At 39.2% G+C, this 60,948-nt stretch overlaps 1 protein-coding gene and 1 long non-coding RNA gene across 3 annotated transcripts; one reads left to right on the forward strand and one right to left on the reverse strand.

Annotated features, from left to right (window-relative positions):
- Positions 1-36,136: 36,136 nt before the first annotated feature.
- On the forward strand, positions 36,137-39,686 carry LOC127987379 (uncharacterized). The gene is made up of 2 exons (XR_008161185.1): positions 36,137-36,301; positions 36,962-39,686. It is a non-coding gene; the product is annotated as an uncharacterized LOC127987379 (long non-coding RNA).
- LOC127987378 (midnolin) lies at positions 37,851-59,895 on the reverse strand. Of its 2 annotated transcripts, none has more exons than XM_052589666.1 (8): positions 59,637-59,895; positions 56,965-57,196; positions 54,934-55,021; positions 54,782-54,844; positions 48,760-49,224; positions 48,499-48,619; positions 48,072-48,377; positions 37,851-41,010 (listed from the first exon to the last, which is right to left on the reverse strand). In XM_052589666.1, exons 1-8 carry the CDS (start codon positions 59,710-59,712, stop codon positions 40,748-40,750), a joined length of 1,614 nt encoding a protein of 537 aa, XP_052445626.1. In that variant the 5' UTR covers positions 59,713-59,895; the 3' UTR covers positions 37,851-40,747. The 2 variants fall into 2 exon arrangements, with proteins under 2 accessions (XP_052445626.1, XP_052445624.1); XM_052589664.1 differs by having other exon boundaries at positions 48,499-48,646.
- Between the last annotated feature and the right edge of the window lie 1,053 nt (positions 59,896-60,948).

A 60,948-nucleotide genomic window follows, 5' to 3' on the forward strand; every position in this document is an offset into this window, starting at 1 on the left:
TTAAATGTATTTAAACTGACAAATGTTTTATTCAGAATTTATAAAAAACAAAATATGCAAAAATCACAGACTTAAAATTTTATATGTAGATATTTCATCTTTATAAAATATTTATTCATATACAGTAAAAGAGTAAGAAAGGGTTCCTTCTTCCTTTTTAAAGTTGTACACATTTAATTAACAGTAAAATTCCATCAAATCGAATTTAACAATCCTTACGCATTCTTATTGAAAAAAGGGAACAATCCTAAATTATTCAATTAAAACACATAAAGATTATTCAATTTGATGGAATTTTACTGTTAATTAAATGTGTTTTTTTGGAAGTGCATAAACACGCAAATGCATGCTAATAAGAGGTCTGTATAAAAGTTTGTGTTTGAACTGGTTTTGAGTATTGCTCAAGGGTCTTACTTATTTACTATACATATTTGTTGAGTGTAAGGAAAGGCAAGGTTGTGCATAAGACCCTGTTTATTATGTAAATGACTAACCTCAGGCACATTTAGAATATTTCAAATGTATTATCATTAGAACGAGGTTGAGAACAAATTCACGTGCACGCATGCATGTGTTGCGAATTAGGCAAAAATTGTTCACGAGAAGTTCTCCTGCGTGTATGAAGATGAATAATCTATGCAATTGTTAGTGAGTGAGACACAATGTTTTTAAAGTAATTATAAAACCAAACACGCCGATTCAAGCCATTATTTTTATTGCGTATTTACGATTTCACACTGCCGTCAGATATCCAAATGTGGGTAAATTAGAGGGACATTGTATAATGACTTTCATGAGGGTTTTGTTTGAGGTCAGGACCCTTGTGTGTGTTGACACAGCTGCCGTGGAGGCACTGCGGAAGAAAGACGTTGGGAAGTTTATGTAAAGCCAGCCGGAGCGCAGGGTCAGGGCCAATCATGGCATGGATATGTTTGTGCATTAAATGCTAATTCTGGCATTTTAGCTCCTTCACGACAGACATATTGGCCTCCTGGATTTGGTATTTCTGTTGCATTAGCAAAGTAGGGTGGATAAGGTTATGTTTTTGTTAGGTGTGCCAGACCACTTGATGGGGGTTGGGTGGTTGCTACCTGCATTTCAAGCCTCCTTTGTCCACATTCATCTTTCAACATAACCCTCAGTGCTGTCACTGGAGCGGTGCCTGTCTGTAGCATTACCAACTAAAGAAGGGAAGTTAGGATTGTGTGCTCATCAGTTCTTGAGCTTAACCACTAGTGACCTTTGTCCTTCACAGACTTCCTGTAGGTGCGTGTATTAGAATATCTAGTCTCTGACATGCAAAATAACCACAAAGTGTTTCATGCATTAGACGGCACTCAGAATTTTCTTTCTTCGCACACCAAATCCTTACAAAGAGTGTTACAAAATAGTTTTTTCTTGTACTTTGCATTACTCTTAGATCATTTAGTGCTCTGGATTCCAAATTCTAATCACACAATATTTGCTTGTAAGTTTTAATAAAAAATAAAAAAAGCTGAAATCTTTATCTTAAATTTACGAATCTACAATGGCAGTAATTTCACTTCTGTTACTGGGCATCCGAAATGCTAATTACACAATTGTTCCTACACAGGTAGCCATCCAGACTCCATCAAATCAATCTTAACAGCAGGACATCCAGCAATCTATTCAGATATTTCAAGAATCTATGTGACACACTGCAATTATCTGTTAAATAAAAAAAATTATGATGCTCGAATGCTCAGTTGTCTTCTCTGCTCCGACCATGGGGCTGGATTAGCGTGTAGATGTCACAACATGATGGGGCTCACCTACGTGAAATGGGCCATGAAGACACAAGCTGATATGTCCTGTATCTACTGATCACTTTGGCTCGATTGACATTTCAGTCCCTTTGTCTGCGACTGTCTGCGATGAAACGGATGGGAAATTTCTGGACTTGGCAGTGATGACATTTGGATGAATGGAGCTGGCTTTGCATCAGGTGATTGGAAATATTCAATCGTTTCACAGCACTACACTTTTAGTGCTGTTGACTGCAACTGAAGCAAGTTTAAGTTTTAAAATGAAAAATATTAGTTTTTTTACTCTTTTATTACACAATATTCTGCAGTAAGTATATTTTATATTGGTGAAGACATTTAAATCCCTACTGCCTTTTCAGTGTCAGTTGAACTTGCTTTGAACCTCTACCCTCTCATGGAAAAAGCAATTTCATGTTTATCTGTGTATGTAATCTCGGTGTTCACACTTTGTGTACGTGTGAGTTTAACACACTCCCAGTGTTTAGACCTTTTGCTGAATTCACTGTATGTCTTTGCTTGGAGGTACTGCTGTGTCAATGGGAGATGTGACCTAAATGTTAAACATTAAATATATTTGATAAATGTTTTGGGTCATCTCTGTTTATTCCCTGGTCCTTACTTTTGACAGGAATTAAAGGGGGGATGAAATGCTATTTCATGCATACTGAGTTTTTTACACTGTTAAAGAGTTGGATTCCCATGCTAAACATGGACAAAGTTTCAAAAATTAAGTTGTACGTTTGAAGGAGTATTTTTGGAACAAAAATACTCCTTCCGGTTTGTAAGTTTTGGAAAGTTTTTTTCGAGTATGGCTCTGTGTGACGTTAGATGGAGCGGAATTTCCTTATATGGGTCCTGAGGACACTTCTGCCGGAAGAGTGTACGCTCCAGTATAGCAGAGCAGAGACGAGACATTCACTGATCAGAGCGAGAGCGCAATGTCACAATAGAAGTGTGTTTTTGGTTGCGAGGGCAAGACAACCCTTCACAGATTACCAAAAAAAATAAAATTAAGGGACCAGTGGATGGAGTTTATTTTTACAGAGCATCGACGGAGTTGTGCAAGTGTTTTTGTTTGTTCCTTGCATTTCGAAGATGCTTGTTTTACAAACAAGGCCCAGTTTGACGCCGGATTTGTGTATCGTTTATTTCATAAGGATAATGCAGTCACAACGAAAAAGGGTCACGATCGTGTGTTAGAACCGCAGGCGGTGAGTAAAACTGCTTCAAATATCTCTGTGTTGTTAACTTAGCTATCCGCGTGTAAGCACATCAAGTAAACCTTGTACACCTTTAAAGAAAAAAATACGACATAAAGTGGAACTTAGTCATTTTCCAAAACCGCTAAGCAAATATATACAGTTTCAGTACATACTACATAGAGACGTCCTGCTGTAGTCGTTGCTGCTGCTGCTCTCGTTCAGTTTCAGCCTCTGGATCTGATTCTGGATCATAAATAAACGGCTAAATCTGACTGTTATCCATGGTTTGTTTTGGATGTTTTTTTCCTCAAGGTAATTTCACAACTTCCAAACGCTCTCAACGCAAAAGCCTACTCGCGCTCGTGATTCTTTAGCTCCGCCCACACGTCACGCCTCCAGCGGCTCGAGTTTTTCCGAAAAAAATCGGCACAGACTATTTTTCTCTCATAAATATAATAAAACTAAAGACTTTTTGGAGATAAGAAGGATGCAGTACTACTCTATAGGTACTCAAGATTAACCGGATATTGAGTGAAAACGAGCATTTCAACCCCCCTTTAAAACTAGGCTGTGAGGTAGGATATAGAACTACAATGTGTTCAATAGACTGTATGAATGAGACTGTATTGAACAACATACCAACTGTTCAACTGAAGAATGGTCTTTCTGAGAAAAATACAATTTGAAATTTTTTTTATATTTTTACTCAGACTTTTAAAGGACATCCTGGAAAATCTGTTCGATATAATTAAAGTAAATGGGGACTGGGACTGTCAGGATATTCTTAATTAGAATGTTCTTCAATATTCCTCCTTTTGTGTTCCACAGAACAAGAGCCATAGCTACCGTCGACAAGATGGTGAGCAAAATGATTGTCAGTTTTCCTTTTCCAAAATCCTTTCAAATGTCTTCACTATTTGTTTGCTGTATCTCAAGTGCATGATTATTCCTTCTGAGACGGTATTTTATGCATATACTGTGTGTCGCATTCATATTGTCATCTGAAGAAGGATTTTAGGGATTTTTCTCTGTTTACCTCGAGCCGCCTTAGTGTAGCATGCCTTTGTTGTCGGACCTTGAGAGGGAATGTAAATGGCTGCATTTGAGGATTAGTGACAGGGATTTGTTTAGAGCAGCAGCATGAGATAGATGGCAGTGCTGTGTTCCGTTTGTCGCGCGTCGGCTGTGCACTCGTCGTGAGGTGATGCTTCCCCTCATGACGCACTAACCGGCACGCTGACGCGCTCTCCGAGATTACAGCCACTGAGGTAAATGCAGGAAAGAACACCAGGCACTGTCAACAACAGCGAGAGCGTGGGCGTGGATGAGATACACACACGGGACTAGCTAAGTTTATGAACGCCACGAAGGGATACATAACAATAAATCCGTCTTTTGATAACTTTGCCTTTCTCTCTACCTTCCAGCCGAATGTGAGTCACCGTGAGAGATGTGTAAATGTCAAGGGAATTAGCTGCCGCTGCCTTATTTACTGGCACCCACGGACGAACCGCTAACAATAGCTGCGATAGGACAGGTTAAAGAACTTGAGAGAGAAAGAGAGAGAGAGAGAGAGAGAGAGAGAGAGAGAGAGAGAGAGAGAGAGAGAGCGAGAGAGAGAGAGAGAGAGACCTTTCCACTCCTTCTCCTGCTGGGGGGAAACAGAACAAACGTGTTTCTCGTGGCTCTCATTATAAACACATACCTGAAACTTCATTATATACCACAATGGACTCGCACGCGTGCTTTTATTATTGCTTTCAGTTGCATTAGGCAATGTCACCATGACAAATCACTTATGTAAACAGTACTTTTAACAAAAGTAACAATATGCATTAGACCACTTGAGATGCACAGTAGTTGGGCTTTCAATATAAATATAAATCTGACTAAACCTTGTTAAACAAATGATTAAAATAAGAAAAAGAAAAGAAAACTCTGGCATTTTTTTATATATATATTTTATTTAAACTCATCTGGTTAAATGTTATTAAATGGGCTTAAAACAAAAAATACAACAAAAATGCAACTTCATTGGCAATTTTTACTACTTTCTTATTTTAATAAAAATTTAAATCATGTTTATATTTAACATATTTGACTATCTGTACCTTTGCTACTCAACTAAGGATGTTTAAAACTGACTAAATGTTGTTTAATTAAAGCTTAAAATGAAAAATAATATTGCAACCTTACTGCCTTTTTACATTACTTTTTTTATTTTAAATACAATATTATAAAAATATTTACAATTATTATTTAATGTTGAAAGTTTTAACAATGTTTATTTATATTTTTTGCTTCTTAACAATTTTCTTGTTTTAAGGATGTTTAAATATTTTTACTGGAAATCAAGACAAAAATGCTCTATCAATAAATCTTTGTGGGTTCATATACGTTCAAGTGCATAGATGTTATCTCGTCGACATGCTTACTGTGACCAGAAACGAGCCTGACAGGATTGTTTTCATGATTTGAGCCCGGCCGTGTGCAAGCATGTGATGTGGAGGCGGTTTAGGGAAGATGATCAGGGGGTTGTGGAGAGTGAGTTCGGATCAGACACGGCTTTTTACAGTCTGATATTCAAACCCTTTGTCCTAATGTAGCTTTGTGAAAATTGACTCAGACTGAGGGCTGTGTAGGCAACTTCCTGGCCTGAACTTCACTCAATACGCCCACACAGCCAGCCGGCTCTTTTTAGATACTCAACATTAGGTCTGGCCAAGACTCATCGCAGAGTGTGGACTAGAGGAGACGGAGGTAGGCTGGAAGTGTTTGCGAATAACTTTCATGGCCCCCGACTGAGTGCTTCGCAGTCCTACCAGTGTAGTGCAAGACACCACAAAGAGCTGAAGTACAAGTGGATCAAATGCCAATGACTTTTAGTTTTCAATTGGCTCAATATAAACATGATACAATAGTGCAAAACTATTAATGAGGTTACATTATCTGACAACTGTCATCATTTGCTCACCATCATGTTCTTCCAAACCAATAAAATCTCTGTGTTTTTGTCTTTACAATGAAAGTCAGTGGGGTCCGATGTTGTTTGGGCTTCACTGACTTTTTACTGGGGTCTAATGATGATTTGGACACGATGATTTTCAGTAGGGTCCAATGTTGTTTTGGACCCCATTATCTTTCAGTGGGGTACATTGTTGTTTTGGGCCTCACTGACTTTCACTGGGGTCCTTTTTTGTGTTGGACCTCATTGAATTTCAGTAAGGTTTTTTTGGTTTGTTTTTTGACCTCATTTATTTTCAGTGAGGTCCATTGTTGTTTTGGGCTGCACTTACTTTTAGTGAGATCCAGTGCTGGTTTGAACCCCATTTTCTTTCAGTGGGGTCCGATGTTTTTTTTATTTTTATACCCCCATTCACTTTCAGTTGGGTCCAAAGTTTGTTTGGTCTCATTGACTTTCAGTTGGAACCAGTGTTGTTTTGGGCCCCACTGACTTGAGGTTCTTTTTTTGTTTTGGACGTCATTGACTTTCAGTAGGGTCCAATGTTTTTGTTTTTGTTTTATTGACCCCATTCACTCTCAGTTGGGTCCAAAGTTGTTTTGGGCCCCATTAACTTTTGGTGGGCTCTGGTGTTGTTTTGGACTCCATGGACATTCATTGTATGGACAAAAACAGTTGAAACATCTTTTTTGGCGACCCATTCCCTTAAATACAGTACAGACCAAAAGTTTGGACACACTTTCTCATTCAAAGAGTTTTATTTATTTTCATGACTATAAAAATTGTAGATTCACACTGAAGGCATCAAAACTATGAATTAACACATGTGGGATTATATATGGAATTATATACATAACAAAAAAGTGTGAAACAACTGAAAATATGTCATTTTGTAGGTTCTTCAAAGTAGCCACCTTTTGCTTTGATGACTGCTTTGCACACTCTTGGCATTCTCTTGATGAGCTTCAAGAGGTAGTCACCTGAAATGGTCTTCAACAGTCTTGAAGGAGTTCCCTGAGAGATGCTTAGCACTTGTTGGCCCTTTTGCCTTCTGTCTGCGGTCCAGCTCACCCCTAAACCATCTCGACTGGGTTCAGGTCCGGTGACTGTGGAGGCCAGGTCATCTGGCGCAGCACCCCATCACTCTCCTTCTTGCTCAAATAGAACTTGATGCCTTCAGTGTGACTCTACAATTTTCATAGTCATGAAAATAAAGAAAACTCTTTGAAATAGAAGGTGTGTCCAAAGTTTTTGTCTGTAGCTGAAGATATCAACATGTTGATTTGTAACCAGATACTAAACACTCTAGCTTGTTGGCTAAAAAAAGGATCTGCATTTGTTATTGCATTTAAAAAGACTGTGTGTACCAGTGATTACTTCATCCACAGTTGTTAAAAAGAATTGCTTAATAATCTGTAGTCTTTTTGTGTGCTAATGAACAGTTATGACATCAAGGGCGTTAGGTGCTGTTTACTTAAGGCAGTAATGACGAAGATATCACAATGTTCCAAGTGTAAAACATTGGGTCACTGATGGGCAAGGCTGCACGCTGTGTATTCGGATCGACTTGCGCAAGTGCACCTAACTAGTGGTTGTTTTTGTACTCTTTTTCTTTTTCTGTCTGCTAAGACAGCCAGCTCTTCCCAGCTCAGCATGGCTGATGAAGCAAAGCACTTCCTCAAAGACAAGATGATGCCCACTTCTGTATCAAAAAGAGCATCTCAGTCCTCTAATCAAGAGGACTTCTGATAGTCCTTGTTTGGAGGGGCTCCGATGAAAAGATTCATTGAATCAAGGTGTTTTTCTAATGGAGCAGATCCACGTGGATATGCTCATGAATAGAGAAGCTCAGACAGTCACCATGTTAGTTTAAATAATATATTTTCATTTCCTACGAAGTAGTTCAAATCTATTAACGTATTTACTGACATATCGCTTGAGAATTACTGATGTAAAAATGATAATGAAACTTTATTTGGAGTTCCCCTTGTACACAAAGCACATTTCTTAATATTAAGTCTAAAACGTGTTTAAATGTCACTATGTGGTATACAGGTTTAGTAAACATAAAAGTATAATTGCAGGGTATATTTATTAAGTACATAAATATTTTGTAGTACATTTGGCATGAAATAAAACGTATTTTAAATTCATTTTAGTATATGTATTTTCCACCATAGGGGCGATATTTAAATGTATTTTCAATACTGACTACACTGAGTATATGAGCAGTATGACCAGATGACTAGAACCAGGTAAAAATACACGGTGGAAATTGGCTATTTAAAAGAAATGTTAGGGTTAAATGGGAAAAATGGATGGAAAACTCCAACACATTCTGTATTTTTTGTATTTAACTGATACTGATGACTAAGCTTTGAGCTTAAATCACATGCAGTAGTAATGTCTATGATGTATTGTCTCCGTGGGCTCGTTTTGGCACAGGATTCATGTTTGTGCGGGCTGTAGATTTTAGTCTGGTTATGAAAGCCGGTGAAGACAAAGACACGCTTTGAGCCAAGCCATTTGGAAATTACCCCTCTACCTTCATCCGCCGGCCTAAAATCCCATCCAGAACGTAGTCAACCCCCACACAGATCTGTGACTGCAGATGCTTGGGTGAAAAGAAGAAGCGTTGCAACAAAAGGAAAAAGAAAAAATTCATAAACCTGTATATATTGTAAAAATGAATTATTATATAGGCTATTATACATTTTTAGATAGCTAGACAAACAGATAGATGAAGAGAGATAGATAGATAGATAGATAGATAGATAGATAGATAGATGAATCACTGCATAGAACATATCATGCAGTTTTATAAAAAGCAACACAATGTTCCGACGGCGGAGCTCAAATTAAACTGGCTGAACAAAAGCATGAATAAGCGCGATCGCACACAGTGTTTTGAGAGAGGGATCCCTTTTCTTTTCTTGTGCCGGCTGCTTCTCCGCCGTTGCTAGGTGACGGCACTCACGGCCCTCCGCGGGCTCGAGGTGCTTGACACCAACGCGAGGCCCGTCTGGCTCCTCAGCTGTCATTTGAAATGTAAAGCAAATTAAAATAGACACACAGGCATTCTCAATTAGGACGAGCGAAGACATCTTGTGTTCTTTTTTCTTTTTTTTTGCTCTGTCCTTTTTATGAAATGGCATTAGTCATGAAAGGGCTGTTGTTTTTCCTAAAAGGTGATGAAAGCGGCGCTTGCTTCGGCGACTACAAAGGGCTTTTTATTTGGGTTTATTTGGTAATGTAATGAGAGCCCTTGTGCTTTTATGTGTCATTCTCTCACTGCGTCATTATTAAAAACACCTTTTGTAATATTCCTACACAGCTTAGAAAATAATAATAAATAAATAAATAAAAACTCATGTTTAGTATAAGGGAACCCAGGATATTGTCACACTACTCTTTTTGTGAGAGTGTATTACTATATTGATAGTAAGATATAAAAATATTTGAAAACACAGCACAGTTAAAATGTTCGGTTACTTTCTTCCTTGTGCTCTCACCCAAAAGGCTTTAGCAAATATGTGACCTTTGACCACAAAACCAGCCTTAAGTGTCAATTTTTCGAAATTGAGATTTATACATCACCTGAAAGATGAAAAAATAAAGCTTTCCATTGATGTATGGTTTGTTAGGACAGGACAACATTAGACCGAGATACACCTGTTTGAAATCTGGAATCTGAGGGTGCAAAAAAAAAAAAAAAATATTAAGAAGATCTCCTTTAAATTTGTCCAAATGAAGTTCTTAGCAATGCATATTACTAATCAAAAATATATTAACAGTAGGAAATCTACTAAATATCTTCATGGAACATGATCTTTACTCAGTATCCTAATGATTATTTGCCATTAAAGAAAAAATGATAATTTTGACCCATACAATGTTGTTGTTTTTTGCTATTAATAACTATATAAAAAATATATCTACTGAGATGTAGCTCCTGTGACAACATCCCATTTGACAACTAACCCTACATATGTAAAACAATGTAAACGCCTACGGCACATATCTTCTTATATCCACGTATTTCTTATTTAAGGAAGAAAATAACATGTGGTACTACCGCTGGGTGTGACATGGTCACAAAGTGTCAGTAAAAACACAAAGGATGTATACATTCAGATAGGTTTACCCAGAAAAACAAACCTTCAGGCCATCGAGATGTAGATGGGTTTTTTTTTTTCTAAGAACTGCTGGGTTATTTCAACCCAAATTTGGGTCAAATTTGGACTAACCCAATTTTTTTTGGTTAACAATGTAATGTACAAATTTAACCCAACGGTTGGGTTAGTCCATATCTGACCCAAATTTGGGTTGAAAAAACCCAGCATTTTTAGAGTTTGGAGAAATGTAACATTACATCACTTGCTCTAAAAAAAAAGATCCCCTGGAGTGAATGGGTGCCGTCAGAATGAGAGTCCAAACAGCTGATAAAAACATCACAATGCATTCAAATATGCATTCAGTTAAAACACCTTTGTCACACACTCACTGTATATAAGAAATAAAACACAAATGCTAACAAACGCACAAGTGCTAGCCTGCTAACACACACTAAATCCTGTTCAAACCATCCTGCCACTCTAAAAAGGCCATATTTTATGAGGTCAGGGTCAAAGCCCCAAAAGACATGTCATTTCCCCCTTTTTCCAGATATAGACGAGTGAGGAATCAGGAGAGGAGCTGGTTTCAATCGCCGGGGACGGCAGGGAGTTGACTTCCTCTGAAGTTTAAACGTAAAGGTGATTTAAACCAAACAACTAAACAAGGGAAGCTGCACATTCTTTCCTCTGTGCTAATAGCTCTTCAGAGAATCCAATCTCCCCTTTTGGCCTCCTACTACAGTAACTTGCTTATTTCTTACATCTGTTTACCGTTATATTAAACTGTCAAGATTTCTTATTGTTTTATGCTAATGAAGCCTTTTTAATTGCGTCTGATTTTTTTAGGCGGTGCAGCAAATTTCTTCAATTTAGTGGTGAAGTATATAATAGTGGCGCCAAAACAAAACAGAATCTTAAAAAACGAACTAGATTTTTGAACTAGTAATTGCCTGTGCATTACTCTGTTGCTGTTTTGATAATTAACTGCATCATATTTGCAATTAAATTTATATTAAATGCATTTATGTTGACTTGAGTACTTTTTTAATGTAATTGTATAATTATTTCTATTAAGTGACACTGTGAACACACACCCAGAGCAGTGGGCAGCCATTTATGCTGCGCCACCCGGGGAGCAGTTGGGGGTTCGATGCCTTGCTCAAGGGCACCTAAGGGCACTGTACATGCACTCCCCCCACCCACAATTCCTGCCGGCCTGGGGCTCAAACTCACAACCTTTCGATTGCAAGTCGGAGTCGCTAACCATCAGGCCACGACATCCCTATTGTCCTTGAAATATGGTTAACCCTTGTGTTATGTTGCGGGTCAATTTGACCCGTTTCGATTTTCTAGTTGTTGGAAATACTGGTTAACCTATGTTTTTTTTCTTGATATTTAGTGACTTTTTCTCATTTATCATAATGAACATGCATGCAAAGTTTCAACATGCTGGTGTTTTTTGACATATACAAACAAAATTACTATTACGTTCGTGATGTTCGCGGGTCAATTTGACCCGCATTTTTTAACGCTCTGAGGAAACTGTACTGAACCAAATTATAAAATTTCTTGGTTATATTTTGTTATTTTATTATTTTACTACTTTATGAAGCTAAAAAATTAGGATTTCCACACTTATTTCAATACAGAAAATATTTTGTAAGCCACAGATGGTAAAAATTACCTATCATTTATTTTTTCAAGCTACCTGAAATAAAAAAAAAAATATTTTATTGATATTTTGTGACTTTTTCTCATTTATCATCATGGATATGCATGCAAAGTTTCAACATGCTGGGTTTTTTTACATATACACGCAAAATTAAAATTACATGTGTGATGTTCGTAGGTCAGTTTGACCCTCATAGACAGCCATTCAAAAGAAACTGTACAGACACAAAATAAAAAAAAATATTTCATGTATGTCAGGCATCAGCTCCAGTTCTAAAGTGTAAGTGTATCTAAAAGTGCTCTAACCCTAACCAAACACACTTCGAAAAGCTAAATCATGGTGTTCAAAATTAATGGCAAATTACAAATGACAAACCTGAGCTACCCAAAGAGATTCTGAACATGGAGGGCAGAAACATGCATCTGGAGTCAGACCCACAGAAAATAAAGGAGTGAACACAGATGATAGGGAAAAAAAAAATGGAAGAGATGTGAGGTGTGCCCATTCATGCGCAACAGCAAAACCAGCACCATGTGTGTGAAGTGCAAGAAATTCATATGCCAAAAGCACACATTTGCTGTGTGATCATCATGTCGAAAGTAACTTCATGACTTTATGAAATGAGTTTACAAAACAGCCAACTAAAGAAAATAAATATTTTCATTATACAGCTACATTTAATTGTTCAGTTATGATGTTCTAAGAAAAAAAAAGCAAAAAAAAAAAAAAAATGTATATGCAAAACAAGTCAGCATACTGTTTATTGTCAAATTTTGTCAAAACAAAATATCTTTTAAAAATGGTTAAAAAACATTTTCATTAAATCATACCTTCAGATATATTTTTGGGGGACTATTTGACAAATGTTGATAATAAAAGTTTTCAGTTTGTACCTGAATCTTTGTTGTTTTTCATAGTGTGATTTTTGAGGAATTGTATTGAATCTAATTAGGGTCAATTTGACCCGCTCCATAAAGGGTGTACACAGAAATCGAACAGTGCACAAGGGTTAAAGTGTGCAGAATGTTGACAAGCATTCATCATAAACAAAAATAAACTTCAGTGTATTTAAATGTTTGCAATAACACATTTGTAATGAAGCTTCAGTTTAGTAAATATAAAATATATTAACTTCAATTAAACTAAAATTAAAAATGGGTGTAAAAAAAAAAATATATATATATATATATATATATATATATATATGTATATATATATGTGTGTGTGTGTGTGTGTGTGTGTGTGTGATTAATATGTTAGTAAACACATTGAAACGATTGTACTTTAAAGCACAACCAATATTATTTAAACATAATGATTTAAAATGTACGTTAATGTAAATTTGACATCATTACAGTGCATTTAAAAATGTGCTTGAGAAACATTCATGACATTCTCTCTTTAAGTACACTTAAGTGGCTTAACATTTTTTCATTAATATTCTACTTTCGGCAAGTACCGTTTTTTTTATTTTATTTTTTTGTATAAATATTTACACAAATTTGAAGTACACTCCAAGGGCACATTCAGTAGAATTAAGCGCACTCATTTTTCTCAAGTTCTATACTTTGAAGTACCAATAACTGGGAAACTCAAGCAAGTTTTGGAGTCTACATAATAAAATCATGATTTAGCGATTTGTCCATTCATTGCAGAAAGCAGGGTGTTATCACGTCCAGTCTCTCAGGCTGCTGGATTGTGTCCAGGAGTTAATAACAGACAGGATATCTCATAAGAAATGGGAAACAGGCCCGCTTGAGCAAAACCAGGGGCTGTAGTAAACTCCACTGCAGGAGAGTGGCTCGTAAACATGAGAAATGGATTATGCTAAGGGCCCGAGTGGACCAGAGGGTCAGAGGTTTGTGCAAGAGATAGTATGGAGTGTGAAGATTGATTGCTGTATTTAGGCTCAGTCATTTATCAGTCGAGTCCTTTATAGTTATCAGATGCAGTTGGAAGGCACTAGCAAAGGGCATCAATATTATAAAGACTGGAGGTAAAAGGCTGTCACAGTTAGTGTGTGCGTCTGCATTTGAGAAGTGCAGATTTGGCCAGCTTCGGCCCCTGCGGTGCGGCCAAGTCCCCTATCTCACCCCTGCAGATGCCAAAGCGACAGCCCGACTCCACGTCTGCGTCTTAAAGGGCTACACCACCTCCTCTACCTGACACCTCGTCACATTCCCTACTCGTCTTCCTCTTGGTCATCCATGTTCAGGCGGCTGCTTTCAAATGTTCACATGTGTATGAGTGTGCACGCTCTGTAAATAGCACTCGCTATTCTTGGTTGAGGAATGAAAGTCCCGTATATTGCATGAAGGGTGTAATTTTATTTAATTTGTGTTTCCTGCTGAATTTCCTGTTGTTTGGGAGTGACATATCTGAGATATGTTTTATTTTTGAAGAGCTAAAAGCCTTAGCTAATATCAGCCAGGAACCATTTCTAGTATTAAGCAAAGCAAATTCTCATTATCATGGGCATTCAATTGGACAAAAAGTTGGACACACCCATAAGTGCAGGATGAGTCATCACTATATATATTTTTTTTTTAACAATGTTTCTCTACTTTTGGGAGTGTATTATCATATAGCTGACGTCAAAGCTAAGTAGATTTAATAATATACAACTCATTTGAATTAACATTAGTATTATGCTAATGTATTAAGAATCATAATTATTAATGTCATTAAGAATATTTTTTTCAGTTTTTTTTACTTGAAATTGCACATAGCTTCAAAGCTAAAAGATGTACTAAGTATACTACAAAAATGGTTTTCAGTATTTTTGACTTTCTTGAAAACAAGAAAAAGTATCTGCCAATCGGGTAAGATTTTTTTTTAACTTGTTGGCAGATATTTATTCTTGTTTTAAGCATTTTTCAGAAACAAATCTAGGTAATTATTCTTATGAAGTAAATGTATCTTGGTTTTACAATGTTTAGATATTTGTGCTGTAAAACAAGACAAAATACTAAGAAAAAATATATTTTTTATCATTACAAGGTAGCTTTAATAAGCCATTATGACTGGTCGAGTATTATGCTATTGTATTAATAATCATGGAGTGAAAAAAAGCTGATAATTTACGTACATTTTACATTGATTTTATTTGTTCTGTTGCTTGTAATTTGTTTCTTTGTTAATTTATTGCTTACTGTTTACTTAAAGTATTTGGAACTTAAATTGATAGTTAAATGAAATGAAAAATATTTAAAGGAAACCTTCATTGTTTTTTATGTAATATTTCTATCAGTATTGAGCTTTGAGCAGTTTGCTCAATAACAGTTCGTGACAACCCTACTGCTGCGTTCCCCTCGAATGTTGAGAGAAGGTTGCGCTGAGGTTAAATAAGCAGTGAAATCCAAAGAATGGCAGGGGTGTATAACCAGCGAACAAACAGTTAGTATTTTCCCTGTCTGCCCTATGATTTATAAGAACATCTCCAACATTAAGAGAATGTTTGTTTGTTGAGGGAGAGGCTCGGCTTGGTCTCTTTCCATCGTTTTTGAGAGAGAAAGACTTTGGGATCCAAGTTCCTCTCCTCTGCAGCTTAACCATGCGGCAGCCCACAGAACCACAAGTGGCCTCAGGGCACAGGGAAAAGATGGGAACTTCTCCCCAGAGCCCCGTGAGGTGGGCAGCAGGCACAGCAAATAAACAACCCACACTTCTCGTGTGTACAAGGCTCCGTAAGGTCCTTAAGGATGGTCGCACATCTCCACAAGTCTCTCTCTCTCTCCTGAGTCTCCGAAAAACAGCGGTGCCACCCCCTTAAAAAAGTCTCCCAAGACAGGAGATCAAAGGCTGCCAGCATGCGATCTTTGTCATTCTCTCTCTCTCTCTGCAGCCCACACCGTGGTGAAGTTTCGTGTTTTCAGAGTTTTTTCTTTAAATACAATAAGAAGAGCACAACAACAATGAACAATGTGGGATCTGTCGCATGTGCTTATCCCGAGGGGGCTTAAACTCAGACGGGAAATTTCATTAGGAGTGGGGAGGAAAACGAACAGATAAACATTGTTCAAAGAACCTCATAATGCCACAAAAGTGCATTCCTGCAACTTTCTCAAAAGTTGGACAGTTACTTTGAAAAAGAGTCTGTTAAATGTGCGTGCAAGCTCTAGATCTCTCTCTCTCTCTCTCTCTCTCTCTCTCTCTCTCTCTCTGCAGACACAGCAGGGTTGACCCACTTCTGCACATTTATACTAGTTGGCCCATAAAGACTTCTTATAGCTGCCTGTATCAGAGATCTACCTGATGAATAAAACATTGCATCTTGACATCCTAATCATTGTCGTAATTAGATATGTGCATGGCATACAAGTGGATATTCAGCTGTAGACAGATGAAATCTTCAACATTCTTGTGCTAGCTCAACTGGTAACACAGGATGCTAACAATACAGGTTGCAAAATGTATTTATGAAACAAATCATGCTGAAATCATACTTAACTTACTTTTTTGACAGTAAAAATTCACAACAAAAGCGTAACATTGTTGTGGGTGGCTGCTTGGAAAAGTAAACACATTTCTCACATTAGTTTACACATTTTGCTAGCAAAGCAGTTAATCAAAAACTACATAAAGGATAAGTTAAATACTTCAAACCAGTATTGATGGGTTAATATTAGATTCAAGGTTTGTCGAATCCCCAAGCCATTGTATGAGTGATATTAGACTAATAGACATATTTATCTTAGCGTGCTAATAAGTTAGCATTCCTGGATAGCTGCTTAAGGCTATTAGCTCTGTTAAAATGAAAGCAGAAGATTCAGTTTTCACTGTAACCCTCTTATATATGAGCTAATTTTGTATCTGACATGTAACTGGTGTTCACATCTATAGCCTAGTCCTATATTAGCAAACAACAACAAGCTAACTTGTCATTAACTGTATGTTAGACAGTGACATGTATGAAGCAAAAACATTCAGCCTGGGTAATTTTCTTCGTATGAACTGCGCACAGAGTTCCCTAAGTGCACTCATCGCTTCTTATTATACCAGTAATAACCCTTAGGTGCTTACTTGTCATTTAGCAGACGCTTTATATCTTAAGCGACTCATATTATGCTAATTGCATGGGCAGTCCCCTCGGATCAATTTGAGTGAAGATTCTTGCTCAAAGGCACACAATGATGATAGAGTATTTCCTTGAGCTAAAAATATTAAGCTGATCTTGTTAACAGGACTTTTAATGCATGATATGTATTTATAGTTGACTGGTTCGGAAGCTAATTGTATGCTGTTCTCTCCATCTTATTTTAGACTGCAGTGCTGCACCGTAAGAAGTGTATATCTCTTGGGTTTCATTCCAGCCACAGAACGGGGAATCTGAAAAGCCACAGACACGGTCATGGTCCACAGAAACTTTAGCAGCTAGAAATATCAGTACCCATGAGACCGCAAGCGCGACAGTGGCACTCATGAGAAGCCGCCGTGCCCACTGGACCACCCCAAAATCCTGTCCGGAAGCTATAGGACATTGTGAGAGGCTGTTGCCATACACTGATAAAATTTGGTATAGAAACCATTTCGTTCAGAAATTGCGATTTAATTTTCCAGTGAATTACGCAAAAACAGCAAATAACATTGAATTAAAAATAACATTAAGCAGAAAGACTGAAATCGTATTTTCTTGTAAAACATACTTTAATAATGTTTGTTTTAGTGACAACTTTGTATTTATTTATTGTACAATGTATGTAAATATGCGTTAAGCAGCCTTTTTAGCAGTGATGTCACTTTTTCCTGGGGTTGTTTTAGCGTCTTACGCCATGAGCTACATATTTTTAAAATGCTGTGTCTAGTTCAGAGTTTGAAAATCAGTGCAACAAAACAATTTTAGACAATAAAAAATGGACAAGTCTGATGAATCAGGGGTCAGGATTTGCATATTTACATATATAACATCATTTAATTCATATTATCAATAGAGAATGGGAACTGCAGCTTGAATGTGGTGGTATGAAAACAGCTGATTATAATCGTAAATTGTAGCCAAATGTGGCCTGATGTTAGCACAGTTTCCTGCTAAACAAAAAGCAAATAAGCTTCCCAGAAACTCTGATTAGCAACCACTCCCTGCAACTCATGCTAATAACAAATGGCGAGGGTCAAGTAGCCATGCCAGCCCCACCCATCAGATGTCATGTTGATCAGCACTTTTGACAGCAGGCGGGATTATGTACAAACTATCGAGAGAGCATGTCAATATATCTTTCTCGTGCACCCCCACACACTAACACAGCAGAAGCCTCCTAGTACTCCACACAATTGATTAGAGCAATGCGAGGCCATCGCTCACGTGGAGGTAAAGAGGTCGCCACCACACTTGAGCTGCTCTGCACTCTTGCTCTGCCCTCTTCAACAATCCACGTATAGTTTAAACATGATGGGTGCGAACTTCCGCTGAAAAGATGTATATGTAGAGTTTAGCATGCTAGTTTCTCTCCTAAGTTTTGTTTTTTACAAGCTTCACTAGAAAAGCCATATTCTGGTTGGCCAGAAATACCAGTCTGGACCAGATTAGGAATTGATGCTGTTTTTTGGTTTTTATTTTTTTTTTATTTCAAGAAATAGAGTTATTATGGTTATCCAAAACTAAAACTAAAATAAATCAATTTAAATTACTTGAAAATATAATATTTAACAGAATGTCTTTATTTCAGAATATTTTATTGCAAGTAGTTGGCAAAATAGCATTTCTCAATTTCATTTAGTTTTATATGAAACTAAAACTGAAATAAAAGTTAGTCGAAATTATATAGACATGCAAAATGACAAAATGCGTATAACTCTTTAACTGAAATAAGAAATGAAAACAGAAAATATAAAAATGACAAGTCACTTAAAACTGATACTAAAAATTAAATGCCACTAAAATAATTATGTTAAGAACCTGACAGAAATACTTTTTAAGAACTTTAGATTACTCAAAGTATTTTTTTTTTTTTGGCCAAAAATGATCAGCATCAATCCACCATAAATAAAATGGGGTTTTCAAATGGTAATTTAAGGATTTTTCTTGTTCTTAAGAACCAAACAGGAATACTTTCCTTTTAATAAGATCTTAAAACTTTTTTCAACATTTATTTTTGTCCTTAGTTTGCAGCTGAGACGTGCAGTGTAAACAAACAGAGAACAGGTCTCACAGATATTATGTAATATTACGCAAAAATTATGCAACAGTGGGCACATGATAAGATAAACATAATTGTTCATAGCTGGAAATAATGAGAATGTCTAAGATACACAAGTTTACATCTGTTAAGGGACTTCTTCCTTTGCTTTTTATCCACACCCTGTTCTTCCCTACAGTTTGCTGTAACCTCAGGGAAACAAGTTGCTAAAAACATTCAAGTGCCTCACGAACCAAAGCTAAAACGAAAACCCTATCCAAAAAGCATGATGACGCATGTAAATGTTTGTGCATTCTTTTAAACAAACCAGACCGTATGGGTAAGAGGTTAGGACAGTTGTTTGTTATTCATTTTGACTAACAAGTGTAGGCTGTCAAACTCCAGACCGCTCCGATACTCTCCGTTAAGTTCAAACCGAAATCCTAAGTCATATATTTGTTTAGAATATATATTTACAGAGTATGTTACAAACAAATAAACTTTGCGCATCTTAAAAAAGATTGAATAGCTGTCAATTTCTAAATTACCGCATGGACAACTGGAAACATATAGATGCTGTAATATAAAATGCGTTTCATGAAGTGAAATCACAGCTTTTGGGAAAATACACAGAACAAGTGACAAGGAAAATAATGAGGACAAAGTGTTCTCTTATATACGCACGCATGCATGCATTCGTGCACACATGCAAAAACAACACACACCAACACTTACCAAATCAATTCTGCATTGCATAGCTTCTCGGCACGGCCCTCGTTCAGAGGAGTGGCCCTTCTGTTATTTGTGCTGGCGTGTTTGGATGAGCCCGGACCCTCGTTAATGTACATAATTTACCATCACCTTTATCCTGATGGAATCTTAATTGTGCTTTTACAGTGCTTTCGAAGAGCCATTCATCAGCGTCACAACCGCACACCCACATTCACAGGTGCGTACGCACACGCTTAATGACATTTCCTTGAAATCAAAGCGAATTGGCTGTTTTCATTTGGAATTTGCTAGCCCTCTGTTGCTATCGATCTGTATCCCAGCATGCCCTGAAAATAGCACAGCAGTCCGATTCACGTTGGGTTTTTAAGCTTTATCCATGTTTACCTACAAATCTAAATGCTAAGCTTGCTTGACTAGCATGATATTTGCAGAACGGTGTGTTAAAATAGAGTTCACTGTCAGAACATCAGTTGATTATTAAGTTATTTAACTTGTAGAGCACACCGAGACTCAGCTGTCCATTTAACTGATTAAAATAGAAACTACTTTTGAACTTAACACAAAAGGCCAAACGGCTACATATCTTTGGCAGTAAAGCACCCTTTTAACCCATGGCATTTAGATGAGTTCAGTTCATTCAAAACTGCTGCCACTAAGTGCTACTTCCATATTACAGGTCGGTTACAGGTACGAACTCGTAACAAAAATTACATTTTTAAAGTAGATTTTTTTTAAAGAAAATGTAAGTAGTGACTATGTGAATGCTTCCTGCAAAACAAATGAGTGTTTTCTGACTTGTTTTCCAATAAAAAATATCTAAATATTCTTTAAACAACTTAGGAGGCAACACGGCATCAGATATTATGACTTGTTTTCATAGATACAGCTTTACTAAAAGTACATTTTGTCTGCACTGACAGATTTTTCCAATGTAGTAGATGCCAGATTGTTGCTCTGCAGTTTCTAATGAATGTTTGCATGTTTTTTTAGCACATTGCTATGGGATTTTTGGGGTGTTCTTGGTGGTTTCTAAGTGGCACAAGTGAAAAGAGCCAAGTATGATATTCTGGTGGTCCTTGGGTGTGGTCGCCGTGATTTTGCCAAGTAAGACATGTTCCTGGATCAACATCTTTTGTTGATCCTGGATCAACATAACTTTCCAAAACTATAGACTAAACCCAATCCCTACCCATAATTTATTCCTTAAATCAGTGTGAAATGATAACAAGGGTGTAGAAAAACCTAACCCTGATCGTTAGCATGAAACAGATTTTTCCTGAAAAGTTGTCCCTTAGTTCTGATTGGTTGATTGGAATGTTGTTCCAGGATCCAGGAACATGTTGTACTTGGCGAAATCACACTTACTGTACCCCCTGGGTGTAGTCTAAGGAATTGTTTTCACATTTTTTTATCTTAAGTCTCATTCCTCAGACAAGCACCTTTCACAAGCAAAATTGTTAAATCATTCAGGTCTGTAAGTTTAGGAGTCTTAGATAAAATAACAGTGATGCATGCTTTAGTAAACACCACTAATGAAAACCAGTCAGCATCGTTGTGAAAGCTGTTAATTTCTTTTTCTTTTTTTAGTTTTGGGAAACACACTTCTGTTTCTGTTATTTTCCTGTGGCATGATTTAGTTTCAGTTGAAACTATTAAATATTTAATGAAACTCCAGTTGTACTTCCAATATTTTTGGGGAATTAATTCAGTTGTAGAATGTGGTTGTCACTCCCATAACCAGACTTCGTGTGTACAACGATTATCACTGAGAAACGACAACTGTGTTTAGCTTTTGCGTCTACGTAGCCATATAGCAGCTGAGAAGGACAAGTTTAGGAACAGGTGACATCTTGGATGGTGAAATGGGTGCAAATAGGTCCAGCTGACCCAGTTTTTTTATTTTTATAGTGTCAGGGACACTCATTGATCTCAACGGTTGCCATCGATCTCAGGTTGCTTGACCCAAGGAAGCATCTCTCTTGACATTCCCAAGAAGCTATCATGGTTACCATCGGGGCTCTGCCTGTTCTTCTTTCTTCCAATGTTCTCCACACCCTGACAGCACACCTGTTTTGGAGCACAGACAAGAACAAACTGTCATCTGTGTGTTCTTTGCTGAGAGTCAGTGCATTGCCAAAATTCTTGTTCTTGTTGTCTGGCTGCTTGGCCCATCTACACCTCATGTTCACAGCATCTGCCGTGCTATAGATCAGGCCTGACAGCTCTTCCTGAAAGCTGTGATGCTGCAATACACTGTAACCTCCCTGATCTGCAACTGCAGGTGTCCTTAGGGGTGGGATTCTTTTACGTTAGCAAATATGTGGTCAAACATGCAAGACCTTTAGGGTAATGTTGAGAAATGAATCCTATTGATCTTCAAACTGAAAATATAGCTGGCGACAAAACTGGAGAAGATGACGATGGAATCAATATTTGGGATGGGTCACAATGGACAACTAGTCGATTGTTTGTCCAACATCCAACTAGTCAATTAATGAGGTCTAACAGTACATCAAGATTTTTTTCTTCTAATATATTGTAGTTTTCCTGGTATAAATCCTGAAAATTATTCATTTTGTCGTAGAAAACTGTCAGTACAGCCATACATTTTCATTCAGATTTCTTTAGCTGTAATGTTTGTTACTGGTTGTTGCACGCTTTTGAAATGATTTTAAAGCAAAGCACAGCACAGCACTGTGATCATCAATTATACATGCGCAGCTTATAATACATTGTTTCAGAGTCTCAGAGCACCTCAGTTCACAGTTAATGAACAAAGCACAAGGCAATGAAACAGTGGATCATGACTTGCACGCGTGTAAATGAACACAGTGCTGCACTTCACTACAAAAACAGAACAGTTTTTTTTTTGTTAAACTTACAGAATTCTGGATTACATTTTCACATTAAAGGTCTCTGCACAGAGTCCAAAACCTTCGTATGTGCTTTTTCGTATTCAAAATCATAAAAATTTGTCACGCACAGAAACCTTACACACTGAGTCTGATGTGTATTAATTCATCCGTTGCCAAAAAATTTGCAAAAAAGCCCTAAATGGAGTCTTCAAGCAGTGAGGATGATTTTGTTTTCCTCTCGCTTCTTTAGAAAAGAAAAAGAAAGGAAATATTGGGTCCATCCAATCCTGAAATATAGAGAGGATGGAGAGTTCCCCCTCAGGAGGAGCGTGATTATGACGGGCGATTCAAAGTTTACTTCAGGATGTCAATGGCTCAGTTTAATGCTTTTGTAAGCGGTATTAGTGCCACATATTAAAAAGGAGACCACCAATTTCTGTGAACTCAGAGTGCAAGGATCTTCTTTGTTCTGCGAGAAGAAGTGGATGAACTTGACAGTCGCCATTCTGGATTTTGGCGTTCGTTTGTATGATGGCTCTGAATTGTCAAAACACCTCTCAAAATGCTTGATAAGGATGCGAGAAAAAAAAAAAACCCCGATCCCAATTGTTTTTCAGTCATCAGTTTTATTTCACTATATTGTTCAGGTCCTGTCACAAATGTTTCTAAAGAACTGCTTTATCTAAACAGCCAAATCGAGGTCAGGTGAATCCAAAACTAGGCTAATTATATAGGGCCTTCTGTTAAAACTAATTATGGGTAACTAATTAGGCCGGTTTCACATTCATCTGGCCCCATATATTGAATTGTTGTCATTTTGAACCAACCTATTCTATATGCGCAACCAGTATCTGTTAATAGACGTTACCACCACTAGCTCCATTGAAAGAAGACTTGTATTGGAGACCTTGGTTGGCTTTTGTTGCCCTTGAAAGAATGCTTTGTACAAGGCCTGAAAGAGCCAACTGTTTCTTTGCGCATGCCCCTGGCCCCAACACCCCTTACTCTAAAAAGGAAGGTTAGCAGAACGGCAAACAGTTCACATATTAATTCAAGGTATCTGGTTGCCTGGTATCTTGTTTGACAAAAAGCCTGCAAAAGACAGATTGGTTATCAGGACCAGCTGTCCCAGGCACGACAGCCCATGCTCTCCGGGAGGCCGGCGGACTTGTAGACGCAGGCTGAGAGCAGATGGACAGAGTCCAGGATCAATCCGGTGAATCAATAGCCGGCGTCTGACTTGAGGACGGGGGTTGGGGGGAAAGGTGAGTTCAAGCGAGTGATACGAAATTGAGAGGGTATAAGCAAGAGGCACTGATGTCACTACCTATGCATTTCAATAGGGGGCATGAGATGTTAACAGCGGCATTGAGTTTTCAGTGACTTACATATAAGACATACATTTTCAAAAGCTCACAGAGTTTCTTCCGAGCAAAATAGACACTATCGAAAGATTAACATTTCTGTGAGAGTGATATATTGCAAGGGAAAACATCCAAATACACTTAAATTGAGACGTTAAGAAGCAAAATGTTTTCTGATAAATGTTACGTGAGTTTATGCCTAGAGCAAGAAAATATATCTACCAAGAGGGTTTGAGAAATTAACGATTCAGAGAGAACACAGGATTATAATTCTTATCCCATTATTCGTAATTGTTTTAAGTAAAAACTTATTTTGATCAATCTTTCCGAAGATATTTTAAAAGACTTAATATCTTTCATAATTTTGCTTCTCAAGTAAAAGTATCTTGCTTAAAGAATACTTTAAAGAAAATTACGGAAATTCTTGAAATATTGAGTAAGAAGCAGTGTAGTGAGCAGTGCAAAGTTTTGCAGCGTAGTGAGTGTTTTGTCAAATTAGTGACAGTGTACTCATTCAAAAACTAGAGGTTAAAGCAAAAAATCCCCCAACTTCCTCTTACAGTGTTTTTCTTTTTCTCTCTCTCACTCTCTTTTTAGATGAATACAAACCCTCATCCATCTTGAATAATCTGAAAACTAATTTGAATCACAGACAGCAGAAAACAGAGTCTGGCATAGACCTTAGGAGGCTAATTTGGTCAATAGTCCATCCATCTTCCTGCATGGATATGTTGCCTCCATGAAACAATAAGAGACTTATTTAGACTGGGTGCTCCCGAGACCAGGAACAAGACAACCTGGTTTCAGCCTTGTCTGCTCCCCTCCCCCTTTGCAGTAGCATCTGTTTTGTGTTAGCCTGTTAGCCATGTTAGCTGCCTAGACTCTTGTCACACTAGCAAAGACTCACTAAGCTAAAACTCTCTTTCATAAATTGACTCACTAGTCAGTTCAAAAGTTAGCAAAAGGAAAATACGCTGTCACTGATCTTCACGTTCTTGTGTGTGACACTGAATCACAGAAACGTTGCAACTGGTCACTAGCATGGTGAGAAGAGAAATACAGGTTGTGAGGCAGAAGTCAGAGGGAGTGCACTAATGCACAGGGTTTCCTAGGGTAATGAGTACCCACAGTTCCCTGCCGAGAGAGGAAGTAGAGTGTAAATAGAGGGATTCCCACCTCGGCAGTGCAGCCGTTGTCATTGACATAAGAATGGAAATTTCACAATGGCTGCCGTTTGGGGATTCCGGCCTCCTTTTCTCTCACAGACGCTTGCTTTGCCTGTGCAAATATCTTTTGGGTTTGCCTGCTTGCCTGGTGGGAGATTCTGCTATTAAATTTGGTGCATGCATGAGAGTTATGAAGCACAAGAAATTCTGGTGTTTGTTTTTCTAGTTAACAAAACAAAGTTTGACACAAAAACCATACTGCATCTGATTAAGTAAATGGGGACATAGTTGGTAATAACACACCACTGCTATAACAATAAAGGCACAGAGAAATAATATAATTGGTATCACTTTCAGAATTATTTTTTATATTTCAGCTGATGAACGATACAAACTTTGACACCTAATCAGAATTAATCCTACTATCATGAGCTTGAGAATTTAAAGCGGGAGATGAGAGTGCACTTAAAATAAACGTGTGGATATATGCTAATATAATTATCTTTATAGTTACCGTTCTTGATGTGAATGGGCCTTAACTCCTTCATGCATGGTTTAGTTGTAAATGTTAATGAAATTGTCTCCAACATTTTGTTGCTTAAGTCCACCTCTTTTTTAAAATGTACCGAAATCTTGCTTTCAGATTTTCCTGCATCCAAACCAAATTTTGTTTTTCAATTATTTGTTCTACTTAGATACACAGAAATAAATAAACTGCCAATACTTCAATTGTATTGCCACTTAAATGTATAGAGTGTATTCTTAATGTTTAATGCAATGTTTTTGTGCTTTTTTTTAGCATCACAACCAGCCCAACACAGCAACAATGCGACTCAACCAATGGTGTGAGGTTGGGACAGGGCTCTTAGTTTGACCCACCAATGGAAGACAGGAGAAATATTCAGGAAAACTTTTAAAAAAGGGTGCAAGTGGCACAGAAATTACTCACTTCAGCTTTAACAAAAGAGCTCATACATAAAGAAAAGCAGCACTAAATTAAATCGCAAAGCTTTTTAAAGCTCTATTTATACCCCTCGGCAACAGAATCTTTGCAGCTTATTAGAATGGCTGCCTATTATGATTTAGGGGCCTTTTCAGACATGTCAAAAGAGTCAGCTGGTGCTGCTACAACACCTGAAAGATCCAAATCTAAATCCTTTGTGAATTGATTCAGCTCTTTTGAATATTTAATGTTAATGTAATGGCTTGGTGTAACAAACCAGACCCAAATCTCAATTTACCCTGTCAAGCCGTCATTGATTAAATTTCAGGATTTATAGAAACATTCTCCTTTCCTGGAGGCAAGGATAAACGACATTGGTGCAAAGAGCAGGTGAAGCGTACTGTGAGATTTTTGTTCTCCTTTTTACATTTCAAAGCATCTATCTCATTTGAATTATTTATTCGGGCACGTGACGGAGAGCCCAGCAGAAGGGTATTGATTGGACTGATTTAGGACCGGCTGCTTGGCTAAATGCAATTCTCTGCTGCGCTGATGCGAGTGTGGGAGGTCTGGCCATCTCGGAGTCCATCGTGAAAAAAAAAGGCATCAATCAATCAGTATGTAATAAGGTATGGGTGTGAAAACCTGCTCTGGTTATTTAGCTAAACACAGGCAGCTAAATGGCTATGGCGGTATAGTCATTTGCTATTTAATAAATGCACACAACAAAAGGATTGTACAGTTTTAGGCTCCGTTCCAAAACCTAGTTAGCAGTAGGCAGATGGCTTTTAAGCAACCTAACTGAAATGTTATATCCAATTTGGAACGCTAACAAAATTGATTTCAGTAGAGTTTGGTGTTAGTTTGTTGCTAAGGTAACAATATTATAATAAAAAGCATAAAAATACACCTCATACAAATAATAGTCAAATTTTTAATTGATTAAACTATTTAGTATTGAATGTAATGCATTAACAGTTCATCGTAATGCATTCTCAGATTGCGTTCACGGCAAAGCATACAATGCCGCCGTGAACTTGGCCAAAAGAATTATGTTAGCATAATTATGCTAACTGCCTACTAGCATAATGCCTTAAAATAATGCAGGAACACAGCCTTAAACACCATATTTCTTTGCCATACTCCAGTGTGTGCTCCTATTCGAAAATATAGCTGACAGTTCTTTAAGGGCACTTTGGGAAAACAATTCTATAGTTGCCAAACTGCATTTCACACTGAGGGGACAGGAGTGATGATTAAGAGAATAGCTAGAGCGGGTCAAAGGATCATCTGTCCCTCTCCCTTCTCAGGCCAATGTGCACTGATCAATACATAATATCGTACAAATTGAATTCGACCTGGATCGACCCAAAGAGGCGGGAGCCTTGCTTTGCGATTTGTAGACCGCTTCACTGCAAATCCTGATTATCAGCAGGGATGGAGTGCATATGTGCATGTACGTGTTTGCGTTTTGGGGAGTATAAATAGATTTGTGACATATGGACAGTGTGAGTAATGGAAACAGAGAGGGAAGTACGGCATCAAATGTACGCATTCACAATCTTGATTATTCACATAGCGTATAAGCTGCACTGCTGTGCTGGAGAGTTCCTGTTTCTGACTTCTTCTTTTACCTCCATAAACATGCCTGTTTTAATGCTAGTTCATACTGCTTCAACAAACACCAGCAGGGCTAGTTTGCTTAAAAATGCGAACTCCGTTATCGTTTACTTACTCTCATGTCCAAAAGCTAACAAAAAAGCATGATAATTGCATTATCGTGTGCAAATATTGTACGTCTTTTGAAGCCATATGATAGCTTTGTGTGAGCAACAGAATGAAACTTCAGTTAAGGCGCAGTCTCATTATTTCCAGACTTCTGCTAAATATTGCAGATAAAGTACTTCCATTGTCAGTAGTGTACAGGGTACATTTTGGTCTGTTTCGTCCAAACCAAGTGGCTTCATATTGGTTAAAGTGTGAATTTGCATGCTCAAAGTTCAACAAACCTGAATTGTGTCAGCAATTTTTGCCTCACATGTCCCTGACACAAAAATCCAGACTGTGTGGTTTCTTATTGAAATGACAGTATTTCGCACAATACAGAATTTCGCTGCACAAAGGAAAATGACTGCATCTTTACTTATTTAAAGTCTTGACATTTGCATTATCTTTCCTTTTGCATTTATGATAGCAATAGCAATGTCCAATTCATGAGCAAACCATTCTTTTGAGTCATATCTTTGAATAACTTGATCAGGTCAGTCTCATCTGGGTTGCATTTCACAAAACATTGTAAACTTAAAAAGACCCAACCCGATCTCATGGCAATTCGTACATATTTTACGAGGTGGCTAATTCTTACAAATCTGTACGACCACACTCGTACAAATTCACATGATTTGTGCTAAATCGTACGTATTTTACCAGTTGAACAAATCTATTGTATGAATTTGTACGAATGTCCTACACCTAACCCCACCTCTAAATCTACCCATCACTGGGGTCTAGACAAATCGTACAAAATCGTACGAGTGAGGTCATACAAATTCATACGAATTAGCAACCTCATAAAATACCTAAAAACTAGTTGTGGGATAGCGTTTGTAGGCCATAGAAACTACTGCCCCCAAAGGTGACTATGATCCACTTGAGCTCAAAACATTAGTTTTGACATGAATGCCTCTCACAAAGCTAGCAGGCAAAATTGCAAAAAAAAAAATTGCAATAATAAGGCCAAAAACTCTATGTGCAAATTGTGTCAATTCCTCTTCTTTATGCAGGTTAATAATGCTCTCAATGCATACATGGTTTCAGTCAGTTTCGGTGCCAAAGATTTGGTTAAATGCATTGTTATGAAACCAAATGGTGGTAATGCTTCTGCAACAAGGTCAACTGAATAAACGCAATAGTGTCCCTGTCTATACATATATGTGCACAAATATGCATCTTTATTCCAGAGTGCGTGTCAGTGTGTGTGTAAATGTGAAACTAGCTGGGTTCCAGCGACGCATCTGATGAGCTCTTTGGGTGAGATGACTGTTTCTCTGAAGCTGTTCAGATACTTACCAGAAACCATTTCGAAAACCTTGAAAAAAAAATTGTCGGACATGACTTGAACTTATCTCTAGTACAACACTTTTTAGTTTTTTTTCAGAAACCACAAAGAGTCATTTCATAAATAACCACATGATGCATTTCTCAGGGTTAAAGCGCAACTACGATAATTGTCGCAGTGCTTGCAATCTTTGTGTCACATTAGAATAAATGGGCTCTCGTGTCGGCGTTGGCGTGCAGGTTGTTTGTGCATATGTTTGCCAAGGTTAAAGGCACATTCATTTGAGTCTATCCAATTGATGTCTTGCGATCGATCGAACAGAGAGGCTCTTGGCCAAGCAACACATCTACTCCCATGAGTCTTGGAGCACAGTGTCCGCCACCCCATCGGTCACACGATCGCTGATGTCTAAAAGACCTTCTCCACATTCTGCACCGACCCGCTTAACAAAATCCCTATTGATTGAACCTCCCCCCTTTCCATAGAAAGGCGAAGACAGCACTCCAGGGTTCTTGAATGATCCCTCCATGAACAATTAAATCCAACTGAGAAGTGTTTATTTTGAAGCCTGGCGAACGTTCCTCAGATGCTAGAGACCTTTCTTGTTGCCCAGAGGGACTGAATTCGGGGGATATTAAGTCCCTGATGGAGACGTGTCTGAAAGTAGGTCATCAAAATGATGTAGCGAGAAAAGAAAAAAGGTCTGAGTTTGAATCTTTCAGTCATTTATTATGTGCAGTAGAGGCTGATGCAACAAGCAAATCTGAGAAACTTTAAAGGGTTCGTTTGAACATAGAAATCTTAAAAAGGTACAAAATGCACACAGTGGGAATAGATACATGTATTGCACAGGTTTTCATCCATTGAGTAAACACACCCAATGTTTTGGGGTGGCTAACATTTTGAAGGTGTGAAAATATTTTGACAGCTGTATATGCCAAGGATCTAATCAACACCTGATTTGTTTTATTAGGTACTCATAATTCTTATAAATTGCAGGGCGATTTATACAATGTCACTCAAAATCCTGAAACTATCTACGTGAAAACACATTCCTGCCTTTACTTAATACAATTTGTTGCATGTTATTTCAAAGAAATTATTATTTGCTCTCATTAATCATCCTCTGTAACTAGATTACTTTTCAGCTTACATCACCAGTCCTTCTTTTCTACCCCTCACCTCCAACCACCTTGCTCCATTCTTGGAGGTAACGCCCACTTTTTATGATCCAATCAATTCCTGATCAATGGGTCAAAGTTTGTCCAGTTACCATGAGCTGGTTGGCATCTGTTGACCATCTGGCCATCTGGACCCCAAAAGCATGTTTTTCCATTGATGGCCATCATATTTTTTGAATGTAATAAAAATCTATTGCAAAACATTTCTACATTATTATTTAGATGATTATTTTTTCTTCTTATTTTCACCACAGATTATCTCACAATCTCACAAAAGAATTACAATAAAAAAAAGTCTGAGTTGTGAGAAAAATAGCCTTCCATAGAGTAAAAATGAAGTTGCAAACTAAATTTCATATCAACCTTAAACTTGAAATACAAGTAAATCAGCCACCAGTCTTAACCATTACCATAAAAATAAATGACATGGCATTAGCTAAGCATTTTATATGTTTACCCAGTGGGACATTGCTACTGGTTCTTCACACATCAAGCCAGAAATGCTAAATTATGTCACTCAACCCCCACAATCTTTACACACACACACACACACACACAGCACCTGTTCTTAGTCCTTCATCAGCGTATTTCTGTGAGCTGAAGTGAGTGAGTGGGGTTTAAGACAGGGCTGTATGGGACACCAAGCTGTCCATAAGATTATCACAGAAGAGGACTAACCGGGTTGGGGGGTGGATGCCGGATAATGAGAAAGGGGGGTTGTGTGGCTGACACATAAACATCAGCTGAAATCCAGACATGCATACTCACAGATATAGACAGAGGGGCCTCATGGTATGGATGACAGTGTTTTGGTTCCCTCTCTCAGCTTCTCTTTTAGTCATCGGCAAACACCAAAACACAACAAATCCTACCTCATTTCAGTACCCAGAAGACTTTGCCCAGATGACATTTCTTTGACTGCAGCTTGAAAGGAAACCACTGACTCATATTATTCATTCAAATCAAGTATTGTCTACAAGAATCTAGAGCGTTAATTTCCAGAGGACTCGTGATCGCAGCGCTGTTCATCGAGCCGCTTGGTTATTGAGAGAAGACGCGGTGCTAAAGGTCAGAGGAAGGTCACCGGGAACGGGCGTCAATCAGGTTCTCCTCATTGATCGAGACTGCAAATAGCTTTCAGCTCTTTATGACACTAACGCAGCACAATTAACAAGCAAACATTCAAAATCACTAGAGAAGATGACATTTACAGCCATTTTTGTTTACAGTCTGGGAATTGCATTGTAATAGACAGCTTTGAAAAACAAACCTTTCCTGTACAGTCCATATTGGGAAAAAAGATGTTCATATTTTAAATATATTTCACAATTTATTTTAAAAAACAAAATTAATATAGATTTACATAAATAGTGTGTTACATTCACTTTAAATATATGTATATTTTCCAAAATATGTTTTCAAAATATATTTTGCATTACATTAAATTCCTCTAAACACATTTATATTTTCCAAAATAAATCTTCAAAAAGCATTTTCCATTGCATATATTTCCTGAAAATATCTATTTTAGGTTTAGAAATGCATTTGGGCTCGAAAGGATTCAACAAAATATATTTTCAAATTGAAAAACATATTTCCTTAAGCTATGCCATTTACCACATATACTTAGCATTTATATTCAGTATATTTTGGTCAGAGAAAAATACAGTTTTGCCGCATGAAAGTAAACCGAAATACTATTATGAAGCTCACTATGTCAGTTCATTAATCAAAGGATGCTGTTAAACAGTCTTAAAAGAGCACCATCTGCTTTTTTACTTGTGTTGGAGGTTATGCCAGAGAGACAAAAAAAATTCCCTTATATTTAAATGCCCAACCAGAAAAAGACTTTCTGAGAAGACAGTGCTTTTCCAAACATCAGGCCATGGCTCTCATGTAGCATTTCTGAGCGAGCACTCTAAAGTTCATCCCCTCCTTTGTTTATTTTATGTCTTCGGCAGCTGTTCTCACTCGCTCTCTCTGTGCGCGAAATGACGTCAAAAGACAGCGATTCGCGAGAGCTCCACCAGGGCTCGTTCTTTCAGTTTGTTACCATAGCAGCCGGTCCCACTTCCTGCCAGAGCTTGGTTTCCTGTGTTCATTCATTTCTTTTCTCTCTCTTTCTCTTTTTTTAGGCCTCAGCTGGATTTAAAGCGCTCTGTTTACAGTACCATAAAAGGACCTTGGTGCATTAAGTCAAAGGATCCTGGCTCAATGGAATCCGGACGTCAGATACCATCCATGCTGTTCCTTGGCATGAATTGTAATATAAATATATTTTTAGAGTGGTTCTGACTGTGCAAAAGCTGCCACCAAAATGCTAGAGGGCCAAGGGTGGTTGTTATGGTTGCTAAGGTGTTCTGAGTGGTTGCTAGGGTCTTCTGGGTAATTGCTCAAGGGTCGATTAAATTATCACCGACTTTTTTTATTTTTTATTTATGCACAAATATGTTAAAATGACTTGAATACACCTCTTCTGTGGGGCATAAAGTCAGAAATGTCAGGGCGATACAATTGTACTGATACTGAATCGTATAATGAGTAACATACATGTTTATGTGTATTAGGTTTAAATAAAATGTTATTTAGTTACATTGCATGATATCTTTAATGTAATTAAAGATAAACTCTTCTTGACAATGGTAAACGTTTTTCAAAACCAAATGAAACCAAAATGAAACCACACTTTTCCATTGTTTGTCTATATAAATATATGCTAGACCGACGTTTTTTGACTGTTGCACGTTGCATGTCATGGCGTTCCTAAAATGCGGGAAAAAAAAAAACAGTTCAAGTTTTAAAAACGTATCTCTAGACCTTGTGGTTTTTATTCGACTGCACTGTGCGTCTAAACGGAAAAACACGTTCTTCGCAAACACCCCTTAAGAATATGGCATTGCCTTTGACCCTTAAGTCTTTACGATATTCTAGATGTGGCACCGATCCCTCAGACACAAGTCTGCTGGATCGTATTTTGCCCTATTTGTCATGTGTATGTCGTGAGTCATGTTAGAAAAGAACCTCACCTCTCCTCAACAAGCCGCACAATTTGAGGTATCATTCACGTCCACAAGCACCACTAATAACTGGTATTTTTTGTGCGACCTGCAGCCCACTTTCATTAAATGTGACACTTCTAGCACTTTTCTGACACTTGTAGCCTTCAAGCACAGTACAAGGGACGGCACCTTTTGCACAATACAGGTCACCCCTGATATCTATTATGCAGATGAAGAAAGCACCGAAGGGAGATGCACTTTATGACAGCCTTTGGCAGCTCCTTAATCAACACCTGCATGTGTCGCATTAGTAGCTTCTTTTCCCAAGGCCACGGGATCCAGCTGCACAGATAAAGGGTTTACGTTACAACACCCGTCTTTCCGGGCTTGCACTTCTAGACACGTCTGTTTCGGGTATGCGTGGGTTGGCTGTATTTTCCACTCAGTGAAACCTCAAGGATGTCGAAGTTTTACTGTGAAGCACGAGACTACAACCACAGGGTTAGTTAAGACAGTTGCACAAGGTCTCTTGGATCTTGCACAGTTGGCCGCTGTTTGAACGGCTTTTGCAGGGGGTGTTCCCGAGGTGTCAGGCAGGGCTCCATGCCAAACTTTAAATGCCAAGTGTCTTTAAATGGCAAATGTGCAATCTAACAAGGACGCCAGCTGTTCTTCACAAAGTAATGATATCCTGTAAGTAACATGCCTGTAAACATTGCTCCTAACTGAGGATCTGGGAGACCAACTTCCCAGAGCTGACATTTAACCAAAGAAGGTTGGAGCCGATTCTTGGAGCCGGCAGAGTGGTCATCTTCACACCTGTTTGGGACTGCAAGGATGCCTTGGCCTTTCTCGAAGCATGAAATGCTAAATCATGTCATTTGCAGAGCAGGCCTTTAGAGGCCTCGAGCAGCAACATGTAACACAATTAGCTTCGAAAGCCTGTAATTAGACCACAGATCATTTGGCGAGGTTCTGTCAAGGTTCTTTTCTAGTCGAGGAGCAGGTTAGGTCATGACCAGTAAATGAGATGCAGCGATTATTAATTTCTAGGGTAATGTTTGTGGTGTTCTATGTGCATGCTAAAACGAGGCGGTTTTGGCCTGCAGAAGCATGTGTCATGTCATCACGCCTGTTAAAGGTCATATATGAGGGGGCTCAAACAGCGCTGTACTAGAAAGAAAAGGAGAGACCGCACTTAGCTCAACCCACATAGGTGTGACACCAAAAAATCTCCCTGCCCTGATTGTTCAAACCATGCATTGTTAATTTAATGTCATGGGAACTGGGGTAACAAGGACAAAGCACACTGGATGTTCATGCACGGTCACTGATGAATAAATGCCATCTGAAATCTCCATTACAAGTCTGGTTTATACGAATTTGGTTCCATGATACAGAAAAACTCAGTTAATTCGCCATGGTTGGTGGACCAGGGTCAAAGGTTAACCCTGATGTTGTGACTGGACAGCTGGAAAAGCATGAGAACCATCCATAACAGCTTGGTGTTGTCCAAAAGCAGTAGAGAAGGGCAGAAAGGAAAAACCATGATGGTATTAAAGGTCCATTCAGCCTCAACAGCTGCATAAATAAGATGAAATTTGAAACAGATCACCATTCTTCTCTTGCAGCTACTCAGGACACTAACAGACGTGGATGGAGAGCAACAAATTGCCTGTCAAGAAATCACATGAGGGTTTTCACTTTGTGTACTCACAAAGCATCCGGTCTGTAAACATATACTGCAAAACTCCCATCATGCATTTCAGTCTTGTTTCACAAATTGGGATAGTATGTGTGAAGTAAATAGGGGCAAAGAAATGCTCTTACAAGTGGGTGGGTGACCAAACATGTAAGCTAAATCAAATAAAACATGAATATTAATTGTGATTAGCCTCCTATGTCCCAAAATGTGTGGAAATGCATCTGAATGTACACAAATCACCATTTTTGTATCGATCACTATATTAAACTTCGCAATGTCAGTGTCACTTGACCTATCTCAGCTGTGCCCAGTCGAACCATGGAAAAGTGTTCATAACTCAACCTCAAGATCTGCAGTTTGTGGTCTAGGCCTGTGGCCACAGGCTCATCTCTGTTCCTCATTGCTAAGTTTCGTTTTAAATACACATCGCTAACATGCTCTAACTGCAGTTTTCTTCTCACCAGCTGGGTGTGGAGGCAGATGCAAAGCTAAGGCAATACATAAAAGGGTTGTCTGCTTCTGGGAAACTCATCTGACAGAAGAGTTTTAGCATTACTGGAAACCTAAAAGGTTAGCCCTCTAGCTTTGCTTGTGCAGCAGTTCTTACTATGATAGCAGTAGGACGTACATTTTTCTTGTGCTTGCATGCTCTTGGACTCAGCTTTTATCTCTGCACATCCTATTAATTTCCAGGGACAATTTTACATGAGTTTGGGAAAATGTATGTGAACTGCATGCTACTGTCAGATGCTAAAAGTGCTACAAGAACACAGACATCAATGACAGTGGTTGGCTGATAACATTTTGGCGGCGCAGCTAACTCGATTCATTTTGAGTTATTTTATATCAGTTTCTGTTTTTATTATTGTTTTGAATTACAAGGAAAGTGGTTTCAGAGTAGATGAATCATTTGAGTCGGTGCTGAATGAGGAAATGAATCAAATGAATCACAGAAGTAAACAGACATAATTAATTTGTCATAAATAGCAGATAAAGATATAGACTAAAAACAAAGACGAACAAAAAACAACATGGAAGGTATGTAAATGTATCCATTTAAAAAAAAAAAAAAAAAAAAAAAATTATGTGTAGCTACGTTTAACCCATGTTGCCAGATAAGTTGTGTAAAAAATGTTATCTTACACCATGTTTCATAAAACATAAACATATATACGTTTTGTTGTTGTATTAGTCTGATTTAGTTGATTTAAAATCAACGACATTTAGGTTATTTTTCGATTCAGTGTGCAGCTTTTTCTAGCGCATGCATTCGCCCTAATGACAACCAGCCAATGAGAACGCGGAACACTAATGACGAGTCATAGCGATATAGCATGCTAAAAATGTTGTGGATCCACTCCCACGAATCCATCCTTAACAGGAACAGATTTCCGAAAACTACAGAACGGCAGAGAAGTAAACAACGATGTCCAACAATTTATTTGGTGAATATTTTTTTAAGCATTATGCACCTCAGGTGACAAGGTATTGTATGTTAATATCAATAAGCACTTTTTCGAAAGGCTCGGGTATGCAGCTATTGGCATAGGCCTGTGGGCCGCACATACTTTAATTTTAGACGGTAATGAAAGTTTATTGAACTTAAGACTAAAAGGTGATTCATGGTAATGATCAAAGCATGCTTATACATCTGAATATTTTTTGATTCGTGCATAAACTGAACCAGAAATATTTTAAATTTGCCTTGACATAGAAAAAGTGCAAAGTATTTCTTATTCACTTCACCACGAGTCTTTCTCAAAGTTTTAATTAGATTTTGAGTCCCATATTTTCAATTTGGTTTCGTGACTGTAAATGTAAACCCATGCATGCGTGTGCATTCTTCAATTTACTTGTAGCAATAAAAGCAGAGCTAAAAACACTTGATGAAATATAAAAAAGATGTTTTATAATTGTGTTTGACATTGCAGAGATCCAGAGGGAAGTCACCCACATACCATTTGTGAGATGACCCCACTCACTGGCAGGGATTTTAAATAGAGTAGTTGGAATTAGTGTGCGTGGTGTGTGCTAGTAATCTTCCTCATTTGAAAACCAATTTGAACTCCAGTGTTCATGCCTGTTGCTTTTATTTTTTTTTGCAGATTGCTTCCTCTTATGCTCTGAGATATCTTATTCTCAGTTCTTTGGGAAAGAGTGGAAGCTTTGAGCTGAAGACTTCTTCTTGAAACAGCATGTGTCTGCGCACCACTTGCCTACTGTACCAGCCAGTCCTGCATTCACCCTCAATCTGTCATCTCGTCTCAGCCTTTGGGAGGAGTACGAACTGCCTGACAGATGGGGGGAGCATTGGAGTCTCAGTCGCCGTCACTTCGCTCGATACGGCTCTGATCTGGCACCCCTGCAGTTGAGTGAACAGCAGACACATATAAATCTGTACGCTTTAAAGCTAGCTTTCATCAGGAAATGGCACAGTCGCTCCACCATACAGTACATAGATATACACCCAATGATTATAAACTAAAGACAGAAATTATGCATTGAGGTGCGCTACTATTACCATTTTATTTTATTTTTAATTTTTTTGCAAACAAACCCAAAAATTTAAATCAACGTGTGTTCTTGAAACAAATTTCATTCCAAAAGTTATTCATTTTAGCTATTCAACCATATGAGGTATCCAACTGTTGCCAAATTAGCATATGCCTTTCCAACGTTATGTCAGTATTAGTGAATTTTTGATTATAAATAAACCTACATTTCATTCGGTACTGAAATGTATTGATAAAGTTACTGAAAATTATTATACCAAATATTTTTGTACAATGCATTTTATGCTTATTAAGAATATTGTGCTTTTAGCTTAACAGCATGCTAATATCGAAACATGATTTATTTTTGACACCTAAAGTAGTTATTTATTTAGAGAGGCCCAAAATCTCTGTCTTATGATAGCTTTGCATAGTAAGAGATATATAACATGCAAATTGCACATGGGATAAAGTAAATGAATCACACACGCACAAAAATATATATATTTTTTTTCAATTTATTACCTAAAAAAAGAAAATGTCCTATCACAAGTCACACTGAAATGTATTGCTTAAGAAAAAAATATATTTAGATATTTTCCTTTTTTTTTTTTTTACTTGATTATTTCCATTATATTCCACATAAACAAAACAGGGCACAGCAAGGCCCTTTTTCTGCCTTCCGCCCACTTAAAAAAAAAAGCACAAAGAAATACATAATTCACAGTTACCATTTTGGTTTCATAAATTAATACAGTCACACATGTGCTACACCGGTCTATAGCTAGAACATTGTAAATTGTTTTTTTTTCTTGACTCTTGTAATCAGTTTTTATTGGCTACAAGAAAGAACAGGCAACTTAAATGATGTGATCAGAACTCCAACAAACTATTAAAAAGGACCCCCGTTCCCTCCCTCCACCCTCTTTCAATTACCCTATCCTAAAACTCAGATCATCTCCTATGCTTTTTTTCAATTTTCACTTTTTTTTTTAACTGTTTTACATATAGGTGAGGCACACACAGAGTATATTTCATACATATATAAAAATTAAATAATGATTTTCTTGGGGGAGAGGGAGAAATCGTCCATTAAAGTCATTTATCTGAGAAAAAGGGAAGTGCATGTTGTCAGTGTGTCCTTAAAGGACATCTCAATGGAGAGTTAGGGCACTTTGATGCTATAGAACTGCAGTTGAACCTTACTTTTTTTCAGTTAAATTTGTTGCTTCTTTGTAGGACAGCAGGGTTCAAGGGACGTAATCAAACAAACAACGGAACACACTGATGGAACCTGTTTGTACTCCAGGTTGTGACTTGTAACAATCAAAACCATAAAACAGACAATATTGTAAAAGAGCTCCTATTAATTGATAAAACCTGCATAAATGCGAATAATTTGTTCAGATTTTTTCCGTACACACTGAAGGGGCAAAACTTTAAGGCACTGAAGCCTTGACATAATAGAGCCTCTACCTCCTAAACACAAAAATTGCCCCCGAAAAATTTATGCTTTAACAAAAACACAGGACAAGAACATCCCTATGTTGTCCACCACTCTGCAAGTGTTTCGATAATGAACGTTAAGGCCACTTGAACAGAAGAAAAAAAAAGGAAAAGACAATGTTCCCCTTCAGGTAGGTAATCTCATTGCAAACTCAGTGAGTGCAACATGGATGTGGTTTAGGACATTTTTACATTTATTTCCAAGTAGTCATTGGGGTGAACGTCGGTTTCTAACATCCCTGTTAGTCCGCATCTGGACAAGGTCGATGGGAGTTTTGGGGTTTGCTTCGAGGATCCCTTTGATGTTGGGAGTAGAAAAAGTTCCATTGTTCCTTAGTTAGTCCGGGAATGATCCATGTACAGTAGAATTCCAGTCCCGTTTTGGTTTGCGACTGATATGTAACATCACATTCCTAATTCGAAAATCCCAAGTACCTGGAGCAAATGTTTTTTCCCCCCATTTTCATTTTTTGACAAATTCATGCTTGTACATCTTTTCTTATCAGCACCAGTATCTCAGTATTGTTGTTATTATTATTATTATTATTTTATATAAAAAGGATCAGGATAATTCACACTTTTGCATGCAAAGAGAAGTCCCATATAGCAGCAGAACCATCTGATAGAATATGTCAGTTCGTCTACGTATGAGGCACTATCAAGAGTGTGAAGGCAGGGGATGTTTATGTTGGAATCTGCAAAGAGGTCTGGCCAATGGACAAATAAGCATTGGTAATTTTGTTAAAACTGTATCAAAACTGTCAGCGTTTTTTGGGATAAAACCCTTGAATGGTGTTTTTTTTTTTTTTTTTTTTTTTGTCGAATGCATAAATGAGAGATTCCACTTTGGCAGAGCAAGCCATTATAATGCACAACTGTAAACTATTCCTCTGGCACCCCACCACTCTCTCCATTATACACATTTAGACAGTAACAGGAGAGATACAGTGTGTATTTAAATGATTTTATAAAATCAGATTCAATTCACAGCTTGACTCGAGTCTTGCTGAGCAACTGCTGTTTTACGTTTGGTTGGTTTGTTTGTTTTTCACGGAGGTAAAAAAAGAAAAGTCACTCTTTATATATTCTAAAAACAACTGACTTCACAAGCCTTGCGTCTTCAATCACATCAGCATATTTTCGTTTCGTTTCAGGTTTTACTTTCCTACTTGAACCTCTGACTCTACACTGAGCTGTTGAGAAAGCATTTTTTGTATTTTTTATATATATATATATATATTTATTTACTAAACATGCACTGTGCCATCTCTTGGTTATGATATTGTCTTTTTTTAATCACAGGTGTGTGTGCAAATGAACCCCTCCTCGTCTACAAGATAAAAACCTGAATGCTTTGTGGGTAATGCTACATATTTTGTTTCATAAATCATTGTGATTCAAGAAAAAACAAAGAAGGTAACCCCCTTCAAATGATTCTTGAACTCTGAATGCCCATTTGTAATGAAAAAAGGAGGAAGTAGGATCAGTATCTGATTTTTGTTAGTTCATCGTGCCTGTATTTGGCCTGTATGGATCTTCCCCCGGGGTGAAAAGAAAAACAAAAAAAGGAAAGAAAAAGACAAATCCCATCACCGATGACGTCTGCTATGCTCATTTGTGTTTACTTCTTGAACGTTCTGAGTCCAAATTCTGTCTATTCATCAGTCCAATCCATATCCAAATTGAGTCTATTCCAAGATCATAGTCTATCAAGGACGTAAGTTATAAAAGTCTGTGAATCTTCCTTTGTGTAAAGTCTTTGTGGTCACATGATAGACGAGGAGTGAAGCCTACGAGATTCTGTGCATCGTCAGACACAGTCTTCAGAAATTCTCCTCTCTAAAATGTCAAAACCCAGTCTTCCTTGATGAGGATGGCGCAACTGTTGCTGCTTCAGGCCATGATGAATTCTGATTTCATATCAGCTTTGACATCGGGCTTCCACACAGAGTCCTCAAAGTCTAGGTCCAGGGAGCCTTCGCTAGACATACTGCTGTTACTGTTGCTCCGTCCAGCCTTGCGGTTGGGGAGCCAGTGATACGGGGCACGGGAGTCTCGCCGGGCCTTCCTGCGCAGACGCTTCTGCTGCATGAGCAGCTGCAATCGCTCTACTTTGCAGCGTGTGGCTCGGTTCTCTGTCTGACGCAGTCGGTCACCTGAGGAACCAAGAACGAAAAGCAAACACAGTTAGAGCTGAGCCTTGAATTTTTGGGTTCAGGTTAACTGTTACTGGTAGTTTAAGCTAAATAAAGATGCTAAGAATGTGCAAAATTACATAGTTATATAATCAAAGTTTCATAGGGTTTGCCTAAATTAATAGCTGACCCCAACACAACAGACTAAAACAGAACGCAGGTGGATTATACAGCATTTTATAACTACAACACTTTTAGGACTAAAAAACATTGTGATACAACAGCCAAAGATGTTTATCTGAATGTGGCAGTACTTTCAGGGGTAAGAAACTTGGGGAAAAAGAAAAGGTTGTTGAATGACTAGTTGACCACTGACTCATCCCCAGCTGGCACACCAAAGCTTTCTTGCAAAGCTGGTTGACCAAAAAAGACAGAATATGCTTTTGAGCATCCAATGCTAATGACTAGCATTCAAAACACAACATAAGGTGGTGACTATCTATGCTAACCTTTTCAGTGGGGAAAGGTTGGTGCAATACACACATTTGGTCTAGGACAGAATGATTCAGTGCTTTGGGTCCCGACTGCTGAATGTTATCAAAGGCCGGGCGCTGGATAAATAAACTCAAATCTTAGTGGTGATGCTGATGTTCTTAAAAGGGCATGCTGCGATTACCCCCACTCCATTGCTCTCTCTCGGTCTCTTTAAATCGGTACAGAAAAAAGCACTCTCCACTGCTGTCTCATTTCAGAAGAGAACATCCAAGTATGTGGCAAAAAGTCCTCTCTTCCCTTATCAGAAATGGTTCAAAACGCCCTAGCAGGCGTGCCCTTGAGATACGCAAAAGGGAGAAGTGCATTCTCACAAAGGAACCCACACTCCCGTGAGGAGACCGACGCCCATGCGTGCATGCGCACACGCATTCCCAAGTGATACAATCTCAACTTTGTTTTTTCTTTAACAGGAAGCAAATACCTTGCACTTTCTAATCTCACAAACAATGCTAAGGTTTTAGTGGCTAATGCGCCAATTAAGGGGAAAAAACAAGGGGGTTTTCCACTCCACAGCTCAACCCTAAACCTTAGATTTATAAATATATTCAAGAGAATGGAAGAGAAAAAGAAACCACAATCTATTAGCCAGCTCCATTAGGAACTATCCCAGAATTAAATAATAAAATAGCCAGCTAGAATGTCAATAATCCCGAGCATAGACTATCTTTCATCACGTGTGCCCCACCACACATACACACACAGCAACAGCAGCAGTAGCTTTTAACATGGATCGATGGCAAATTAAAAAGACCTATTGATTAAACCTTAGCTCTAGCGCAGCAATCCATCTCCAGGCGGGGACACTGCTATTGGCTTTCAATAGAAAATGCAAGCGAATGGAAATTGTAAGCGAAGTAAGTCGGGCCCTTCTTTCCCTCTTTCTTTTCCTGGCCTGAGCTCATTGAACGAGTAATCACCCACCCAACCCCCCAGTACTAAGACATCCACCCCCATATGCACACAAAGTTCACCCCTCCCCATTGCCTCTGGAGAGAAAGACAAACAAGGAGGTAGAAAGAGAGAGAGAGAGAGAGAATTATATGCTCTGGAATTCCACCCAGAATGCAAAAGAAAAAGACAGCAGATGCATATTCTCGTTCGCTAATCAATTTCATCCACCTCTCCATATCAAACTGAAATCGGTTTTTCGTGTGGGCTCAGTTTCCCAGTTTACTTAATACCTTTCCAGTGTGGGCGGGTTTGAGCCGTCTAGGAAGGATTTGTGCTATAAATGTAAGTGGTAGTTTTAATAATTTGGATATTCGTATAGAAAGAACAGGCTGTACAAACATCAACAGCAGAGACATGCCAAATAGTTCCTTCCTAACCTGGTTAGACAAATGAGATGTGGAGCTTGCTCTGGCATTTTAGCAAGATTAGAGAGGTTCTGGTCTAATAGGACTTTATGGGGTATGAAGGTCTGCACAAGCTCAACAGATACACCATTCAGAAAGGGTCTACGCTAATGCTTCTCTCTTTCATCTGCCCTCTCAAAGAGTCTCCCTGCAACTCTAGGCCTCAAAAGTAGGGCAGCAACCTCACCTTGCAGCCTGTCAGCTCTTCTGTGCATACCAACTGTGGCTGGTTAAAAAAAAAAAAAAAAAAAAAAAACACTTGCTACATAAGGTTGCGGTGCCCCAGGGGACTTAACTACAGAAATCTGGGAGAATAAGAGCAGTGGAGCTCATTAACAACACTGGGCACGCCATGCCACTGTCAAGGTATTGTATGAAGCTCACAATGGTCTAAAAGACATTAAGGCAGACCCTTGGCTACTAAGCCAAGTTCCTTTTTGTTCTTTGTGAGAATTTGTGGCCCCTGCCAATGTTCTTTCCCACACAGTTGCCCTTCCAATCCAGATCCACGGACACTGTAAAAACACATCACATCTACTCTGGCACAGCTTGGGGGCTGTGCTGCAAGGAAAAACAAACTTAACCTGAATAATTCGAACAACCCCCGCATCATTATCAGGATAAACATGGCTGCCTGAGGGGGAGACTCAATGCACCCATTTAGAAGCTTATTATTAGGCTATGGCGTGGCTGGCCGGCCTAAAGCCATCCCAACAGATCCACCTGGCTGTGGTGGGGGGCTGGGATACATCAAGAACAAAGGCAGAAACAGCAAGGCAAAAGCTCTCCTTTCTCTGTCCCTTGCTTCCAAGACCCCTCCCTGCGTTAAGGTTTGGACACATACACATACAGGGGGTGGATGGACAAGAACAGAGAGTTATTTTTCTGCTGGCGACGATTGCAAGTGAACATCATGGACCGAAAAAGCCCCTCCCTCTAGCATTTGCCCTCTCTACCCTTCCCTTCCTCGCCCATCCTCCTTCGCCCCTACGCCAATGATGCATTGTTTCAGAGCGAGCTGTGTGTGCTGCAGTGTCCTCACAGCACACTCTACATTCTCAGGCCTGCTGCTCAAATTAGGGGGGCTGGGGCAAAAAAGACTCGTGACGAGCTCCCCGAGCCTCAGGGGAAAGGAGTGGGGGGAGGCAAGGACAAAACAACCCCAACCCCGCCTCCTGCCGCACAGCTGTTAGGGCCCGCACATGAGATATACACCTGGCTTTCCTTTCTAACCCCCTCCCCCAGCCCCCGCATCCACCCACACCCCTCCTCCTTGATACGGCCTCATGACGGAACATAGAAAAAGAGAGAAAGAGGCAAACGAGAAAAAGCTAAGAGGGTGGGAGAGATTACACCATAAAATCCCCCTGGAATCTAAAAAGTAGCAGTATACTGGTGAACAAAAGATGGGATGTTGCACTTGGCTCATGCTTTTTGAAGGGAGTGATCTGATGTAGCAGAATGTATTGATCCCCTCATAGAGGGAGAAAGATTCAGACTGAGTGCTGATGGCCACGTGAGGGGGAAAATGGAAAGGAGGAGGATTAAGAATGAGGAGAGCGAGTGCAATGGAGGGAGGATTTTTACCCAATCGATGAGGCTGTTGGCCTGTCTGCAGGTATTAGGTCAGTTGAGCAGGGTTTCATGGTAAAAATTAAGCCTAACTCAAAGTGTAGGCCCACACTACTGTGATCAGGCAGTCTCTGCAAGCTTCCCTTTTGCCATTGATCCATTAAAGATCAGCTTAATTAACACTTGTCTTTGACTTGTTTGTTTGTTTGCCTTGATAAGTCCTGTGATCTTTCCGAGTCTGGGAGCTGAAATCACTCTGCATCAAGAGATGCCTTGGCAGCGGAGGAGGGAGTCACACAAAAATTATGTCACCGAGTGTCAGACATCAAACTTTGGCATCTAATACTTATTTTTCATCCATATTCATTAATTTACCAGAAATGTATTTAAAATGCAATTCACACATACTGTAAGTTACATACCCCTTCTCTATGATGAACATGTTGTTAATTTTGGTATTAAAAAGTATTCCAAAATGTTTTGGAGGCATATTAAAAAGAAGAAACTGTCCCAAACTTTCCTGATATCAAAATACAAACAAAAGCATTTTTTTTACATTTTAAATTTGTAATATTAAAATAATAGTAAGTATTAAAAATATTGATACTTCCTAGAACTAAAATGTTATTCAATATTGCAACACACTTAACTGCTATTAATTTGAAAAACATTTGCCCACAAAAATAATGTAGCGTGACCAAAATGCAGAAAACAAATAAGTAAATTGTCATTAAATTGAAACTTAGATAGATAGATAGATAGATGTTCCTAAGAACATGAACTGTTTTGAACCAGATTAAAAAAAAGAGAAAGATTCCTATCATCTATAGCCATTTATAGTACTTTCTCCCTTAAATCAAAACCACCCAGGATCTTCAAACAGAGTGACTTGCTTTGCTCCCCAAGAAAACACACTTTTATAGTTCTCAAGCTTCTGCAGTTCTCCTGTTTAGATGTACTCTGATCAGTAGGTGCTCCTGTTCTATGAGCCAGCTGTAGCTAACTCCCAAAGAGCTGGGATAGATGCCAGTGTTGCCTCTGGGTTGGGAGGATCTCAGAGTGGGTGCACAGCACAGGACAGGCATTGTGTTCAGCCATCTGCACCTCTAGCAAGAACTAAACCAGGGGAGCGGTCAAACCCTGACATCTCCATTGCATTTCTGATACGATGGCATCAATGACCCTGCAGGGAGCTGTGGTCTCAAATGACCACATTTGCATACTAGGAGCAATAAAATGCATCGGATATGGCTTGCCCCCGCCTGATGAGCAGCTAAGGATAGTTGGCCTGGGGGGTTTCTTACACGCTTGTTGGCAGTGAGCAAGGAGGGGGAATTAATTATTTAACCCCCGGTCGAGCTGGGCAGATTTGAGCACCGTAGTGACAAGGTGAAAGCCCTGGGGCACTTGATCAAGTAATCTGCACAAAAGCAAAACTGTCTCTTTTGGGCGAGGAAAAGAACTTGGCAGTGTTTAAGCACCAGGAAGGCCAGGACAAAGAGAACTGAGATCTTGACATTTCACATCGCCGCAGTATGTACACACCAGCCGCGAGGGTTTGCTGTCGGTCAGATTAAATGATCGAAGGGAGGAATTTGAGCACCCTTCCTTGTTCTTTCTTTCTCACTCTGCTAAAATAAAGCTCCACCCTGATGCTCTTGCACAGCCCAAACTAAACTAACCTGAGCTGACAGATGCAGAATGTTGAGGGAAGAAAGCATTCCTGCACTATTCTCCCCCTCCCAGTTTCAGACCTGCCACCCCCCCACCCCCTCTATAGAAGGCAAGCCTGATGAACTATTGTAGTTTGAAGTATTTGAGCACACTAGGGCAAACAAAGGGGTTGCCTGCAGTGGGCAAAAGGAGCTAAGAGACCCTGTGAACACAGGAATTTATGTCAAGAATGGCGACTCTCTTCGTACATACAGCTCTTCATCCCCTATCTCCTTGCCAAACTATGTATATACATATTATTTGGTTTCCCAACAAGGCCCATCGCTCAGCATGAAATTAATTTGCTGAATGCAGAATAAACTGTATATTCCTGCCCTCAAACCTGCCAATCTAAAGCATGATCTACAGGAAATGCTGTATGGCACTGGAGGTAATTTGTGAATTAACACAGACTTATAGTCTAAATAAAACAACAACTGTTACTTACTGTTATTACACTTCTATACAAAGAAGCAATTTATTATGTTTGTTATAGATTGTGTGACATCACGTGCACTACCGCCAGTGGCAATAGATTAACGCAGTGATCTGGTTGTCACGGCGTCCGTCACAGCCATAGATATCGGGTTCATTTGGTCTGTAATCACGTCATGTAGACAGCTGCTAAAAGTATGTGACATTTCAAAGGGGTCATGAAAGTCACTGAGGTGTCTGTCCCATGTAAGCAAGTTGGTTACCAGGTGGCAAAGGATAAAGGTCTTAAAGAACTCAAGAGTATTATCTTGCGATCTCACACTTAATCTTACACTACACTATTGGTACACAAACATGTTGACAAGTAAGGTGGTTTTGTCCAGAAAATAGCCACAGCACCCTTCCCTTCTTTCCATCTTGCCCTAGAGGAAGCGTCAATTAATCAGTAGCAGTCGCTGGCCGGAAATAAACAACAATTTTATGAATGGACTCTTGGTATTTTCCCTCCGCCCTCCTCTTGCTGACTTTCAAACACAATGAGCATTCTCTTGGAGCTCATATTTCTTGCGTAAATCTCTATTTAAAGACTGCTAGGAAAACAAGTGTCCATTGACTAGCCCTGGCCCTGACTGCTGGGATGTTTTTTTCAAGCAAGAGTGGAACCAATAAGATGGCCTATTTACTTTCAATGTGGGGGAAGTATAAAGACCAATGACAGCGCATTATGTAAGCAGAAGAGGGGTTATCACACAGGAAAAATATGTATCACCACAAAAAACGTGTAGGATTCCCTACCCTTTGTGAAAATCGAGTGACCGAAGTTATTCCACCCCGGTAGTTGATGATATGTTTTCATATTGTACGGCGTAAGCTTGGTATGCTTTTAATCTAGTCTAGATTGATAACAGGCCTGCGCTTTGAACAGCACTAGGATGATATTTCTTCATTATCTCTGTACTCTCCAACAGTGGTGTTTCATGACAGAGCTGTTCAATTTCCTCCTCAGCGCTGAAGCGAGCTGCCCCAGATAATCAGTTTTTACCAGACAGAGCGGGGTACCTGCCACACGTCTGTGAGTGCTATCTTGCTTCGTTATCTCTCTCGCTCTGGCTCTCTGCCTCTTTCCTCTTGGTAACAGAGTAGTCCACCCCCATTCTTTGCCTCTCAGAGGAAAGAGGACACCGTCAGCACAGAGACAAAGCCAGGCATGCTGTGGCTGGTGGAGCATGACTTCCAGGGCCTGAAAGAACAAGCCTAGTTCTTCCTCCCCCTCTCTAACATCTTCACTTTTCTTATCCTTGCACCATTGTCTTTAACCTTCTGAAAATACGCAAACACCGCCTTGGATATGAATTTTTAACCTCCAGGCAAGATCCTAGATACTACTGGCTAAAGTAAATACTCTAGGAAATGCATATCTGCATAATTTCTGGCAAATGTAATAAAACTTACCAGGCGGCTTGCACATGCGGATCTGGCTCTGGCACTGCACCAGTGGGTGGAGGGTGGGCTGGGTCTCAGAGGGCACTGTAGTAGGTAGGCCACTTAGTCCGGCGATGTGGGGAGGTGAAGGCGGTGGTGACGGTGTTGGTGAGCTGGAGCTGTTGCACTGGGACTGGTAACGGAGCTGTGTGAGCGACGGTGGCATGCCCTGGTAATGCCGGGTGGCACTTAAAAGGTCATTCAAGATTTGAAGGATGGTGCCAATGTCTCGCCTTGGACGTCCAGTGCTGTCCTGACAGTTGGGATGCAAAGTGCCTTAGGAAAGAAAAAAAAAACAGTATAGAAATTAGATATAAATTACAGATATATTACTATTGTAGATATATCATAGTCGTATACAGAATTGTCAAATATTAAACTCATTGAGAAGTTGTACCTGAAAATGTCCCAGAAAAGACTCCAGGTGCATGGTTCACAAAACTTTCGATGATAGCCCCAGGCTTGCGGGATCGCGAAGGAGTGTTACAATTGCCAGGCGTCTTTGCTGGGCAGTTGGCCTGTGCAAGACATGGGCCAGTGGTCAACTGCAAGTATAGTTTGCACATTTTACTAGTCTAATTGGTTAATGTAATTTATTATCATTATTATACAAAATGACTGAATTGGATAAGATAAGGTAGGACAAACAGTGACTAACCTCTGGACAGGAAGCTGCAGGGCTAGGGCTGCTTGGAGAGGTGGGACAGGCTGAAGATGGCTGCTGGGAGTGAAGAAAACTTCCAGGGAGTTGAGAGGGGTGCAGTGGAGGGCTACAGTGCCCTGAGGCTGAGGTGGGGTACATGGGAGGAACGGATGGGATAGAGGGGGAAGGTGGAAAGGCCGCTGAGTTAGATGGGAGCATTGTGTTTGTATGATGAGGATGCGGGTGTGGGTGATGTGGGAGAGGGTTGTGTGAAACCCTTGCCATCCCAGAAGCAGAAGCTGAAGCTGGATGAGACTGTCCTGTCATGCCCTCTGAACTCCCACGTGATATGAGATGCCGATGCTGTAACTGTGGGCCGCCCGAGTGCTGCGCTGCCAACTGCAGTTGGACAAACATCATATGATCGCCTACTCGCAGAGCCAGGGTCAAAGGAGACCGGCCAGACAGGAAGTCACTGACCTGTGAACAGGAAATGAAGAGGGGATGGCTTTAGTAATTCCCTTTGCACTGCTCTAAACTGGAAGAGAATTTGGCAACATGACTGAATGCCTTTTTATGAATAAGCAGAAGTATACAAAAATCACACACACAAAACACTCTACCATTCAGCACACCCACGAAACTGTAACTTCTGTCTGGCCCTAGGCCTGTAAAATCAGCCATAGAAACAGGATGCAGACCCACTCGTTACACAGTCACATAATAGCTAATTGTTTGAAAGGCTGAACCGGAAAGGCTTGCCCATTTTAGGAGTGCCCAGAATGGAAGTTAAGCCAAGGGGCTCTCCAACCCCTGGAAAACAAGCTGAGAAATACAGAATGCTTGTCTTGACTTTGCTCTCCAAACATTTAAAAAAAAAACTCTCCCTTTGTTCGAATTAAACCGAGACTTTCTTTGTTGTATCTGCCACATTCTGAGGATGTTTTAACAGTAGCATAAAACAATAAATGTTTAATGATGCAGTATGACTATAATACATAAGCATAGAAGAACCAAATGTCCCAGCTTGTGTTGGCTGATCTGTTGTTTCAAACCTGTTTATTTGAAACACCGGGGCCTATCCTCCATCATTTCTTTCTCGAGATCTCTTGCTGATCTATTTTTCCATCAAGCAGCCACTCTTGCAGTCGAGTGACCTTTACTGTTCTGTGCATTTAACTGACCAGAAGAGCCAGTTATAGACACTCTTTTTCCATCTTTAGTAGAGTTGAAGTAAAAAAAAATGCTCAGCATGACTAAGAACTGATAAAAATACATAGAATACGCTACATTGTTGGTAAACCCTGTTTAAAGGTCAATTTTGAAATTGGTGGCTTACCCCTGAGGCAGGGTGGATCCCACCCCTGAATGACAGCTGTCTTGGAAGTTGATTTGCATCTAATGCTCAATTCAGATTCCAACAAAAGGTCCCTGTAATTACTCGGCGGCCATTATCTTATAGCGGAGCAACTAGGACAAACATCCAAGCACGATTAATTAAACATTTTTGGGCCTGCAAATCGTCAAGTAAAGCATGCCAGACCCCACATTAGCCTTGCAGATCAGTCATCATCAAGACCAAGCATCTCACTGACTCACTCAAAGCCCTCATAATGTCATAAAGACTCATCCCACATAATGAGAGAGTGCGTGAACCCCCACAACCAGTAAAAGTGCCTCTGAAAGGCGAGGACGTGGTCTGCAGAGACATTCCCCACAGCAGCCGTCAGTTTGAGTCACACAGACCTTTGTCAATACATCGGCCAGCCTACACTCTGCTAGTGCAATAAGCGAATGACCACAAAGACAAAGACACAGTGGGTTTACAGATCTGCAGTCTTCACTTACACCGCATCTAAGGAATGTGTGCAAGTATACATTGAACAATGCTTCGGTGTTGTTTAAGGGTTCTTGACTTGGCTGAAGCCACAAAGATATATTAACAGACCATTTTTGAAAGTCTTGGTGCTTTTGGAAGAAAGCCCATATTTAGTTATCCTCAGAAATCTGCATATAATAAAGCGTTTCAGAAGACTTATGGCCAGAAATTCCACACTTTACCTAGCACAGCTATATAGAATCTGTCAGGTGTATGGAGTCTGAAGTGTCAACATGTAGTCTATATCACCTAAAATGGACAAGGTACTCAAAAGAGACCGCAAGCATACGTCTGCACAGGTCTCTTTGTTCTTAAGGCCACTGACTCACTTTCTCTTCAAGGCACAGATCAAGTTCTATAACAGAGCGCTCTTGACACTTGCTTGGAAATTCTTTTGAAGCCAGAAGCCTACCTGGATCCACCCTTTCTTCAGTCACTGCATGAAAAACAAATAAACTACTTATATATTGTATTCTCTACAAAACAGCAGCACATGAAATGTGCAGGCACAAAAAGTTTTCAGCAGAACTAGAATGGCACTAATTACATTATTTGCAGCCTTTTTCATGTATACAACATTTAGGATAATATGCTAACAAGAAGAATGAAGTACAATGCAAATTCATTACAAATTCTGCGAAGGTAAAGTGTCCATTCTGTCAGGTCACCCTGCAAATTTCACCCTAAAATGAGTGCAGAAAATGCGGGAATCTGCCAGTTTTGTTTAGGCTGATAAAAAGTCAACAAAGGCAGATATGTAGATCTATGGGAATAAAGTTATCATGTTGAAGAACTATATACTTGGCTAAGCCAACATTGGTTCACCTGCAACAGACTAGTGCTACTCTTCCTTTATTCTTTACACTTCATCCATTTTGATTTGTTGGGGAGGCATTTTGCTCTGCAGTGGGCTGCAGTTGCTATGCAGTGAAGAGCGAGTGAAGGAGAGAGAAAGAAAACATGATAAAGGGAGACAGGGGAGGAGGGCTGGGGGAGAAACCTTGTAGCGAGTGCAAGAGGGTGGAGGGGTGTGAGGATGCCAGTAGATGCTGATGAAATATTCAGTGAGAGTACGCCTCTAGCTCCTTCCGTTTTTTTCCCCCCTCCCTTCGAACTCTATAGCTGACAGTTTTATTTATTGGGGTCCCTGCGGTTCAAGGAACTCATTTGCAGGCGGTTTCTTCTGTAACACAGGAGATGCGGGGCAGGAGCTCGGAACAGCACCAGACTGACGTTCATCCACAGCCTGAAGACACGCATCTTTGAGGGGTCAAGTAAGAAAACAGGTTATTTTGATACCAAGCATGACTAAAAGACTACTGGTCACCTATCAAAGGCCCCAGCAAACACGGAAAGTTCAAAACAAGCTTATTAACCATCAACATCGACTGGTGGGTTTTGAACGCACTTAGGGGGCCATCAATATGGTCCTCGCAAAGGGGCATGAAGGGTGTGGATGCAATAACAAGCTCCTTTACAATAATCAATTACTTGCATCTTTCTTCAAACCCTGAAGAAAAGACTACCTTCAAAGATCTCACTCGAGGGGTTTGACCTACTCAAGGTCTACAGAGATTGAATGGTGAGGATTCAGCGGGTAAAGACTGAATTCGATCAGTCAGAACTTGCAAGGAGCCTCTTTCCATCATGTCTGTTGACCAAAACTCAATACTTAATGGGACAGTTCATCCAAAAATGAAAATGTTGTCATCATTAATGTCGATCCAAACCTATATGGCTTCTTTCTTCTTCTGTGGAGCACAAAAGAATAGACTTCATATATATATATATATATATATATATGAAGGTGAGAGACTGAGTCAAAACGGACATGTCGCACTTGCAACAGGATTCAAAATATCTCCAATCATGGGATTCAGCACTAATTCATGACTTTAAAAAATATGTAGGGAAATGTCACAGAATAAAGAAATACTAAGAAGGACAAATATAAGGAATAGTCTTAAAAAAATGTGTTTAACCCTAATTAAAAAAAGCTGGTGGCTTGGTTATCGGCTAATGAGTGGTTCTCCACAACCCCCCTCCCTCCTTCCTTTTCAGTTCAGTCACGAAACCGAGCACTTCAATCACAAAGGCGGATGGGAAACAGGAACAGTCACAAATCCGAGTGATTGCCCATGTCAACATAGTCCCTCTTGTATTGGGAGTGCTCTCCGTGCAAACACGCATAGGCATGGGCCTGTTCGCTGATCAGAGAAATGCAAACTAACAGCTGTTCCCATAACACATTAACACCGGCATCTTCTATTTGAAATATCTGTAAAATAAAAAAAATGAATTGTAGATATGGCACAAAAGCCATCAGCATCCTGCAGCCTTGCCACTCAGCATGACGTGTGATCCCACCGCTTCTATTTTCGTCCTTAGTCTATACCTGGGATTCTGACTCATCACTGTCCTTCCCGGTAATCACAGACCCTCGTCAAGGGTGACGTCACTATGGCCATCTCTCAGACTTCGTTACTCTCCTTCCCTTGCTCCCTCTGGGAAGGGGGTCGGGTGGGTGGAAATGACAAGGGGTGACTGAGAGATGACTCGCTCTATATTGTTGGATCTCATTTTTTCATCTGTCCATTTGCAGACACAATGACAGGCGCCCTGCTCCCATTCTACACTGGGTAGGTGGGTGTCTGGAGGGTGGAGAGTTATGACAGAAAAACAACTCTAGTGTGTAGCACTGAGACTAGGGAAAAGGCGCTTGCTTGTGGAAACAAACCGCTATGTTATCTATCCCCCAAGGACATAGCGAGCAATCTACCTGCCTTTAGAGGCGGGTTAGAACAGAAACCGCTAATTAACAAACTCTGCCGCCTGAAGAATCAGACACCAGTCATTATTTCTACTTGATGGGCAGAGTTACCAGCAACAAAGTGCCGTTTGAATGCAAAAGTGGCGTTTTAATGTTCAAGAGGACAGCTGATCTATCAAGTGGAGTGCAGAAACTGGGCTATATTTTCCCTTGGAACTAAGAAACTGCTTGATGTCATTTCATTCTTCCTCTTTAGCGGCAGAGAGGGTAAAACTGGAGACTATGGAGAGACACGCGAAACCACAGCAGCTTTAAATTATAGGCCAGAAAAAGCTGTTAGGCCAGAGTAACAAGGGAAAAATGTCATTCCAATAATTGCAAGCCTTCCCTTTCCATAAAACAGTCTGGTTACGAGGCGTATGAGATAGATATTTCCCTGGAAGCAAGCGCCGTAGCACTTGGAATTCTGCTGTGCTTATGTGGTCGTCCCCTGTAACTACAAACCCAACCTTATCTAGCAAGACGAGTAGGTATTGTTGAGCGCAGATCACTTTTTACATTCTTTCTGGTGGCACGATTGTGTTGACTAATTTCAATTCTGAGAGAACGATATGTCTCACATTTGACAATGTTACTGACTCAGTTCATGCCTGTAACCATGAAGCTACAAAAAGGACACGAATGATGACTAGAAATGATGATTTCTAAAAAGGGGCCGTTTCATTAGCAGCCAGATGACACACAGTTAGATGCCTACAAATTGTAAATTAGAACAGAGAAGAAGCACAAGTAACGTTTGCATGGTACTGCAAAAGGTTTTTTGATGAGAAAGGCCAAACGCAGTCACTCTTCAAAGGTTGGCACTGCAGAAAGCGTGTTGAAAGATAAAAGCGGTGCACTCCCCTGTCTACCCTTCCCCCTCTTACGCACACAACCACACTCCTCTGTCGTCATTACAGATAGGCCCTTTCCTCTCCTACACGAATGCGGCATAATCATAGTTGGACATAAAATAGTAGTTGCAGAGTTTCTTGCACATGAAAGGTGGCATCTCAATGAAGTGGCTTCAAGGTGGGGATTGCCTTGGCTCACAGATGTTGCCTTGAAACTGGAAGGTGCTTCTTAAAATATGCGTAGTAAGTGTGTGGAGGTCCTCAAGTTAAAAGCTTAGAAAGGCATCATCTGTATCCCATTACCTTATGTGTCAGTGCAACCTCTTGCCAAGTAGAGAGTTCAAAAACCTACAAATGGTCCTTTAAAAAAAGAGCCAACTTCGGGTGTCCACTCTTGCCCTTGCAATTAGGTTAAGTGTACGCGCAACTGTCCAATGTAATGGGCCACTGTGTAATTCACTCTACTGGGATGACCTTATTAGAGTGAAACCTTACCTGTGTTTCCGTCAAACTCTCCAGCGCCTGCATTACTGACTGCTCAGGTCTTGATGCTTGAGACTTTGAGAAGAGAGAAACGACAGGGTAAATATGTGTGACAAAAAGAGTTGGCCAAGTACAGCACGTAATGAAAGCCATGCTATTTTTACCATTAGGCCTGCTTCAACTGTTGGAACTAGCGTTAACTTGCTCCCATCCGTTATTCCCAAATCTTGAAGCTTTCCTGAACTCAGGCGTCTAGAAAAAAAACAAGATGATGATGTTAGACTTCAAATCTCAAGATGCAAAAATTTCCAAAACAGATCTGTTTATGACTTACTGCCAAAAATACAAAATACATTTGAGACCCGTTCCAAAATATCTTTTTTTTTTTTTTTTTCACAGAAAGAGGTCTTAAATGTTTGGAACAACACAAGGGTGAGAATCTTCATTTTTGAGTGAACTCTCTCTTTAATAATACACAAAACCACCATGGAAATAATATTTTGGCCAAGTTATGATTTTTTTTAAATAAATATTACATATTTGAAAATACATATTTAGACAAGTATATGAAAAAAAGTAAAACAATTCTAGGCTACTACATTTGTAGCCTACACCAGCAGACCAAAAACCACAGCATATGTAAATCAGCATGTTTAATCCAAAAACACCCCCGCATGAATCAAAATGTTTCAAACACAGTCCAAATGTATTTTTAACCCACAAATCTCTTAAAATATCTGTCCTAGTGGCATAAATGTGTACACATGTGCTCGGGCTAAATGCCACCACCTCCTGCTGAACAAAGGGACTGAGCACTTGGCCTGGAGGCAGCTAAACCAAACAGAAGAGATTAAGCGACTCTCTTCATTTTAAAAGGATGAAGTAATTTGGAGGTGATTACTTGTGAGGGCTTTTCAATCGGACCAATTCAAAGCACAAACAATGCAACTGTTAGGGTCATTTGCAAGTGACAAAAGAGCTTCTCTCTCACCACCCAGCTCCCACCACCCAAGTGCAATTGTTAGGCAATGTACAAACTGCGCTGAAACTAACATTCCCCTTTTTCTCTTAACGTTCGCTCGGAATATTCTAACACTGCAGTGCGAGTGCAACTAGGAATTCTTTATTCCCCGGCATCCAGTTTAAAATGACAATTACTAACGCCATGCATATTCTAATCAAGCAAAGCAACCAGTTTAATCAAGAGATTAGGAAATTCTATTTATATGCATGCACTGCTGTCAGTTGCGCACACCTATGGGTCCATTATAAAGCCATTAAACTGTCATTGCTTGCATAATGTTTTGAGCTAGCACTTCAGTTTCAGGTGTGATGCCGGTTTCTGCACCTTGCACATGGCCTATATTAAACTGACTTCCACAGCACACTGTCAACAGCATAGCTCAGTTTCACTTCTCTGTTGAAGAGGCTGTGGAGTGCCACAGCAAAAATATCATGGTAGACATTGTAACATGGACTGCAATGTTGTTATGTATTAAAAACATGACCCAGGGCTCCATGATGCAGGTGTACATGGCAAGCCATTAAAATATATATTCATTCATATGTATATTTTGTACTAGTTACTGACTTCCTTTCTTTGTCATAAATACTACAACTTGAATACTCCGGTAGCGACTACTATCTATTCCGTTAAGTCAACAACTGCTTATTCCTAGCATACTAGTGCTTACTGTTTTGCTAGTAGTCAATATCCCAATAATGGTAACCAGAACAGATAATAGTGACTATCTGATCTGGTTCAATGCTACTATACATTCAGTACTACAACCTAATAAAGAATTAATCTGGAATAGCTACTAGTAACAACTAGTCAGAACTGAATACTATATAAATATATAGACTAGTTAAGGAATATGTTTGTAATATTTATTGAATTATTACAAGTGATACTTACAGTATGTAATGTTTTCTCATTTATATTTTTCGTGAAATGGAAGATACGGTCATTACTGGATTAAGTACTAGTAATAAAAACAAGCACTCATAGCAAAAAAAAAAATAAGACAGCTAGTTAGTTTAAATGAATAAATGTTTAAACGGCTTGCCATCATAGGCGGCTTAAAATCTCCATTCGGAAGCCCAGCCAAAACCCACCTTTTGACCTGCTCTTAACCACTGTTAAAAATAACTAACCGTGCAGTCTAACAGTAACACATCAGACTACTACTCACGTTTCTTTGTGTAGCAGAGCGAGTCTTTCTTTGGGTACTTTTAGTCTTTGAGAGAGTCTTCGCTTTAGCCCTTCCACGGTCTCTTCTGCGGGCAGGGAGAGCTCAAAGCGTGTGCCGGTGGTGGAGTGGATGTACAAATTCATGGGGGGCTCGCCGGAGACGCTCTCGCAGGACGGCGCAGCTCCGCGACTGCTGCAGCTCCGGGCGCTCGGATGCTGGTCCATTCGATAGCCTACGATAGAGGAGACAGGGTCGATGGAAGCGGAGGGATAGGGCTGGATTTCTCTATCTGTAAAAGCTCTTGGAAAATATTCCCAATGATTATTCCCGTTTGTGGATCGATCCCGCGGTGATCCAAATAGCTTATTTTAAAGCAGTATTTAATTCTATCTTTTCGATAGTGTATTAAAATGCATATTCTGTAATTGTAGTCCTTTATCGTTGACAGTGTACTGCAAAACCAGTGCGACCTTTTTTATTCCCCACTTTTTTTTTTTAAAGCGCAACCCTCATAGCGAAGAGAAGCTCCAGTGAAACACGCATAATAATGCCCGTTGTTTCACCGTATCTCGCTTCCACTGTGCTGCTTTGGTCACACCCACAAAGGCTCTGCCCAATCACATAAGGCGCAAGCAATGACGTCATATGTGTAGCCAATGGAGAGATGTGCTGCTCACCCACGTGGAGCGCAAACCCCGCCTGTTTTCTCTCCGCCACAGCGCGTTCCTCATTGAGGACAAATCCAATCTGAGTGGGCGAGGAGCTCCAGTCCTGGAGTTCCAGCCCACTCGTACCATTTCCACACCATTCATGAGGCAAACTGTCAAAAGTAACAACTCACCCAATATAACCTAGAATGTTTAAAATAGCAACACTGAACGCCGTTTACAAAATACAACAAATTGTCTTTTACATATAGCCAAGAATAATAACCAATACGTGCACATTTGTAGCCCACTGTGTTTATAACGTTTTCTTCCATTGAACAATTTGTTTTAGCATTTCTGTGATAGTCACACTGATTTAACACACTGATATTTGGATTATTCTTATTTTTTCATTTATTCTTCTTATTTTTTTTTTTTGTTTGTTTCTGTGACAAAATTTGCTAACAGGTTAGGTAGCAATTAACTTGTGAATGTATATAGGCTATACATATAGTAGACTATGTGTTAATAATAATAATAATAATAATAATAATAATAATAATAATAATAATGTCTCCCAAAAACAGTGATTAGGCTACTTGTAATAAATATATTTCCATTGTGTTCGTTTGTATTATAAATTTAAATTGTATTCAGTATAAAAGTTTAACTTCCTTGGTGTGGGACAGGTTCAGTACTGAGAAATTTAACATTCACGACGTCTTTAGATATTCTGTAGAATGCGTAAGAGTCACAGTTACACGTTTAAAGCTATAATAATCTATCTTTCAAAGCTAAAATGCATTTTTAAATCATTGCTAGAGGACAGAACACTTCCCCTTATTGAAGAATACTCCATATGCAAATATATCTTCATCCACGCATGTTCTAAGAGCCTGTAATCTTTCTACGTGTGCAGCTTACGTTTAAGAGCATGTATTACGGTTATCATTATCTCTATTCAAATAGTCCCCCATAAAAGACAGTATGCTCTTAAGGAAACGCTGTGTCCCAGTCTTACAGTATAATAAGCTTCGCTTGGGGCGATACACAAATTGACACTTACGTCACTCACTATCACGATCTCGTGCCAAATGTGCTGTAAGCTACAGTCTGCAGATGGTAGGCCAGTTATGATACAGCACCTTATCTGTACAACACAACTTAAATTACTGTTCAAATATCTTGTTTTGGGTTATATAGCAGATCCGTTTTTACGAAATGCATGCCTCATGCGGATAAAACGCTGTTTGTGCCTTGCACCTGAATTTACAACTCATTCACGTGGTGCATGCGCATAGACTTCATTTGCTTGCGTTAACCTATGTGAAAAAAAAATCTATCAAGTTCAATTTACTTTGTAGTGAAACTTGAGCGCCTACAAGTGGTGAAAGAAGGTATTGGCAACACCAATTTCTAAACAAGTATCAAGCATAAACATGCAGATCCATAACATCTAAATTTTGTATAAGCAAGAAATACACATCAAGTGGACACTCATGAGGTTAATATTTTTGTGCTACTTAAAGGGAAAGTTAACAGGAAATTTTAATATTTTGTCATTTACCTATGCTTACGCTGTTCCAAATCCATTTGACTTAGATTTTTTTCCTCCGTAGAGAATAAAAGGAGACGTTTAGGTAGAATGACAATCTTAGTGACTATTTTAAGGTGGGAAAAAACGTGCAATTGCATGAAATCTGTGGCTCTCAATTCCTAATATTTTCCTTTTGTGATCCACCAAAGAAAGAAAGTGAGACAAAACAAAAAGAGGATGAGTAAAATGATAGTATTTTAATTTGGAGGTGAATCCCTTTCCAAGTTCAATCAGTCCCGTATCCTCTAAGAAGTCAGAAACTAGTTTTTAAAATAGATTTTACCCAAAAGTTCAAAAACAAGTCAAGTGAGAAAGTAAAGAACTCTCATACTATTGCAAAATTCAAGCAGAATGGACAGCAACCCAGCAGCTGCTCAAAAAACAAAACAAAACCCATCCTTAATAGAAAATATCATTTTGACACTCACCAATTATTGTGGCGAAAACCTCAAAGTTTCGCGACAATGTCTCAGATTCCTCCACAAGATTGCCTAGTTTTGGCATGTATAGAGAAAATTGTAATATAGTTTAGGTTTGTCCACAAGAGATGTCCACTAAGATGTGGCTACAACAGCCGGCACACTTGGGTAAATGAATCAGCCGTCCCAGAGCAGATGCCTGTTTAAATCCCAAATCTACTCCAGTGCTCCTGCCATCTGAAACTACACCGTGTGACAGCATTCGAGCGTTGGAGTTGAAGTATAACACCTCTTTACAAAGCTGCTCACTGAATGGGTGGAGACTTTGCTTCTTGCGCTGTCAGCATGAGATTTAAGGTGGAGGCCTTAAATCACATGCTTTATTTGATCCTTTATGGAGTTTTCTGAAAACTGTATGAATCATTGACAGTAGTTTCACTCAGATGACATCTAAGAGCACAAACAAGCTTCATTGGGTCAGAAAAACACAAGTTTAGTCAAAATATAAGATCTGAGCTACCTTAAAAGATGTTAACGTGGAGTTGCATTTGATTTAGGAGGGGCGTAACTATGTCCTGACGTCATAAAGATGTTACTGGGCAACCAGTCAAGGAAAACACATTGCTTGGATACAAGAGAAGTCTACGGTAAACAACAAACTTACGTGGAATTCTAATCGCAGGAAGTTTGTGACGCTACTTCAATATAGCAGCAGAAAGGTTAAAGATGAGAAATATTGATGAAGTGCTGCAATATTTTAAGATGCAAACGTTTGCTTGTTATATAAGCAAATAATTTGACAATTAAAAAAAGAATACCAGTTTAAACCGGTAAACTCCACCCTAGAGCAAAACGAAACAAATATAGGACAACTATATTTCACTTTAAGTAAATAAAGGAGGCGTTTACATGGCCTAGCGTAATTTTATATAGCCAACTGTATTTTTATTTATTTTTTGCTTGATTGTTATTATCAGTCATAACATAATAATGATGCAGTTATAACTTTATGCCAAACTGGTATACTACAATACTGAAATATGTCCCGTATACTCCCATAAACGCCTTCCCTCATCGCCTTTTCAAAGCAGTGATGCGGCAAGGTGGAGGCCGTAAACCTGAAACTGATTTACAAATTGTAGATGAATAATAAAGTCTTTGTATATTGCTTCTAATAAGCTGACACAATGTGTTGTAAGACGGTTTAGCAGCTTTCCCACCCTAAAGGGAATTAGGTTGAAGAGGTTTTTTGCTCTTGCCAATTAAACAGCCTTCAGTGAACCAATTAGCCCTATTCATGCAAGAACGTCTTTAAATGGAA

This window comes from Carassius gibelio, chromosome B22 (genome assembly GCF_023724105.1).
Source record: "Carassius gibelio isolate Cgi1373 ecotype wild population from Czech Republic chromosome B22, carGib1.2-hapl.c, whole genome shotgun sequence".
NCBI classification, from domain to species: domain Eukaryota; kingdom Metazoa; phylum Chordata; class Actinopteri; order Cypriniformes; family Cyprinidae; genus Carassius; species Carassius gibelio.

Coding starts and splice junctions, on each gene's coding strand:
- LOC127987378 (XM_052589664.1), bottom strand. CDS start 59,712: ATGCCAAAACTAGGCAATCTTGTGGAGGAATCTGAGACATTGTCGCGA. Junction 49,225..54,781: donor AGAGTTTGACGGAAACACAG/GTAAGGTTTCAC, acceptor TCCTGTTCACAG/GTCAGTGACTTCCTGTCTGG. Junction 48,378..48,498: donor CTTTTCTGGGACATTTTCAG/GTACAACTTCTC, acceptor TTCTTTCCTAAG/GCACTTTGCATCCCAACTGT.